Source organism: Lepidochelys olivacea (assembly GCF_965140295.1).
Source record: "Lepidochelys olivacea isolate rLepOli2 genome assembly, chromosome: 6".
NCBI lineage: Eukaryota > Metazoa > Chordata > Testudines > Cheloniidae > Lepidochelys > Lepidochelys olivacea.
Genome location: NC_140416.1, coordinates 49,308,253 through 49,380,341, shown reverse-complemented (window position 1 = coordinate 49,380,341; position 72,089 = coordinate 49,308,253). Strand labels below are relative to the sequence as shown.

Here is a 72,089-nt window from a genome sequence, read left to right as displayed (position 1 = left end):
TATTGGAGGCTGCAGGGACAGATCAATTTACAGTGTAGAAAGCATCAACAGGGAAGAACCCAGCATGGAACCTTCTCCATCAGACTCCACAGCACCTTTCCTCACAGCAGGGGCACTGGACTTTGAGAAGGATACATTTCAAAAATTCACTGGACTGTAAAAGAGAGGGGCAAAGAAGCCCAGGTTATCTTTCACCTAAGAAGACAGAGGAACTGAGCAGTTTGGACTTTGTGGGAGATCCTGACCAAAGATGTGGTCAGTCATCTTGCTGGAAGGATGTGTAGTAAGAATCTTATCTTGAACCTAGATTTCAGGTTAACCACGAGAAAGCATTTTTCAGTTTTACTTGCTTGTAACCACTTCTGACTTTATCCCTCACAACTGAACTCACTTAAAATCCACATTCTTTTTGTAAATAAACTTGTTTTACTTTTGATCTAAACCAACCCAGTTCTGGGTTTGAATTGAAGTGATTGTTAACTCCAGTTAAACCACAAACTGCTGTGCTTTTGTCTCTTTAAAGGCACAACAGACCTTATTACTTCCCTAAATGTTCCAGTAGAGGCAGACAGTTTTGGGGAAATTCAGGACTAGGGGTGTGTTGGGGCTGTTTGTCTGGTAGTAACCAAGTCTGGTGGAGACCAGAGTGTTGCTGTGTTGTAACAAACAGGCTTCTGGAGTCAGAGTTGCTGAACCAGGGCTGCTTATCACACAGACAATCAGTGCACGCTTGTATGCTGGCCGGGAAGCTACAACAGCAGGGCATTTTAAGGCACACAGGGTTACAGGACAAGCAGTGGCCCAACCTCTCAATGGTCTGGATTGCACCCCAAAATGTAACAACTGGTCACTTTTTAAAATCTTGGCCAATTGGATTTTGAGTGGAGACCAGATAGAGAAGCTGCTGCTTGATGAAGGTATTGAACTGGTAGCTGGAGTCCTGAAGGAGGAATTATCTTCATAATGCTTTGCTGTGGCTCTGCTGCCTTTATTCAAGAGCAGGGATTGGTAACCTTTGGCACACAGCTCGCCAGGGTAAGACCCCTGGAGGGCTCAGCCAGTTTGTAAGCCCTCTGGAGGGCTCGGCCAGCATCTGCAGGTTTGAACGATCGCAGCTCCCACTGGCCACGGTTCGCCACTCCAGGCCAATGGGGACTACAGGAAGCAGCGCAGGCCGAGGATGTGCTGGCTGCTGCTTCCAACAGCCCCTATTGGCCTAGAGCAGTGAACCGCAGCCAGTGGGAGCTGCAATCGGCTAAACCTGTGGACGTGGCAAGTAAACAAACTGGCCCAGCCTGCCAGGGGGCTTACCCTGGAGGGCCATGTGCCAAAGGTTGCCGATCCCTGCTTTAGAATGAAAAGCAATCTGTCCCTCTCTGGACACCTCCCTCTCCCCACAAAATCAACCCAACTGCTGATTCCATTCTCTCTCTCTCTCTCTCTTCCTAACAAGTCCTCTTCTTACAATCTCTTTTTACCTCCTAAACTACCAAATCCTTTTTATCCAAAAGATCAAATGGAAAATATGCCTAGAAATCTCCATGCACCAAATAAGAATACAATATGCTCCAAACGAATTTAACTTGTACTAGGTATTGGGAAGCAACAAATCTAAACAGGACCACAGAAGGCTACATAACATGTCTGACAAGGACTAAAGAAACCAAAGGTAAAAAGTTATATGATTTTCAATAGAAAAATCATCATTGTAAAACTATAAGCTTTTCTGCTTTGATTAAATCTTAATGCAACTAAAATAATTATATTCCTCTGTTGAAAAAATAAAAGACGGTTGAGAAATTAACAGAGTGCATTTGAATGTGAACATATATTAGACTTAATCTGATCCAAGAGCTTATTTGTTCTCTGTCTTTCTTGCATTTAATTATGAAATGTAATTATCTGCTGGTCATCCTTGTATTTGATTAATCATCTACGTTTTGAAGAAAAGTGCTTTCTGACAAACAAAAGTAAAATCTGGTATTCAGTGAACCTTTGTATTCTTGAAAGAGAGTCTATGATATATAATGAGATCACTGAAGTCTGTAACTTAAAGCATGACGAAGGGCAGAAAAGGGACCATAGAAATGGGCATTTTGGTGTTCCTTCATTATTCCTGAGCAATCAAATCTCCATCCTATCCTCATAATTAATAACACCACATGTAATATAATATTTCTTTCTAATTACCACACCACCATGTACGTTATTCCATAGGTGGCTATCTACATTATGAGATTCTAATATTTGTCTTCCTCTGAAATATCAGATATTGACCACTGCTAAAGGGAGGAAGCTAGAATACCTAAACGAGCAGTGTTGTCCTGTATTGCAAAACTAAAGCAGTGCTCCTAAATCATTAAGGAAACCTAAATAACTCATACCTATTCCTGAAATATCACCAAAAAATGGAGCAGAATGAAAAGTCCCATCACTTCCCTTCCTGGTGGTGAAATACCAGAAAATCTATGGTTAAATGGACATAATGCTAACTATCTTTTATGCCTTTTTGCAAGGATGCTAAGAGCAACACATACTAAAAATGTGCTTATTGTACCAGCTTATTATAATGGGAGAGGCTGGATGCTCTTATAAGGGTATTTTAGAGAACTGTGCTTATTCTGAACAAGCAAAGTTGTTCCTTACAAGGTGCTTGAGACCAGAGGAAATAGAGGGTGATAAAACATACAGTATCTCCATACTTGCAGGCATTCAGAATGGATTCCTAAGAATATGTATTTTAGAAAACGCTTATGAGACAAAAGTGCAATTTAAAACAATTCTTATTTTTATGCATTTATGAGTTGAAAAAGGAGAGTACATCCTGTATTGTAGCCTCAAATAGTTGCTACATAACGCCAACTAGTTAGGATAACACAGCTGGAAATATCAGTGGCATTTTGCTCTTATCAAAAGTATATTATCTTGTAATAAATATCCTTAGAGAAGTGATTGTTCACTTCCTTAGGAGAGTCTTGTTGTTAATAAGAGAAAGTCCCTGACCACACCACACGATCCATCGTCTACAGCCAAGCTCTGCGATACAACCGCATTTGCTCCAACCCCTCAGACAGAGACAAACACCTACAAGATCTCTGTCAAGCTTTCTTACAACTACAATACCCACCTGCAGAAGTAAAGAAACAGATTGATAGAGCCAGAAGAGTTCCCAGAAGTTACCTACTACAGGACAGGCCTAACAAAGAAAATAACAGAACGCCACTAGCCGTCACCTTCAGCCCCCAACTAAAACCCCTCCAACGCATTATTAAGGATCTACAACCTATCCTAAAGGATGACCCAACACTCTCACAAATCTTGGGAGACAGGCCAGTCCTTGCCTACAGACAGCCCCGCAACCTGAAGCAAATACTCACCAACAACCACATACCACACAACAGAACCACTAACCCAGGAACTTATCCTTGCAACAAAGCCCGTTGCCAATTGTGCCCACATATCTATTCAGGGGACACCATCACAGGGCCTAATAACATCAGCCACACTATCAGAGGCTCGTTCACCTGCACATCCACCAATGTGATATATGCCATCATGTGCCAGCAATGCCCCTCTGCCATGTACATTGGTCAAACTGGACAGTCTCTACGTAAAAGAATAAATGGACACAAATCAGATGTCAAGAATTATAACATTCATAAACCAGTCGGAGAACACTTCAATCTCTCTGGTCACGCAATCACAGACATGAAGGTCGCTATCTTAAAACAAAAAAACTTCAAATCCAGACTCCAGCGAGAAACTGCTGAATTGGAATTCATTTGCAAATTGGATACTATTAATTTAGGCTTAAATAGAGACTGGGAGTGGCTAAGTCATTATGCAAGGTAGCCTGTTTCCTCTTGTTTTTTCCTACCCGCCCCCCCAGATGTTCTGGTTTAACTTGGATTTAAACTTGAAGAGTGGTCAGTTTGGATGAGCTATTACCAGCAGGAGAGTGAGTTTGTGTGTGTATGGGGGTGGGGGGGATGTGAGAAAACCTGGATTTGTGCAGGAAATAGCCCAACTTGATTGTCATGCACATTGTGTAAAGAGATGTCACTTTGGATGGGCTATCACCAGCAGGAGAGTGAATTTGTGGGGGGGGGGTGGAGGGTGAGCAAACCTGGATTTGTGCTGGAAATGGCCCACCTGATGATCACTTTAGATAAGCTATTACCAGCAGGACAGTGGGGTGGGAGGAGGTATTGTTTCATATTCTCTGTGTATATATAAAGTCTGCTGCAGTTTCCACGATATGCATCTGATGAAGTGAGCTGTAGCTCACGAAAGCTCATGCTCAAATAAATTGGTTAGTCTCTAAGGTGCCACAAGTACTCCTTTTCTTTTTGCGAATACAGACTAACACGGCTGTTACTCTGATCCCTTTTAAACTGTGTCTGGAAAGAACATTTGGGTAATTCCCTTTGGTGCTAAGAGAATTTACAGTTAATTTGTAGGAGGTAAAACAAAATGAAAATAAAATGGGTAAACACACAACTAATTACATAAAATGAGCTAACTTTGCTGTTGTTGATATAGCTCCCCCTAGTCAAACTCCCTGACTACCTCTCACATGCTGTGGAACAAATGATAACATAAGGTCAAGAAAGCAACATCTCTTTGCAGACAGATAAACTCACTTTTTTCTCATGCCATTAAACTAACTGAAAGGATGTGGCATGACACTTCACAATTGTTAAAAGCCAGGTCATTTGTGCAGTGGATCATCTGCTGAAAAGAAGTTTTCAAGGCACTAATTTATGATTTCCACCCCAGCTTCTTTCTGACTAAAAGCTAGTCCGATTATTTAGGGGTCCTCATTGTAAATCTTAGCAGCTAATAACAGTCCGTGTTGCCTTCCTGAGGCCCTCTGCACTGATCTGCCTGTGGGAATCCCCCATTTCTGTCATTTTGCCGCCTCACTTTCCAAAAGCAAGGCATTAAGAAAAGCAAAAATAGTCTATCGGTTATTTGTGAAATAAATTGTAACATTCAAAGGGATACATTTCCCAAGTTCATACATATATATACTGTGAACAAAGACACTTAGCAGTTCATGACATAGGAAAAACTGGGTGCCTTCCCCAACAGTTGTCAAATGCAGCTGCCACAGTAACCCTGCTAGTGCTTCAACAAAAACCGCTCAAGGAGAGGCCAAATAGCTAGAGCTGGGCCTTACAGGACATGTTTACAAGGGTTTTTTTTTAATTGACCCCTGCAGGGGACCCTGCAGGTAAGATGCCTCCTACCCGCACTGATATATACAGGCAAGTCATCACAAAGCCAGATAATGCAGTGATGTCTCTAACTTAATCCCAGCAGACTTTATCAGAATCAAAGCAAGGTGGCATGCCAAACTAGGAGGCAATTAGGTGCAGCTGAGCCTTGTTAGCCTCAGAACCTTTAAAAGCCTGAGCTGGCATTAAGGAAGAGAAAGTTAGTTGTCTATAAGCTATAGTTGAATAGTACCATATCCAACTGAAACTGCAGGGAGAATTTAGGTAGACAGAATACAATTACCCAAATTAGAATTTTGCAAGAACACTAAAGTGAAATCTCCATCTTACCTAAAGGCCACAGCCTCCAGCAGTACAGTGATCCTAAACATTATTCCTGGGGCATTTGGTTCAGAAAAAAGTGCCAGCTACTGAACCACCAGCACCATTTTCTGCAGCACGAAGGCTTAACAACAGTTGCTGCCCCAACAAGCTTATAGTCTAAATAGTCTTTATCATATTTGGACTTATTTGAAGACAGCAGCCTAGCATAGAAGAGAAAAATGAAAGGTCATCAGTCACTATGGTCTTACATAGTACTTAAGCAGTCCCTTCTGCATAAGTCTCATTTGTCATTTAGAAAATATAACTATTAGAAAATACATTCAGTTTTGTGGCTAATATGCAGTGTATCTTGTATGAGATTTGATTGCAGCGCAAGTGTGGCACAAGTCAGACTTAATACAAAGTGTTCTATTCAGCTAAAGTAATTTCTAAACAGAGAAAAAAGAATCACATTCAAAGTTTGATGGCATATAAAAATGTAATCAATAGATATTTAAATGAGTGTGCCATTACACGTGAACAGTCAGATGGCTTTGGGGTTTTTTTTTTAAACAAAAACCTGTTTAAGGACGTAACTTTAATATGTCTATTCTTTATATTAGACATGGACAAGTCTGGAATATCTGGCCCCATCAGTTATGTCACACTACTCTAGACTGTCATGTCACTCACCTCTACAGTACATCTGAGACTGAGTGACTTCAAGGTGGTAGCACCCACTGATTCTTAAGAGGTTGCGGTGCTCAACATCTCTAACTTGCGAACAATGCTCTTGATACCCCCATGTTTGAAGGTTCCTTTCTAGTTTATCTATCCCAGTTGAACAATTATTTCCTTTATTATAAGATTACACTTTCAGAGGTATCTTCTGAAGGTTTTCCTCAGTTACCTGCTGAACTCATAACATAGATGTGAATGCAGCAACATTGTGTATAGAGACTTGGATGCATCCCAACTTATTTTGATTATTTATTGTACTTTGTGGGGAGGAGAAAAGTCAAATCATGTCTTTCTTTCATGTAAGATAGAGGGGAAAGGAACCACAAAAGGTGGACCCCACTAGCTTCCTCTACTGTATATAGAATGTGAAATAAGATAGTCCTCAGATACTATCATGCTGGGCCCCTTAGAAATAGACAGATGGATGAATAGAGAGACAGATATTTACTGTTTGTAACTGTTGAATTTTCCATGGGGGTCGCTTTATTTATAATATTATGGAAAAGTGGAAAGCTCGTTTCATCCATGTGACAGCCCACATTTGTACTCCTTATTAATGCATACATTCATTAAATAAATAAGAGTTTTTACAATATGCCAACTCCTTGTTCTTACTGCCATTGAATTCCGTGAGTAAAAACTGTGTCATTGTGTTGATTTTTAATACAATAATGATGAGTAAATAATTGGGCAACTGAATTAATTATGCCTTAATAGGATAGTCACAGTGATGAAGCATCCAAACACATAAACTGTGTCTCTGAAGAAGGATCATCATTTGGATTACTCCATGTACTCTATTAAACATATTACCTCTTTCCTGATAGTTCAAAAGTCATCTTTAGCAACCATACAGCTAACAGGTTTCAGAGTAGCAGCCGTGTTAGTCTGTACCCATAAAAAGAAAAGGAGTACTTGTGGCACCTTAGAGACGAACAAATTTATTAGAGCATAAGCTTTCATGAGCTACAGCTCACTTCATCTGTACTTCTATATTCTTGGCAATTGCATTCCTGGTGATTTGATGTGGAGTCCTGTTTAGTATTACTCTCTAGGCCTGATCCAAAGCCCACTGAAATAAATTATATCAGACCCTTAATACATTTCTTCTTCACAAAGAGGATACCAATTCCTTTGAATTATATGGGGTTCTTATTCCCTGCTGCCTTTGTTGCTTACAGTGTGCTACCAGGATAATGAAAAGGAGTACTTGTGGCACCTTAGAGACTAACCAATTCATTTGAGCATAAGCTTACGTGAGCTACAGCTCACTTCATCGGATGCATTGAGCTGGAGCTCACGAAAGCTTATGCTCAAATAAATTGGTTAGTCTCTAAGGTGCCATAAGTACTCCTTTTCTTTTTGCGAATACAGACTAACACGGCTGCTACTCTGAAACCTACTAGGATAATGTTAAAGATATTTAGATTAGACTTTGGGCTGTCTTTAAAACATTTTCCCTGGCCCTTTTGGGAGTGTTTTCCTTGGTTCACTTGGTCACAAAGTATTCTCTTAGGCAATCTCTCACTAACCTTGCAGATTTTGTGGCTCATCTCACTGTCAATAGAACCCTTCTGGGTAGTAAAAGAATCTCATACTTTCCTCTCATGGTGAGTACACTTGGGATTTTATTCACAGATTCCATTATAAAAAGGACATGCCTCATGATCTGTGAGGCTGCAATCCAAAGGGAAATTTACAAATCCAGTATTAGACTAAACACCCTACCATTCCCAAGACATCCAGACTCAAGACAGAGCAACTAAGATGACAGAACCACAAGGCTACTGTAGGTGTTCTTAGGTGGAGAGTAGTTGTGAGGGGTACAATTTAAAAAAAAATGTTTAACGGATTTATTGTTGTTTAAATGTTTGTATTGCTTCTGCTTCTCCTACATCCAGCCCAGGAAGAAAGTGAAATTGTCCAAAGACAGTAACTCATAACACAGATCAAAAGTATCAGGCAATGCAAGAGAGAGATTGCTCTCATGAGATTCCCAGTATTGGAATTGGGTTCTAATATGGTTCATTTTAAACATATTGAATATTTAAGAGAAACAAACTCTCACACTTTTGAGAATAGCACAATCTAGGTAGCTAGCAGCAGATATAACAGCTTGTGGTCTCGCTACTTATCCAGATCCAAAATTGTTTGGCTAAAATCCCCAAAGAAGAACAAACTTAGTTATTTAACAGAACATTTTTGATATAGTGTGTGTGTAGTAAGATCCTTAACAGAGGCTATGTCTACATGGCCCCACAGTTCAGTCTATGCGGGTGTGAATTGCAACCTGCACTAGCATGCTACACTGTAACTCCCCCAAGTGGATGCTGCATGCCCAAACTAGGTACCCCTAGTTCATGTTAATATAGTCCTCTTTAAACTGGACTGTGCTAATGCAAACTAGGTACTTTTTAGTTTGCACCCATAGGGTCCATGTGGGGGAGTTGCAGCTCAGCACACTAGTGCAGACACTGCAATTTACACATCTGTAGTCCAAACTGCAAAGCTGTGTAGAAAAGCCCAGGGACTACAAAGGGAATATAAATAAGAGTCCAGGCAGGCCTTTCAGTAATTGTATGTAGATTTATTAGCCTGGAGCCACTCCTGGTACCACCTACCACTTTCTCCACAGAGGAATCATAGAATCATAGAATATCAGGGTTGGAAGGGACCCCAGAAGGTCATCTAGTCCACCCCCCTGCTCGAAGCAGGACCAATTCCCAGTTAAATCATCCCAGCCAGGGCTTTGTCAAGCCTGACCTTAAATACCTCTAAGGAAGGAGATTCTACCACCTCCCTAGGTAACGCATTCCAGTGTTTCACCACCCTCTTAGTGAAAAAGTTTTTCCTAATATCCAATCTAAACCTCCCCCACTGCAACTTGAGACCATTACTCCTCGTTCTGTCATCTGCTACCATTGAGAACAGTCTAGAGCCATCCTCTTTGGAACCCCCTTTCAGGTAGTTGAAAGCAGCTATCAAATCCCCCCTCATTCTTTTCTTCTGCAGGCTAAACAATCCCAGCTCCCTCAGCCTCTCCTCATAACTCATGTGTTCCAGTCCCCTAATCATTTTTGTTGCCCTTCGCTGGACTCTCTCCAATTTATCCACATCCTTCTTGTAGTGTGAGGCCCAAAACTGGACACAGTACTCCAGATGAGGCCTCACCAATGTCGAATAGAGGGGAACGATCACGTCCCTCGATCTGCTCGCTATGCCCCTACTTATACATCCCAAAATGCCATTGGCCTTCTTGGCAACAAGGGCACACTGCTGACTCATATCCAGCTTCTCGTCCACTGTCACCCCTAGGTCCTTTTCCGCAGAACTGCTGCCTAGCCATTCGGTCCCTAGTCTGTAGCTGTGCATTGGGTTCTTCCGTCCTAAGTGCAGGACCCTGCACTTATCCTTATTGAACCTCATCAGATTTCTTTTGGCCCAATCCTCCAATTTGTCTAGGTCCTTCTGTATCCTATCCCTCCCCTCCAGCGTATCTACCACTCCTCCCAGTTTAGTATCATCCGCAAATTTGAGGAGAGTGCAATCCACACCATCCTCCAGATCATTTATGAAGATATTGAACAAAACCGGCCCCAGGACCGACCCTTGGGGCACTCCACTTGATACCGGCTGCCAACTAGACATGGAGCCATTGATCACTACCCGTTGAGCCCGACAATCTAGCCAGCTTTCTACCCACCTTATAGTGCATTCATCCAGCCCATACTTCCTTAACTTGCTGACAAGAATACTGTGGGAGACCGTGTCAAAAGCTTTGCTAAAGTCAAGAAACAATACATCCACTGCTTTCCCTTCATCCACAGAACCAGTAATCTCATCATAGAAGGTGATTAGATTAGTCAGGCATGACCTTCCCTTGGTGAATCCATGCTGGCTGTTCCTGATCACTTTCCTCTCATGCAAGTGCTTCAGGATTGATTCTTTGAGGACCTGCTTCATGATTTTTCCAGGGACTGAGGTGAGGCTGACTGGCCTGTAGTTCCCAGGATCCTCCTTCTTCCCTTTTTTAAAGATTGGCACTACATTTGCCTTTTTCCAGTCATCCGGGACTTCCCCGGTTCGCCACGAGTTTTCAAAGATAATGGCCAATGGCTCTGCAATCACAGCCGCCAATTCCTTCAGCACTCTCGGATGCAACTCGTCCGGCCCCATGGACTTGTGCACGTCCAGCTTTTCTAAATAGTCCCTAACCACCTCTATCTCCACAGAGGGCTGGCCGTTTCTTCCCCATTTTGTGATGCCCAGCGCAGCAGTCTGGGAGCTGACCTTGTTAGTGAAAACAGAGGCAAAAAAAGCATTGAGTACATTAGCTTTTTCCACATCCTCTGTCACTAGGTTGCCTCCCTCATTCAGTAAGGGGCCCACACATTCCTTGGCTTTCTTCTTGTTGCCAACATACCTGAAGAAACCCTTCTTGTTACTCTTGACATCTCTGGCTAGCTGCAGCTCCAGGTGCGATTTGGCCCTCCTGATAACATTCCTACATGCCCGAGCAATATTTTTATACTCTTCCCTGGTCATAAGTCCAACCTTCCACTTCTTGTAAGCTTCTTTTTTATGTTTAAGATCCGCTAGGATTTCACCATTAAGCCAAGCTGGTCGCCTGAAAATGACTAATGAGCAAACACAGTGATTCAAGGCTGAGGAACCAGACTTCTCCTTAACATTCATTCATATGAATTCAGGTTCACCATAATTCACACCTGGTCATTAAAATGTGCACTCCATGGGCTTAGACTATCTGGTGTGCCTAAGCTCTGCTCAGCATATCTGATGCAGGGGGCAGGGAGAGCATAGGCTTTCTGCCACAATTTGCTCCCATGACCAAAGGAGACAGAACAGAGGCAGTCCTCAGCATAAGTTAGAGTCTTAGCCTAGGCCTAGGATTACCAGACTGCAGCACTACCCCTCCCATCCAGGTATGCCCCATAAAACACACTATGTCAAGGGTGGGCAACCTGTGGCTCCGGAGCCACATGCAGCTTTTCAGAAGTTAAGATGCGGCTCCTTGTCTAGGCACCGACTCCGGGGCTGGAGCTGCAGGTGCCAACTTTCCAATGTGCCAGGGGTGCTCACTGCTCAACCCTCGGCTCTGCCACAGGCTCTGCCCCCACTCCACCCCTTCCTGCCCCCTCCCCTGAGCCTGCATTGCCCTCGCTCCTCCCCCTCCCTCCCAGAGCCTCCTGCACACCACGAAACAGCTGATTGGGAGGTGTGGGGAGGGAGGGGGAGGCGCTGATTGGCAGGGCTGCCGGTGGTGGGAGGCACTGGGAGCAGGGTAGGGGAGCTGATGTATTGCTGTGGCTCTTTGGCAATGTACCTTAGTAAATTCTTGCTCCTTCTCAGACTCAGGTTGGCCACTCCTGCACTAGGAGGATAGGATGGAGATTTGTTAGTCTCTCAGGTGCCACAAGTACTACTTGTTCATTTTAATTAAGGAAATTGGTAATTGTGCCCAGATAAGCATAGGGACGAAGGGGGGCATTCCTTAAACCCAATGACCCTGAAAGAGAGAGAAAGAGTGAGCCAGACTGCATTGCTAGGAGAATAGAAACAGATTCTGTTCTGTTTGAAAGAGAGAGACTATCCAATTTAGCTTGTAATGAAGGAGAAGATTAGCTAAGACTAAAGCCAGGCCTACAGTACAAACTTTTGTCAGCATAGCTCTGTATACAAAAAGTCATCAATGCACCAATGTTTATCACGCATCAGTTTCCTATGTGAGAAGTACATAAACAGGGGGAATAGATTTAAAAGAAGAACAAGCTTGCAAGGAACTGTTCATCTCTAACAGAGTTCATTGTTATCAGTGCTTTTATAATAGGAAATATTTATTTTGAGTAGCAGTGAGTTATTTTATTGCCTCACCAAAGCAATATAAAAGCATTAAAGATGGGCCCAAAACAGCAAAGTTTGATTCCAGATATAAATTATACCCAAATTTGAGGATACTCATATCTCTAAAATGGCTTGGATAGTGTGGACCATGATATATGAAGCAATATTTACAATGCAATGCAATATTGATCAAAATGTAACCCACTTTGGAGGAGACAATTCATGCCTCTTTAGCTGATAAAACAAAACATTCTTAATGCCAACATCTAATACAGCCTGGTTAGAAGGCATTTTCTGGGCTTCAGTCATTAAGCACAGCTAATAATGTTATTTAGTGTACTAATAATACTTACCACCTTTCATCAAAAGATCTCAAAGCACTTTAAAAAGATGGGTAAGTACCATTATCCCCATTTTGCAAATGGAGTCCAGGGAGGTAAAGTGCCTTACTGAAAACCACAAAACAGGTCACTAGCAGAGTCAGGCCTTGATTCTGGTCTCATGAATCCCAGTCCAATACACTGACTCCTATTCCCACTGTCTCCTCAACAAACAGTTGTCTTTTATTTCCTGATATTCACATTATCTTTAGAAAAACAAATAAAAATAAATAAAGCTCTGAAAAGACCATGCAAACATTCCTGGGATGCAATGGCTACTGAGATTGCAGGAGGTCAAAGTAGATGATCAATGGTCCATTCTGGCCTTGGAATGTATATGGAAGCTGCTTTACAAGAACCCAAAACTGAAAAAGAAAGAAATCCATTCAGACATTTGTAGAACCAGTCATTTTGTGGAGTTCTGTAAATGCAGCCTCATCATAACTGGTTAGGTAATACAGCACCTGGTGGTGATGATTTGCTAATTATATTTCAGTTGTGAAAAATTATATATAATTAGCAGGAAAGTATTCACCATAATTGCAGTGTCAACTTCATAGTCTTGATGCCTGTCCCAGAAAAGCTAAATGTAGTGATGAATTTTCACAGAACAGCTTTCCAGATTTCTGCAACAAGCCATCTAACATGCTTACAGGTGTAATGAGCAACCAAATAATTGCAATGATTTGAAATTTGTTATCATGGCATCTGCTCAGATCACTCTCTGTTTCTAATTGCAATTAGCAAGCCTTTTTTTTGACTTAGGCAGTTTCCAGTTCCAATGGGTTACTTGCTCTAATCTTTCATTGTTATTGCTCTTCCTTTTTCAGATTCATTTCTTTTGAATTTGATCCTTGGGATAATTGATTGAGGCTGTCCGCTCACTTGAAAGATGGTTAATTTTAAAGGCTGCTAGGCAGTCTGTCTAGAAGAAAAGCCTGGAGTCCAGATTCAAAGCCTCTGTTCCTAGCATCAATGCTGATTTGTTTCTTAGTTCACCCATCAGTTCAACCGTCTCTAAAAGGTGTTAATACTTCCTTGTCCCACAGGGGCTCTGTGAATCTTAATAGTGGTCAAATTTCTTTATGGCACTTGCATGACATAGAAAGTATTATTGTGCTTGTTGACTGACAGGGGTACGTTTCATACCTCATATCATGTTCTTCATTGGATGGTTAGACATTGAAGACTAGCACAGTAAAGTCATATCTACACTAGAAACTTTACCAGTAGCAACTATAGTGGCATACAGCTGCCAGCACTGCAATGTCACTAGAGCATATACACACTTGGCTGCCTTTACTGTGTCTCCTAGATGCAAGAGATTCTGTTAGTGAAAAGGACATGGCACATAGGTAGGCTGAGGGTTGGCATCCAACTATACCTCATTGCTTTTGGGGATATTTTGGAAGTCCATTGCAGGATCCAGAACTCCTCTCAGGGAACTGTGGGAGTTTGACTCCCATGGTTCCTCACACTTGTTTTCAACCTTTTTAAACCATCTCATTGGTAGAAGCCTGGATGCCAAAGAGATCACAGAATTTTTGTGTCTGTTCTAAAGACAATGCACCTGACCTTCTGTATTTGCAGAACTTCAGCAACTCTAACAGCATCTGGGCATGCAGCAATGAAAATGAGAAAACTGAGGAAGAGTGGGATGGTGGCAAGGAATGAAAATCGCCAGGTGCTAATGACATTCACTGACCAGCTCTATATAGTGGAATGGCATTTCTGGGCCAGTGAAACAAGCAACAAGTGGTGTGACCAGATTGTGATACAAATTTGGGATGACTAACAGTAGCTGCAGAACATTTGCATATGGGAGACCACATTCCTGAAGTTGTGTCCTGAGCTCATCCCAGCCCCCAGTGCAGAGACACCAAACTGAGACAGTGAAGAAACAGCTGGCGGATATGCTGTGACAACTTGCAAAACCAGATTGCTATCAGTCAGTGGCAATCTGTTTGGTGTTGGGAAGTCTCCAGTGGAAGCTGTCATCATCCAGGTGTGCAAGGTCATTAAGTATGTCCTGCTGCAGAGAAATGTGATTCTGAGCAATCTGTAGCAAATAATTAATGTGTTAGATGCAATGGGCTTCTTGAACTATGGTGTGGCAATAGACAGGCCACACATCCTGATTCTGGTCTCCTCCCCACCTAACATACACACACACCTTGCTTTGGAGTATATAAACAAAAATGGATACCGTTGTGTGGTTATGCAAGTGTTTGTGTATCACCAGAGAGGTGGCATTTATTTTCTCTCACAAAATTGTGGGGACTGATAATGAGAGGATGGATTGAAGATCAATCTCAACATCGGGTTGCTGTCTTTTAAATGAAAGAGAACTATGCTGCCTCATGTATTATCATTCTGTACATGCCCCTTTTGGAGTGTATGTGAAGCAAAGCTTTTAGAGCAAATTCGCCAATAAGCATTAAGCATGTGTATTTGGATTTAATATAAGAACATAAAGAAAGCTTGATTGCTAATGGAAACAAGCTGATTATAAACTCAGAATTCATTTCTCAGCAGTTGATGACAGTGTGATATCACTAATCTAGGGCACTGTGTACCTGCAAAGTTCTTCAGGGTAATTATTCACTTATTAATGAAAGGCACAGCTTACTTTTTAAGAAGTAATTTGATTCAAATCTAACAACTCACAATCATTTGAATAGTGGCAAAAGCAACATTATAAGGTATTTCCACGTGAAATCCATTTGGATCTCAATAAAGTAATAAAGAGACTATTTTACAGAAAAGCTAGAGCTGCTGCTGATGCTAAAACAAATCCCCTTGTTAGCACAGACTAGTCAAAGGGTACCCTTCAAAGTTTATTTAAAGCTATTTCCACTTATGTTATGAAAGCACACACAATATCTGCATTAAATAACCCAAAGCCATGTTTACGTGGTATTTAGAAATAAATGGCGTGTTTTTCTTCTTTCTTACGTTACATGTCCAGATCCTGTCCTATCTGGAAGGCTCTATGATGGCTCGAGTACTAGTAAAATGATACTATTACAAGTATCAAAAGAGTGAAAACTGAGCAGTTGAAAGGGGAAACAAGTTATTAGTCATATAGTTTAAATCTCTATATTTTAATTTGTTTTTTTGTTAACGGCTATTAATTTAAATAACTAATCAACTCTTTGGTGAATTGATGTGCTTGTCAGCAACCTCATACTTCAATTTGGGTGTGAAAGTTTATAATATATATTCTCTGATATCCCCAAACAAGTCTTTCTAGCAAAACCAGGAAATATCAGCTCTGGCATTCCTGGTATTTCAACGATAAAACCAAGAAAGAAAGAAAAACCTTTGCAGAAACTCCTTTCTGGTGCTTTTTATATAAGGCTATGTTGAAAGTAGGGAATGGCTGCCATCAAGGGGTTTGGATTTTAGATTCACAATCAATCATAGTTCTCATTAAAGTCAGTGGTTGTGCTAAGCATTCTTTCCAGACTGTCAGAAGGTGCAATTAAGCCCCCCGTATGTAATAAAAATGGCTGCAAAAAATGGAAATTACTGCCCAAGACACTAGGTCTCATGGCAGGTCAGGACAAGACTGTGTGGACTGAGCAGGTTCCCTGGTCGCAAATGCAGGGGGATAGAAAAATGGGTTGCAGTTTGTGTGTCTGGAGGAAGAAAGCCTACAGAGGAGTTGTGAATGTGATCCAGAGAGGAAGCAAGGAAACAAAGCTTTATTGGGCAAGGAGCTTTTCCAGCTTGTTGGAAAGATCTTTACTGTGAGATGGGTTAGTCATTACCCATTGGTCAAACAGTGTCTGTTGTCTACATGTTCTCTCTGAGAAGTCTCCATTGTATGCAGTTCCTAGGATAGAAGATTATTTCGTTGATAGGTGTTGATGCTCCATTGATGTACCTGTTCCCAATCTCACAACATATTACAGTAAAACACACACATAGCAAGACTTAATAACTTCACATACAATGATAGCACATACAATCCAACAGGATATTAATGTTTAACAGATCAAGACTTTTAAAATGATACCTAATAAGGCATACTTTGTAGAAAACATGTCATAATTATATTATGTTCTTTGCCAGAAGCTGGGAATGGGTGACAGGGGATGGATCACTTGATGATTACCTGTTCTGTTCATTCCCTCTGGAGCACCTGGCATTGGCCACTGTTGGAAGACAGGATACTGGGCTAGATGTACCTTTGGTCTTAATAATGGCGATTCTTATGTCCTTACGACAGTGGTGAATATGGGTGTTCCAGGGTGCTCCTTGGAGGTATGGAGTGTCACAGTCCCCACTAGGCTCCTTTGACAATCTCAGTCTATTTGGAAACAACATTGAAAACATATGTTTCTCCCTTTGTGTATGAGGGGGTTTGGTTCTGCTTTATTTTAGTTTTATTGCTAAAGATATTTGCATGAAGACGGGATTTATATTTCTTGGTTCATTTCCTCTTGCTGCTTATTCCACACTTGAAGTCACAATCTTCTGAATGTGCTATCCCAGTCATGTCTGCAACTAACTGTGATGTTGCAAGCAGAGGATTATGGCTTCAAGGGAGGAATAAGCAGACAGAACAGATAAAAGCTTACAAAACAAAGATCCTGGTTTCATGAAAACATATCTTGTGTGTGTTTTAATAAAGCAAGGGAAGAGAAACACAAAAGGGGCAAGAGGCCCATCTCATTAGAGATGGGGTGTTATCATGGTCTTAATAGTCATTGGGTTAGAGAAGAAGAGAGTGAGAATGATTCTGTAGTCCAGTGGTTAGGGCATCATTGGAGATGCAAGGTCCAGTCCCCCTGTTCCAATCACTCTTTCATCATTTATACACAGTGGAACAGCTTCAACAGGAAAGACTGAGAGAGCCCCACATCAGAATATCCCATTGCTTAGTGGTTAGAGCACTCTCATGAGAGACCCCTTTGTTCAAATCCTTTGTCTCCCTCTGGCAGCAAGAGGGGAATTGAACCTGAGTCTCACACATTCCGGCTAAGTGCTTTAACTACTTGGGTAAAAGTTAGAATGTGGGCACATCCTCTTCCTCTGGCTGGCTTTTGAATGGGATTCAATGTGGTAGGTGCCCTCTGAGCATGCTTACCAGATTGGGCCCCACATGCGATTTAGGCAACCACACACCTGCCTTTCCTGGTTTGTGGATTGCTGTGGGAGGGAGATGGGCATCCAGGAGCCAAGAGGAAGGCAGTAGTGTGCATGCCCAAATGCAGAAACATAGATGCCTAGGGAACTTTTACCTTGAAAAACCTAGGCACCTACAGAATTTGGTGGGAGTTTTGTGGAATACAGTAGAGCCAAAACTGGGATTTAGGTGCCTAAATTTGAGGTTTACGTGGCTACATATTTTTGTGGATCTCACCCAGAGTCCCTGTCTAAGCTTCTCAGGGCAACAGGATGGTGGGAGTTTGGAGAGGGGAAGGGGCTGTTCTGCCCCAGGTTGCCCCAATACAGACTATTTAGGCCATAATTCCCAAATTAATTTAATTTAATCCACCACCCTAATTACAATTAATACAGGCCACCCACCAAAATATTAATTTAGGACAGCCCTTCCTCTCTCCAGAACTGAACAACTGCTGTCCCCAGGATGGTCCCATCTATTGCTGCTCCAAGAGTAGCTCTGGGACCAACCCTGTTCCTCTGTGCTCAGAGAGGAAGTTCAGATGCCCAGGAGCTGACTTGTTTTCCATGAGAGGAGAGTGGAGTCAGAAGGAGTAGGCTAAGCAGCCATATTTTTCACAAGAGAGAAGGGGATGGAATATTTCAGTCTGAGTGGGATTCAACTGCTCAGGGCTTCCTTCACTGCTACTATTCCTTCCCCTCTGTGAAAATAAAGTGGACCCATCTGCTCCTTCTCTCCTCACCCCTTTCCTGTCTCAAAATCCTGTCAGTCCCTGGACTCCCTCCCTGTGATGGTTCTCTCTCCTCCTTGGAAAGGCAGTGCAGAAGAGAGCAGGGAACCCAGAGCTGATAGAGAAGGGTCTCCTCCTTTCCTCAACCTCCCAGCCAGCTGCTGCCCCATGTAGTGAAAAACACCCTACCTTAATATGTGGGGCAACAGCACAGGGAGGCGGAGTCAGCTCTAACACAAACTGCATGAGGCAGAACATAGAGAAGTCTGATTTACAGACTGGTGAATTAGTGTATGCTAGTGTACTGTATAGGCACAGGGCTGGAATCACTCTTTGCTCAAAGCTGAGCACAGGATTAGAGGCAAAAGCTAGCTCTGACTGTCAACAGCCCCACTACACCATTTTAGCAGTCAGGAATAGCTGGAACATAGAAATGACCCAACAATACCACAATGACCAAAAACAGTCCTGCCATGTTCCCTGTACCTGGGGTTCCTGTGCGGGTGGCAAAAAGCCAACTACGCTGGCCACACAATGCCTACCAGGGCCTTCCCTTATGTCAGGAGAATGTATTGGGGGACTGTTATAGCTTTTTTATGCTGGCTCAAGAAAGTAATCCTGGGACATTGATAAATCAGTCCCAAAGCACCTGATTCTCTTTTCACTCATACCGGGTTTTAATGTGTACCATTCCTTTGACCTCTGCGGAGTTACTCCTGCTTTTAAGTGAGATCAGTGGGGACGGGGCAGAAGCCTGGATTGTAGCAAGAAAAACAGCAGGAGGGTGTATGATAAAGCAGCTCCACCATCACAACATTGCACACCTTACATTCTCCTTTTGGATGGTTCTCCTGTTATTCTTTAGCCTTTTGACCCCTCAGCGTTAATGTTACAGCAGCTACTATTCATTCCCACTAACTTACTGATATGTAACTTACATCACCTCTGAACTTGGCCTAGAAACTGGAAGGCATCAGCAGCTCTTTAATATTATTTAGACTGTCAGCTCTTCAGGTGAAGGACTGTCTTTTGTTGTGTGTTTGTACAGCCCCTAACACAACTGTGCCCCGATCCTTGACTGGGGTTCTTAGGTGCTACTGCAAAACAAATAATATAATATCAACAATGCAAAAAAAAATCCTCATTTTTCTGTTTTAAAAATTTAGCCTAAGGGAAGGTTGTAGCATGCCACTTACAAACCCCAGCTTTGCCTCATTCAGGATACTCTCTTAGCTGAAATTTCAGCGTGACTTGTTCCTTGCAATGTTTATTTTTGCTCATCATCTCTCTACAACAATTTTGGCATATGCAAGCAACTCCTACGAAAAACCAGGTGCATGGACTGGCAGCTTTCCTGCTAAAAGGGATTCAGTCAGATGTTTCTCCCACCTGTGAACTGGCTGCCCAATCTCAGCCAGTTCCCATGAATGTACTTATCATGCTCTATTTCAAAAAGCCAAAACAAAATAGTTCAAGTTGATTGTGTCTAAAAATTCTGATGCCATCATTTTTCTTCCCCTGCAAGGCACCATTATGAATGTCCTGATTTCTCTGGTTCTCCATTTTACATTGATTCAAGGGGCTAGATTCAGATCTCAGTTACTTTGGTGTAAATTTGGAGTAACTCCTTCAATCTTATTCTGCAGAAACTGAGTTCAACGTCTGTCCCATAAAGTCTGAAATGCAAATAGGTAACTATTAATTTATGATTTTTTATCTATGACATACTGTATTTCCTACACATTGAAGTTCTCTTCCTGCTCCCTCAGGTGTGTTTCAGAGGTAGCCACTTATGGAGACTACATGGATGTATAGCTTCTGCCATGTGCCATGGGAGAAGGTTTCCAGGATGAATTGACTCCATAGATCAGTCTGAGAGGCCCTCCTCAGTTTTGAGGAGCGAACGCATTTCCTGAAAGGACTGTAAACACCAGTCCTTACCCCTAGGTTGTAACCTTGTGCCCAGATGTTCCATTGCAGAGGACTTTGCCTTTCACTCATTCTGTTAGCCACTTCTTCAGCTACAATGGTCAATCTGAGCCAGTTCCTTCTCTTCACTGCCTTATAGGTTCTTCTGTGCTTCAGCCCTCTGGCTAAGTCATGCACAGTTGAGCCCCTTTCAGGGTTTAGTCCTAAAAAGGTCCTTTGCCTCTCCTGGGCTCAGCTTCACACCAACAAGGTCTTTCACCCCTCCTGTGCTCAACTCCAAACAGTAAGTCCTTTGCTTCTCCTGGGCTTGACTCCGATCCTTTCCCCTTTGTCAGGGAGCCAGCCACCCAGGCTTTTCCCTGCAGGGAGTCTTAAGTATGCTTTAACCTTACTTTCCACCCCTCATAGCCTTCTATCTCATTTCCTAGTTTTCATAGACCTTATTAGCACAGGGCTCCCCACCACTTTAGAATCTGCACCACAGGAGATAAACCCTACTCCTGTCACTCTATCCTGGCTCAGCCAGACCCAACTTGTCAGATCTTCCTCCAGATCCTTTATCAGGGAGAGAAAACTCTCCTTAGCTACTCTCTCCTGGCTCTCCTCCTGAACTACTATTAATAATTCTTCCTCTTCTTGGGTTTTGTAGAGTAATAGACTCACTTCCAGAGTCTACGACCCCCATGCACAGAACTTCTAATCTTGTTCATGGTTTAGAATCTCACATCTTTTCTGGTATACTTAAATAATTGCAGAAGATTTTTTTTTTTTACTGGGCCCCATTCCTTTGTATTCTTGATAGAAGTTGCAAGGAAACTTTTATTATTTTAAGACCTCCGAGTTTCCTCCTGAACTGGGTTCTGTCTCAGCTCCTTATACTATCTAGCTCTTTCTCTGCTGGCTAGAAGGCATTCAGTTAATCATATCCCAGCTATAAAGCATCCCTAATTAATTTTTCTCTCTTGCATTACAGGTGATGAGGATTAGGCCCTTTCATGGGGACAAAACAAAGAAGACTCATGGAGCTTGTGGAAGGATTGGTCCTGTTCCACTGGTTCCTCCAGAGAAAAGGACTATAGTCTGATGAGAAAAGACCTATTAAAAATGTGAAAAGATTCAAAAATGAAATAAAATGCCATACTGAATGAAATCAGAAAGCTAATAATGAGATTCATCACATTTCATCTTTATTTCCTTTCCTTCTAAACTTAATTGGACACATTCTAAACGTAATTGGATTGGAGGCCATAATTTCACACATTTAACAGCTAGACAAATATCACTCAATCCCACTGCATTGAATGAGAACACTTGAGTACAAGATGGAAAGGGTCAGGTGTGGCATTTGCAGAAGCCTGCACACAAAAGCATTCAAATTGGGAGCAGAGAAAAACAGCAACCCCACGTGAGCTCATACAGACGCTACAGACTGCAGTTCTGGAATGATTAGGTGGGATCAGGTTCTTCTAAATTCATAGTTTGAGATTCCAAAGCTGGAAGGGACCATTGTGATCATCTAGTCTGACCGTCCGTGTAACACAAGCCACAGAACTTCCCCAAATAATTCCTAGACCATATTTTTTAGAAAAACATCCAATCTTGATTTTTAAAATTGCCAGTGATAGAGAATCTACCTTGGTAAATTGTTCTCATGGTTAATTAAGCTCATACATTTAAAAATGCATATATTTTTTTCCAGACTGAATTTGCCTAGCTTCAACTTCCAGCCATTGGATTGTATTATACCTTTTTCTGTTAGATTGAAAAGCCAATTATCAAATATTTGTTTCCCATGTAGGTGCTTATAGACTGTAATGAAGTCATCCCTGACCCTTGGTTTTGTTAAGCTAAATAATGAGCTCCCTGAATCTATCACTGTAAGGCAGTGGTTTTCAAACTGTGCGTCGCAACCCAGTACTGGGTCACAGAATGTAAGGCACTGGGTCGCGGTGGCTCTGGTCAACACCGCTAACTGGGCCATTAAAATTCCTATCGGTGGTGCTGCCTGGCTAAGGCAGACTAGTCACTACCTGTTCCAACACCGCTCTGCGCCCTGGAAGTGGCCAGCAGCAGGTCCGGCTCCAAGGCGGGGGGCCCAGAGGGCTCTGCGCACTGTCCCTACCCTGAGCACTGGCTGCCGGGGCGGTGCCTGTGGGCGAGAGCTGGGCTGAGCCACTTGTACACCTCTGCCTAGAAGCCAGACCTGCTGCTGGCTGCTTCCAGGGCGCAGCATGGACTGTGGAGCCAGGAAAGGCAGGAAGCCTGCCTTAGCACCCCTGCTGCACTGCTGACTGGGAGCCGCCTGAGGTAAGCCTGCACCCCAATCCCCTACCCCAGTCCTGAACCCCCGCCCCAAACCTGGAGCACCTTCCTGCACCCTGAACCTTTTATCCCCAACCCCCAGCCCAGAGCCCTTATCCCCTCCCGCACTCCAATCCCCTGCTGCAGTCCAAACCCCCCCTCTCACACCCTCAACCCCTCATTCCCAGCCCTACCCTGCAGCCCTCACCCCTGCTCCCCATCCCTCTGCCCTGAGCCCCTCCCACACCCCTCATCCCCAGCTCTGTTGGGTCATGGGCATCAACAATTTTCTTCAACTGTGTCACCAGAAAAAAAGTTTGAAAACCACTGCTGTGTAAGGCATGTTTTCTAATCCTTTAAGTATTCTTGTGGTTCTTCTCTGAACCCTCTCCAGTTTTTCAGCATCTTTCTTAAATTGTGGACATCAAAACTAGACACAATATTCCAGCAGTTGTCAGACCAGTGCTAAATTCAGAGACAAAATAACCTCTATATTACCTGAGAGTCCCCTCTGTATGCATTTGCTCTGTCACAATAGGAGCTCATGTTCAGAGGATTATCCACCATGACCGCAAAATCTTTTTCAGAATCACTACTTCCTGAATAGGCTCCCCGCTCCTGTAAGAACGGATTACTTGACACAGATTAGATTACCCTACTTTAAACAGTAAAACAATAATGTGCCCAGGATTGATCTCACACTGACAGGCCTATGATTATCTGGGTCATCTCCTTTACCCTTTTCAAATATTAGCATAATGTTAGCCTTCTTTCAATCTACTGAAATTTCCTCAGTGTTCCAAGATTTATTGAACCTTAACAGTCCAGTGAGTTAGTCAGCCAGCTCTTTTAAAACTCTTGTAGTCAAGTGAACTATACCTGCTAATATTAATATGACTACTAGTGGAATGGAAAGAGTTTTATTCTCAAAACATGAGATAACTACATCATTTGTTTTTCCCCAAATACAGAACAGAAATATGTATTGAACACTTCTGCCATTTCTGAATTATTACTGGTAATTCTACAATTTTCATCTAATAATAAACAAATACAATTGTTGGTATTCATTTTGCTCCTAATATACTTTTTAAAATCCACCTTACAGTCCTTAACCCTGCTGGTTATAGATTTTTTTTCCTTGTGTCCTGTGCTCCTAGCTTCATTACGATAATTGTTTTATATCTGATAGTATATTATAGCTGCCTTCACTTCCCTCTCTAAATCAGGTCATTTTTTTAACCAATTGTGAGACTGGCTTTTAGGGCATCTAGTAAGTGTTCTTAAACCATTCCCAATTATCATTCACATTTTTCTTATTAAATTCTTCCTCCCAGCTGATTTGGCTTATTATTGTTTACAGCTTTATTAAACTGAGCTTTTTAAGGCATCAAGTTCGTGTGTGTATATATATGTGTGGTCTAGACTTTTTTCTGTTTTCTCACAACAAATGTGATCAAGTCATAATCACTTGTTCCTAAGCTACCATAAATGTTTAGTTCTGTGACGGTTCCTTTTTATCTGCCAAGATTAGGAGTAATACAGAAATCCTCTGTGTTAGTTGTAACATGTTTTGAATTAGTAAATTGTCATCTATATTAATATTTAGAAATTCCAAGGATGTTTTAATATAGGCAGTATAAGACCTCCAGCATACATCCTTCTGATTAAAGTCACCCATGATCATGAAACTTTTTTCCCCCTGCATTTTATAGATAGATGTATAAGTAAGCGGTCATCCTATTCTCGAGTGTGATTTGGTGGTCAGTAGCAGACACCAACTAATACACCATCTTATGTTTTATCTGTTAGGACATTGATCTGTAAGCATCAAGATCATTTTCTTCAAGTTACCAGTGACTCGGAAACAGGTAATGCAGCTTTAACATAGAATGCCATTCTCCCACCCCTTCTCCCCGCTGAATCCTTCCTAAATAGGTTATAACCATTGATTCTTAACATTTCAACCATGCCAATTATCCTACTAGGTGTCAGTTATATCAACTAGATAAAATGTTTGCTCAGTACTGAGCAATTCCATTTCCTATTGTGTGTTACCTAGTATTTTTATATAGGCTCCTAGTATTTGTATATAGGCAATTAAAGAATTTCTTTTTTTCACCTCCTTTGGTTTCCTGATTAATTTTGTTCTCAGTCTCTCAATTTTGTGTTAAATAAGTGCTCCTGTCTTCCTTGTTTTTACCCTTCATTTCTGTTATTAGTTTAAAACCCTCCTGACTACTTTAGCTAGCCTGTACCCAAAAAGATTGGTTCCCTTTCTACTGAGGCATAGGCCATCCAAACTATACAGCCCCATTTTCCCACAGAAGATGGACCAATGTTCCAAAAAGCCAAAACACTACATCCTATACCACTTACCTAGCAAGCAGTGTACTTACCAGATTTTCTGCTTTCTGTCTTCTTTCAGTTTTGGGACAGGAATGATGTTAGAGATGATCTCTTGGACAATCTTCTTCTTCTTCAGCACACTTATGCATTCTTTGAAGTTCCCTATTATCTGTGAGATATCCTGTGCCTCAGTGTCATTAATGCTAATATTGAACCATCACCAAAGCATGCTTGCTCATCGACTTCAGAAGTCTATCCAGTCTTAGAGTGATGTCTCGTGTCTTAGCTCTGGGAAGACAGCTCACCATCTTGTTGTCCACCTGTCCCTTACAGAATGTTCTTTTGATTCTTTGGAGTGTTGAATGACCAGCAAGGATCATCTATCTTCCTAGATCAGTTGGACAACTCTTTGTGGGCAAACCTGATTTTCTTACAGGTTGTGCCAAGCTTGCATCCATAGGTACATCTCTCCAGTCTCTTGGAACAGCTCTATTTTGAAAGGTATCTTCCATAGTTTCCACAATAAGGACATGGTACTGATTGGAAACTTCTAACTGTGTGGAATTTCTACTGGTCCTCTTCTATCTGGTGGTCACAGCCTGCCCATCCTCATCTGTCTCTAGCCATGTAGAATGCTGTCATGACCTCTTGTCTCTGGTGGTTATGAACTGTCAGCCCTCTTTTCTTCTTTTTCAGTGCTTACCCAGATAGTCGGCCGTAGTGATCATTCACCATTTAGTCAGTTCCTGCATAATCACAAAGGCTTGACGGCCTGAGAGTCCAACATCGGAACAGACTCAATGAACACATGTAATAGGGGGTCTAACCTTCCTAGTCCTACATGATATTTCCTATTTATAAAGTTCATATTAGCCCTTTGGGTGACAGTGTGGCACTGGGTGCTCATGTTCAGCTGATTGTTCACCATAACCCCAAAGTCTTTTTACAGAGTTCCTGCTTCGTAGGATAGAGTCCCCCATCCTGCAGGTGTTGCCTACATTCTTTGTTCCTGGATGTATGATCTTACATATAGTTGTATTACAAAACATAACCTTTGCTTGTGTCCTGTTTCCCAAGCAATCCAGATTGCTCTGTATTAGTGATCTGTCCTCTTCTTTATTTACTGCTTCCCCCAGATTTTGCGTCATATGCAAGCTTTATCAGTAATGATTTTATGTTTTATTCTAGATAATTGATAAAAATATTAATTAGCATATAACCAAGAACAAATCCCGATATGGGATTCCACTAGAAGCACACCCACTTGAATGACAATTCACTGTTTACCATTTTATTTTGAGGCAATATTTGAGACCATTTATTATTGGTCTAGTTTCTTAATCAAAATGTCATGATACCAAGTCAAATGCCTTCCAGACTTTTAAGTATATTATATCACCACTATTACCTTTATTAATGGACCTTGTAATCTCACCAAAAAAATCAAGTTAGTTTGACAAGATCTATTTTCTATAAATCCATGTTGATTTTACCTTGATTACAGGTTATGCAGACATCACTAAGAGAGCAACACAGAAGCAGTCCACGTGGAGAAAAGCAGAGTAGATCATTATCGTGTGTGCAGCATACCTTTTATGGGGTAACGGTGGCAAAATGATGTGGTCCTAGGTGAGCAAAGGAGGAAAAGGGACTTTACTGCAAAGTGACATCACTTGAGAAATATTAGTTGTAGCCTGTGCCCACAATCCAGCGTAGAATGGTGAGAAGACTACAATAATCTTATTTTTGAATCTGTTCCATTCCGTACACTCTGCTCTTTGCCATGAACCAGCAGGTCAATGCAACTGCTGTGATTACAGCTCAGAACAGAGAGATAAAGTCCAAAGAAACTAATGAAGTACTAAGGCTATGTCTGCTGCCTCATCTCCAGTGCAACAAAAGAAGGTTCAGGGTAGCAACAGATGTTATTGCACTGGAAATAAGGATTGTGATTGTGATTACGGCATCGGACTGGGATTTAGCGATCAAATACTTTCCCAATTCTGATACATATTGTGTGACCTTAGACAAGCATGTAACCTCCCAGTGTTTCAGTTTCCTCATGCATAAAATTAGGTTAACGATATTTAACTATATCACAGGGACATCGTGGTACAACACTAATAATTTGTTTTAAATCACATTGGTATCCTTTGATGGTAACTGCTACACATGGGCAAAACTATTATGTTCATCTGGTCAACTGGGAGTATTCCTGGTTAAACCACCTTTTTCCTCCCCCACAAAGATAAATTAAAAAATTAAAAAAGTTAGAGACTTATTAACAGTGTCTCATCCTCTGTGGAGAAAAACAGCAGAAGCAGCTAAAGTGAAAAGACTAGTAACAGAGCTGGTTGAATAACTCATTGTGAATTTTTTCTTGTCATGAAACATTTGCTAATTGCTGCTGTTTCTGCTAATATATTTGTTATTCATAAGTATTCATCCAATAATTGGCATGGACAAATGTCTGACTGGTGAACTGTTCACTTTGACCATTCACTGTGTGACTGGTTACCTAATCACTTGGTGTCAGTCTCTGACTGAATGATTGAAATCTTTTAAACAGATAAATAACTAATCATTAATCATAAATAGTGAATAATGCACATGTTGGTATGTATTATTTCAATCATGATGCTAAACTTTTTGAAACTTTAGGAAATAACTAACATGTCTATGAATACTTTGTGTCCGTCCCAATCCTTGCAGACAACAAATAATATGACATCATAAACGACTGTGAGCCCAACATACTGCTTTTATTCAACAAAATATTCACAAATATCTTGCTGATATTATTCAAGCAGCTCCAGTTAGTAGCCTACTACTGTTGAATTATCAGTGCTCCTGTCTGAAGTTTTCCTATACACTAGTGTTTACAGCTGATGGAGATTCTCTTGCAATCTAAGTGGTAGGGCAGCTGCTTTTGAGTCCCTTGTTCAGGCCACAGCAGCTAGTATCAGCTGAAGTAGGCTCTTACCAAATTGTCAAGCAATAAAAACAGGGGTAATATTCTGGCTCCATTGACATTAATAGCAAAATTCCCATTGGTTTCAATGGGACCAGGATTTCACCCCAACGGTATTCAGCCAGCAGGGGTTTGGCTGGTCATATTAATACAAAGGGCATAAAGCAAACAAAGTCATTTGTGCCATTCTCTTATCTGGATTGGTGGAATTTATCCTGTCTAAGAATCAAAAAGGACTACTATAACAGCACATTTGAAAATAAAAATAACCACAGCTTTAACATTAAAAATAGAATAATAGAAATGTAGGGCTGGAAGGGACCTTGAGACGGCATCAAGTCCAGCCCACTGTACAGACCTAGACCATTCCTGGCAGGTGTCTGTCCAACCCATTCTTAAAAACCTCCAGTGATGGGGATTCCACAATCTTCTTTGGAAGCCTATCCCAGAGTTTACCTACCATTATAGTTAGAATTTTGTTCCTAATATCTAATCTAAATCTCCCTTGCTGCAGATTAAGCCCATTACTTCTTGTCCTACTTTCAGTGGACATGGAGAACAATTGATCAGCATCCCCTCTATAACAGCTCTTAACATATTTGAAGACCATTACCAGGTCCCCCTCAGTCTTCTCTTCACGAAACTAAACATGCCCAGGTTTTTTCACCTTTCCTCATAAGTCAGATAATTGTATGTGATTTGCACTGGATATTTGCAAGTGCTTTCCAGTCTGAAGAGATGGGGTTAATAAGAGCACTCAAGCTTAAAATCATTATAATTTACAGTAAATCATGTTTCTTTATTATAGCCTACAGAATCTTACAAGTTATTGTCATAAATTCTGACTGTACTAAATTGATATTGTCTGCTCTTGACTTTTTTATATATAATTAAAGAGAAAGAAAACACATTTGGAGACATTTGATGGCTCTTATTAGATTTTAAACCAGTTCGGCAGCTGATGTAAATCAGTCTAACTTCACTGGAATCAATGTAACTGAATTTATTTACACCAGTTGAGCATCTAACTATGATATTCCAGGGTGAAATCCAGACCTGTGAGGGATTGTTTCACCCCTGCCCAGCACCTTGGGTGCCTCATAAGCTTTGCCGCTATAGCTCCCACCTGGGATGCTCACAAACAGACTCCCAGCATGCAGGTCACTCCTTGCCTATCTGTGTATAGCCAAAGCCTGGTCCAGCAACTCTGACCCCAACATCCTGTCAGTAACACACCAGCCACACCTTGACTTCCAGCACCATTGGTTACTACTTGCAGGGTGACCCCAACATACTCCCAGTCATAACTTTCCCCCAAAATTATGTGTTCTTCACTGTCCAACCCTCTCCTGGACAGTTTAGGTATTTTAGGTCTGTTGACCTATGACGAAACAATATCCAACAGTTTGCCTCTTTAAATGGAGTTTCCATGCAGCTCATTTCAACCGCAGCACTGGATTAGTTTTAATTAAAGAATAAAGTAAGTTTCTTGAACTACGAAGAGAGAGATTTTAAGTGAATACAAGTATAAGACAAAGTCAGAAATGGTTACAAGAGAAATAAAAATTAAACTCTTCTTAGTATGAAAACTTAACAAACTAGACTTGGTTCAAGGTGAAATCCCTTACCACATGTTCCCAGTAACACAGCTGACCAAATTCTCAGGCCAGGATCTGCTCCTGAAGTCCAAAGGCTGGGGTTTTTGTTGTGGGGTTTTGTTGTCGTTGTTTTTTGTTTTTTTGGTTAGGTGAAAGAGAGAGGGATGGGCAGGGCTTCCCTTCATATTTTAAATCCAGTCTCCCTTTGAAATGGGGTCTCCTAAGGCTTACCTATCACAGCAAAGTTTATTCAATCAGTAAAGAAGGTGTGATTTAGTCTGGGGGTGAAGGTGCCCCCATTGTCTTTCTTCTCCTCTGTGTATACTTTCATTAATTGATCATGCAAAAACCATAGCATAGGATGATGAGGAATCACAAAGGTAAGTACATAGCTGGACATTTTCATGACACACTGACATAGATTTAGCTATAGACTCTGAAGTGTCTTGTCTCCCTCTTGCTGTCTCAAGGACCTTGTTTACTATTTATATACAAATGGAGATAAATGTTGTTTAAGATAGACCTGCTTGACCACTCCTGCCTACTCAGAGCTATGTGGGTTTCAAAATGTGCTACCAACATCATTCATGGGATGTTGTTGGGATGCTTTACATATGTCGCTATATACATTTCACCATGATATAGTTGACCAGTGAGTCATTAGTTTTCAAATGATACCTCATGGCATATTTTGTACAAAGATGATTACAGTAGTGTGTAGGATGAGAATACAGAGGTGTATATTGTCACACTAACCCAATAATGTGTTTTCACCATCAGAACACTGGGACCTCTTTGTTCCCTAACGTCTGCTTTGAAGATGGGCTAATGTCAAGTTTAATCCACTGGCTGCCAAGAAAATCCTGCACAGCAGCCCACAATACATGAAATACTTTGCACCAAGCTGGATTGCACTGCAGTCTATCAGTGTGTTATTCCCTGTGTTTGCCCCTACTATCCTCTTTGTGCAAAAACAAACAGAATTTATGAACTGTAGTTTCTTATTTTTAATTGGTTGGTATTAACAACCTGTTCCACTGAATGCATGTGAAATGTAAGTAGACATTTATGAGTTTTGTTTTAAAATTCATTTAAAACTGTAGACTAATTTAAACAGCACTTAACCATAGAGCACCCACACATTTTCTCTCTAGATTATGAGTATTGTTAAACAGAAAAGTTCAAGATACAAATAATATGTCTATATCTAACAATGATATTTGCACTCCTCTAAGGTCATCCATCTGAAGATCTTGATGTCTTTTACAATCCATAATTAATTTTGTTTCACAATACCGCTAAGACAGGCTAGATATAATTCAGCTCCATTTTACAAAGAGGGAAATGAAGATAGAGTGGGCAAGATTATGTCTCTGGTTATGCAGCCATGCCAGAGTGGAAGACACAGTTTCTTTGTGCTGAGTTCTACAGCTTCTTTTCTGGTGCAATGAAGCTGTCTTGATTGCACAAGTTCAGCTTCTTGTGTTACATATAACTAAGAAGGGGTTTTGACTTCTCAATCTGTCTTCCCAGCCTTGAGGTACTCAGACATCGACGTCTCCGACTCAAGGAATATTTCCAAAATACCTCTGAACAGCATACTAATCCACAGAGGTCTCCCTACCAACACTACAGAAAGAGGGATTCTAGGTGGACTCCTCCTGAAGGTCGAAACAGCAGACTGGACTTCTACATAGAGTGCTTCCGCCGACGTGCACGGGCTGAAATTGTGGAAAAGCAGCATCACTTGCCCCATAACCTCAGCCATGCGGAACGCAATGCCATCCACAGCCTCAGAAACAACTCTGACATCATAATCCAAAAGGTTGACAAAGGAGGTGCTGTTGTCGTCATGAATAGGTCGGAATATGAACAAGAGGCTGCTCGGCAGCTCTCCAACACGAGTTTCTACAAGCCATTACCCTCTGATCCCACTGAGAGTTACCAAAAGCAACTACAGCATTTGCTCAAGAAACTTCCTGAAAAAGCACAAGATCAAATCCGCACAGACACACCCCTGGAACCCCGACCTGGGATATTCTATCTACTACCCAAGATCCATAAACCTGGAAATCCTGGGCGCCCCATCATCTCAGGCATTGGCACCCTGACAGCAGGATTGTCTGGCTATGTAGACTCCCTCCTCAGGCCCTACGCTACCAGCACTCCCAGCTACCTTCGAGACACCACTGACTTCCTGAGGAAACTACAATCCATCGGTGATCTTCCTGATAACACCATCCTGGCCACTATGGATGTAGAAGCCCTCTACACCAACATTCCACACAAAGATGGACTACAAGCCGTCAAGAACACTATCCCCGATAATGTCACGGCTAACCTGGTGGCTGAACTTTGTGACTTTGTCCTTACCCATAACTACTTCACATTTGGGGACAATGTATACCTTCAGATCAGCGGCACTGCTATGGGTACCCGCATGGCCCCACAGTATGCCAACATTTTTATGGCTGATTTAGAACAACGCTTCCTCAGCTCTCGTCCCCTAAAGCCCCTACTCTACTTGCGCTATATTGATGACATCTTCATCATCTGGACCCATGGAAAAGAAGCCCTTGAGGAATTCCACCATGATTTCAACAATTTCCATCCCACCACCAACCTCAGCCTGGTCCAGTCCACACAAGAGATCCACTTCCTGGACACTACAGTGCTAATAAACAATGGTCACATAAACACCACCCTATACCGGAAACCTACTGACCGCTATTCCTACCTGCATGCCTCCAGCTTTCACCCTGACCACACCACACGATCCATCGTCTACAGCCAAGCTCTGCGATACAACCGCATTTGCTCCAACCCCTCAGACAGAGACAAACACCTACAAGATCTCTGTCAAGCTTTCTTACAACTACAATACCCACCTGCAGAAGTAAAGAAACAGATTGATAGAGCCAGAAGAGTTCCCAGAAGTTACCTACTACAGGACAGGCCTAACAAAGAAAATAACAGAACGCCACTAGCCGTCACCTTCAGCCCCCAACTAAAACCCCTCCAACGCATTATTAAGGATCTACAACCTATCCTAAAGGATGACCCAACACTCTCACAAATCTTGGGAGACAGGCCAGTTCTTGCCTACAGACAGCCCCGCAACCTGAAGCAAATACTCACCAACAACCACATACCACACAACAGAACCACTAACCCAGGAACTTATCCTTGCAACAAAGCCCGTTGCCAACTGTGCCCACATATCTATTCAGGGGACACCATCACAGGGCCTAATAACATCAGCCACACTATCAGAGGCTCGTTCACCTGCACATCCACCAATGTGATATATGCCATCATGTGCCAGCAATGCCCCTCTGCCATGTACATTGGTCAAACTGGACAGTCTCTACGTAAAAGAATAAATGGACACAAATCAGATGTCAAGAATTGTAACATTCATAAACCAGTCGGAGAACACTTCAATCTCTCTGGTCACGCGATCACAGACATGAAGGTCGCTATCTTAAAACAAAAAAACTTCAAATCCAGACTCCAGCGAGAAACTGCTGAATTGGAATTCATTTGCAAATTGGATACTATTAATTTAGGCTTAAATAGAGACTTGGAGTGGCTAAGTCATTATGCAAGGTAGCCTGTTTCCTCTTGTTTTTTCCTACCCCCCCCCCCAGATGTTCTGGTTTAACTTGGATTTTAACTTGAAGAGTGGTCAGTTTGGATGAGCTATTACCAGCAGGAGAGTGAGTTTGTGTGTGTATGGGGGTGGGGGGGATGTGAGAACCTGGATTTATGCAGGAAATAGCCCAGCTTGATTGTCATGCACATTGTGTAAAGAGTTGTCACTTTGGATGGGCTATCACCAGCAGGAGAGTGAATTTGTGTGGGGGGGTGGAGGGTGAGAAAACCTGGATTTGTGCTGGAAATCACTTTAGATAAGCTATTACCAGCAGGACAGTGGGGTGGGAATAGGTATTGTTTCATATTCTCTGTGTATATATAAAGCCTGCTGCAGTTTCCACGATATGCATCTGAGGAAGTGAGCTGTAGCTCACGAAAGCTTATGCTCTAATAAATTGGTTAGTCTCTAAGGTGCCACAAGTCCTCCTTTTCTTTTTGCGAATACAGACTAACACAGCTGCTACTCTGAAATCAGACATTATAGGGTTTAAAATACCCTGATAGAATCAAAGCTCCCAATCCTGGAATCCACATGCAATCAAAACTCAGTAAAGAAAACAATAGTTTTGCCTGTGGAAGGTATAGAGCTGGGCAAATCATTTTTGACAAATAATTTATTCAACAAGTTTATACTCTTTTTCTGTTTGTGAATTGTTGACAAACGCTGTGACTTGTTTATTTTTTGAGAGCTTCAAAATTATTTGCCAACCATTTTCTGGATAATTCTTAGTTTGCAGCTTGTTTGTAAGCAGTTTACTGAATTATTTGATATTTGAAATTCAAGCAGTGTTTATTAGACCAATGCCAGTTTGTCACATGGTATGTATCTCTTCCCTGATTGGATGAGCATAATTATTAGACTCAGGTTTCCGGAGCAAATGCTCATCATTACATATTCTAAATTTGCTTTCTGTTCATATTCTACAATGTTTGCTTAAAAATCAGTATTTCAACAAACATTACATCCAGCAATCTCATTCACTATTATACATAGACAATTAACACAGAAAAGTTGGAGACCTAAAGAAAGTGAATTCACAGACAAATATTGTTTGCCATATCCACCCAGCTCTAGAAATGAGTATGGAATTAGAGTCCAAATCAGTACAGTGAATTGATCAGAAATCAGTCAGTCATGTGGGTTTCCAATATGCAAATATTCAGCCATCTTCTACCCACGCAAAAATCATCTTTGCTTCTTCTACATTCTTTCATGGATTCTACTGATAGAATCATTTTTACCCAATATGTACATCCCTCTTCTTTGAACGATGTAGTTATCTGGAATATCAGTTCAAGTCTTTGGTCTTTCACTCTTGATGTTTACCACCCACTTTCTGTCAGTAATTGAGACCTGTCTGTTTCCAAAATGAACTAACTTTTATAAACAAAATAAAGATGTACTGATATTTGTTTATGGTCCACTTGATGGCATGGAGCCATAGAAACCAAGGAAAGCAAGACTGAATCCAGCCTCTGATTGTATTTATTTGACCCACAGCTCAAAAGGGCCGTCCTGAAAAAATAAGCAGTAAGGCAGTGCAAGGACTGAGCTTTGGTTGATGACTATGGTGATAATAAGTTTCCCAGCTGTTTCAGACCAGAATGTAAATGTAAAAAGAAAAAACTATCAATCCCCATCCAGGTGTGCCTGTCATAAACTAAAGCACAAGCAGCACATCTACAGCTGGCATATTGGGTGGTATCTTTTCAGGTGCCAGGCTCCTACTAGAGCTGGCCATTTATGTGGTGTTGCTCAGATGGGAAGAAGCCCTGGATGATGCTGCAATTTTGGGCAGCTGTGCTCCAAACCATGTTGAGCTAACCAGCCACCCCCACTCCATCTTAGCTGATATATTATGCATGCTGATAAACTAACATTACGGTCATATGTTACCATCACTACCACCTGGAATAAATTTTAGTCATCTTAATAAGTGCAAGTTAACGAGGCAAAAACCACTGCCCAGCAATGTGTGTGCTTGTTTTTCCCCAGCAATACAGCATTTTAGAGCTGTCCAGAGTATTCCACACTGAAAGAAATAACTGTTGAATTTCACCCTCTTGATGATTTTAAGCCAGGCCAACACATTGTGGAGGAAGAGGGTCCTGGATCATTACTGGCAGTGTGTAAATCATAGCCCTTGTTTTGCTTACTTCAGACCTGACTTGAAAATTGTGATCTGTTAATTTTGTTACTTCAGTGTGTGGCTACGGCTCAGCTAATAGTCTATTGATTCTATTACATGTGCAGCATTTGGAATGGGTTATTACATGGCATTTGACCTTTGATATGCTAGTTCATCATTGGGATTTACTTCTGATTGACGGGATCTCTGAATTCAGTGTTCATGCTTGGGCTTTCAAGTCTTGTTTTTATCAGCTTGGAGTGGTGACAGTGACATATAAAATGGAAATGAATTATTGTCACTTGTGTGCTGTTTTATTCCTACTCATTAAACTCTCCATGTTTTAATGTGTTCATTAAGGCTGCAGCCATCAGTAATAAAATTCACATTGCACACTTACTTAAAGATGGCCTTGTCCACCAACATTGGGCCAAATTCCACCTCCACTTACTCTTGATTTACATTGGTATAATTCCCTTGGCCCACTCTCTTTTTAAAACTGCACCACAGGCTTAAATGGAGTTACTCCAGCTATCCTCTGATGTACCTGTGAGTCGAATTTGGCTCCAGAGATTAAATTATGCTGTGGTGTAAATAGTGATGTAATTTCCATGTTTAGTGTAAATTAGAAAATAGGATATAGTTCCAACATAGTTGTACCAATTTGGAATGGTGCAGTAGTGCCTACTTTAGTTAGGTGCTCAAAAGCTGGTAGGGAGACATAGCTGGAAATCATGGTGTGGTCTATCAAAAAGAGGTCATACCAGTGGCTTATCAGTGGAATCCTGCAGTGATGCAACCTGTCAAAAAGTGACTAAAAGTAGGGAGTAAGATAAAGCAATCCTGACACACATACTTTGGGGGTAATTCTGCCATTTGTTTCAGAGGTGTAATTCATATTTGGTCTGAATCTTTAGGTTTTACACAGCTGTAACTCCACCGCCTTACCGGGAGGAATCAAGCCTATTGATATCAGTAGATAATGCAACTTAGGGAGGAACTGGGCCCTTGTAGTTAAATCTGCATTGTGGCAGCATTCCAACTCTTCCAACAGTGCACATAAAGTATTACATAGGCCTCCAGTGATCCTGTGTAACCCAGTTTTGTTCTCTACGGGGTTCCTTTAAATGGTAACGCTCAAATAGTTGTAATAGCTGATTTTTTCTCTCTCTCTCTTTTTACCTTGTTTCCTCTGGATTCAGCTGCTTTACCAGGAGTACCATGAACAGTGTCATTTTTGCTGCTGTTGTAGGTTGTTGTTGTTTTCCAGATAAGCAATTATTGAACCATCTCATACCCACAAATAGAAAATTTCCCTTTGTTTCCTCTCTATTCTTTCATGTATTCCACTCATTGACATTAGGCAATATCACACCTATGAATGTGTACATGCCTTTTCTTTAGAGTATGTAATTATTTGGAATATCATTTGATTGCCTTGGCTTTTCACCTCCAATGTTTGCAGTCCACTTTCTCTTAGTAATTGAACCTTGTCTGTTTCCAGTGTATATTAGTTTTTAAAAATGAAAGCGTAGAGAGACATTGATATTTTCGCATGGACTATTTGATGGCATGTGAGGAGATGAACCATAGCATTTGAGGAAAGCAAAACTGATGGCCTATCCCAGGGCATAAAGAGAGTTCTTAGCTAGGCAACACAAGTGATATCCCTTAAAGATATCCCAGAATGCATCATTCTGTGCCATCACTGTTAGCCTAGTTTACTGAGTTTACATTTTACAAAATATATTATGAATAGAAATATTTTCATGGGTTCTTTTAATTGCAATAAAAATTATAATGATGATGATGTAAAGCTTACACTGCAGGGTTGGAAACCTGAACACAACAGCCTTATGTTAGCCAAGAAATTGTAAGGTGAAATGGGAAAATTATAATATTACAGCAAGAGAAATGTTAAATTTTTGTGTTAAATGTTTGAAGTTAACTGTTGGTTAGGAACCTTTTGTACTTGAAGGGGGTTAATTATTACAATACTGTTAATTATTAGGATACTAGTCTGGGGTGAGGGGTTATTTACTTATTTGTATCCCACCTCCTACCCCCCTCAGGCCAGTGTACTAATTGTATATAGCTGTAGCATATTGTGCACAATTTCTTTAGATAAAGTTTCCAATTTAACCTACTTCTGAGTTCTTGGTTAGGTAAAGAGTCTGTTAATTGAATTGCTGTAGTTTAATGATGTCCCCTGATGGGATGAGAGAAACCACAGTAAGGTCTGCAGCAGCTGTAGGGTTTTCTTTACACGCATCTACTCCATGCTGTAGGAACATGTACTTTAGAATTATAATCTCATTCTTTCCCACGGGAAAGAAGAAGACTTGAACACTGGGGACATCAAATATCAGGAAAAGGCTTCTTAAAGGAAAGGGCCAACATTTTCAAGAGTCACTAGTAAATTTGATTGAAAACCACTGTTTCTCCCCCTGCTGAGTGTAATTTTAAGATAGAAATATACACTGAGGTGTGTTCCTAGTAGAAGAGTGTAACAGGGTGGCTCACCCTGTGGGCTGGAGAGGGTGGGGCTAAACCAAGCCTGATTACAGGATGAGCCCCACCTGAGAGGAATCAGGTGATGTCAGTGTGAAAAGGAGCAGGAAGTTGCAGTGAAAGGGGGAAAGATCAGGAAGTTGTGGCAGAGTTTGCAGACAGTAAGGAAAGCTCTCTAGATAGAGAAGCCTTGGAGAGAGCCTGACCAAGTAGCAGAGGGACTGCAAAGGTTCCAGACAGGAGGAGGAGAAACCTTGAGTTTTGTGGACTTATGAATGGACTTTGCATTGGTGTTTTAGTTAGTTTATTTTATATTAATAAACTTAGTCTCTAAGGAGGGGTATCTTTTGACCAAGAAAAAGTCTGAAGTGAAGTTTATTTGAATGGTCCAAGAGGGGAAACTGAGGGGCGCTACCTGTAGCATGACTTATGCAATGGCAACGGTGCATGGGAGATAGCTGGACCAGTTACAAAGAACATAAGTAGAAAGTGCTTTGCCTGATTGTTCTCATGCTGTATTGTTTCATGGTACATTTAGAAATCCTTTTTCAATCATTGGGTGTGAGTCACTTTTCCTACGTATTTACTAGCCTGTACTGCTTTGATTTGCCATGTGAGTCAGCATATGTTTATGTAAGCAAAGAGCTTTTTTCATTATACCCCTTCCAGAGTGTAATGTGCTTCTTAAAGAACAAAGATTATAGAATCATCGCGAAGGGACCTTGAAAGGTCATCTAGTCCAGCTACCCAGGCTGAGGCAGTACCACATACACTTAGATCATCTCCAACAGGTGTTTGTCTAACCTGTTCTTAAAAGCCTCTGAGAGGATTCCACAACCTCCCTTGCAAGCCTATTCCAGTACTTAACTATTCTTTTGGTTAGAAAGTTTATCTTAAGATCTAATTTAAATCCCTTTGCTGCAGATTAAGTCAATTACTTCTTGTCCTACTTTCAGGGATGTGGAGAACAATTGATCACTGTCCTCTTATAATAGTCGTAAACATACCTGAAGACTCTAATCAGGTCCTCCCTCCATCTTCTTTTCTAAAGATTAAACATGCCCAATTTTTTTAACTCAGAGGTTAGGTTTTTTTAAACCTTTTAACATTATGGTTGCTCTCCTCTGAACTTTGTCCAATTTATCCATGTCTTTCTGACACAGTACTCCATCTGAGCCCTCACCTATGCTAAGCAGAGTGGGACTATTACATCCTGTGCTTTACATGCAACACTCCTATTAATACACTCCAGAATATTGGTTGTTTTCACACCTACACCACATAGATAGCTCATATCTAACTTGTGATATTTACAGCCATATTACTTTTTTTTCTTTTTCAGCCATATTACTGCTGAGCCAGTTACTCCGCATTTTGTATTTTTGCATTTGATTTTTCTTTCCTAAGTTTAGTACTTTGCACAGGTTTATATTGATGACTTATTGTTTATTGTCTGCAACACTAATATGGAACAAAACTAGGATGTTCATTTTATTGATAACTTAAAAATACCTCAAAATATCCACTAATAATATCTGGACCTCTTCTTACCACTTTGTATTTTATTTCAGTTCTAAATACATTTGTCCTTACATATTTCCCCATGGGGAATGTCATACTAGCTTGAGAGTAGAGTTAGCTGAAAAATTCTATACTAAGCTTTATCCATTGGAACTGAAATGTTTCATAGAAATGTGGCAGGTTCAATGGAATTTTCCTCTGGAAGGTTTCTCAGGACCAGGATGGAATATATGAGAGAGAGAGAGAACCTAGAGTAGCCAACAGTCCAATGATTAGGGAGCTGACTTGAGATCTGGGAGACCCAGTTCAAGTCCCTTCTCCAAATCAGGGGAACTTCTAGACTAGCGCCCCAACCACCAGACCAATAGCTATTCTCCTGTGGTAATGGGGAGTTTCTTTCTCTCTCCATCCCTGTTTTTTACAAAAAAAATTCAAAAGATCCTGGCTTCCTTCTGCACTAGAATGAATCCAAATTCTGCAACTTGAATTTTTTCACCAAACTCAATTATTGTTTTCCAGTGAGCCCTGCAGTCCTACTTGATAGGCCAGTGCAATATATTAGATTGTTGCAGAAGTGCTATATAAATTAGAGATGCATACATATGTAAAAAGTTAGATAATAGATAAGGTGCCAGTAGACGGTACTCAAGAATATGTGGCATGTCTTCTGGGTTTTTTTGGGACTAATAGAACTTCATTTTGTGCCCTGCAAAAAGCTTATTTTGTGTAGCTATTTAGATGGAGCTCTTAACACAGATAAGTTAGCTTAAGTCAAGTGATACTGCTGTTCTAACTTTTCTAACCTTGTGTATGCAATAAAGTGACTATTCTTCGTGCTCTGTTTGGTAATTTCATCCAGAGTAGCTGCTATTCATAGTCAAATGATTTCAACAATTTCCATCCCACCACCAACCTCAGCCTGGTCCAGTCCACACAAGAGATCCACTTCCTGGACACTACAGTGCTAATAAACAATGGTCACATAAACACCACCCTATACCGGAAACCTACTGACCGCTATTCCTACCTGCATGCCTCCAGCTTTCACCCTGACCACACCACACGATCCATCGTCTACAGCCAAGCTCTGCGATACAACCGCATTTGCTCCAACCCCTCAGACAGAGACAAACACCTACAAGATCTCTGTCAAGCTTTCTTACAACTACAATACCCACCTGCAGAAGTAAAGAAACAGATTGATAGAGCCAGAAGAGTTCCCAGAAGTTACCTACTACAGGACAGGCCTAACAAAGAAAATAACAGAACGCCACTAGCCGTCACCTTCAGCCCCCAACTAAAACCCCTCCAACGCATTATTAAGGATCTACAACCTATCCTAAAGGATGACCCAACACTCTCACAAATCTTGGGAGACAGGCCAGTCCTTGCCTACAGGCAGCCCCGCAACCTGAAGCAAATACTCACCAACAACCACATACCACACAACAGAACCACTAACCCAGGAACTTATCCTTGCAACAAAGCCCGTTGCCAATTGTGCCCACATATCTATTCAGGGGACACCATCACAGGGCCTAATAACATCAGCCACACTATCAGAGGCTCGTTCACCTGCACATCCACCAATGTGATATATGCCATCATGTGCCAGCAATGCCCCTCTACCATGTACATTGGTCAAACTGGACAGTCTCTACGTAAAAGAATAAATGGACACAAATCAGATGTCAAGAATTATAACATTCATAAACCAGTCGGAGAACACTTCAATCTCTCTGGTCACGCAATCACAGACATGAAGGTCGCTATCTTAAAACAAAAAAACTTCAAATCCAGACTCCAGCGAGAAACTGCTGAATTGGAATTCATTTGCAAATTGGATACTATTAATTTAGGCTTAAATAGAGACTTGGAGTGGCTAAGTCATTATGCAAGGTAGCCTGTTTCCTCTTGTTTTTTCCTACCCCCCCCCCCCAGATGTTCTGGTTTAACTTGGATTTAAACTTGAAGAGTGGTCAGTTTGGATGAGCTATTACCAGCAGGAGAGTGAGTTTGTGTGTGTATGGGGGTGGGGGGGATGTGAGAAAACCTGGATTTGTGCAGGAAATAGCCCAACTTGATTGTCATGCACATTGTGTAAAGAGTTGTCACTTTGGATGGGCTATCACCAGCAGGAGAGTGAATTTGGGGGGGGGGGGCGGGGTGGAGGGTGAGAAAACCTGGATTTGTGCTGGAAATGGCCCACCTGATGATCACTTTAGATAAGCTATTACCAGCAGGACAGTGGGGTGGGAGGAGGTATTGTTTCATATTCTCTGTGTATATATAAAGTCTGCTGCAGTTTCCACGATATACATCTGATGAAGTGAGCTGTAGCTCACGAAAGCTTATGCTCTAATAAATTGGTTAGTCTCTAAGGTGCCACAAGTACTCCTTTTCTTTTTGCGAATACAGACTAACACGGCTGTTACTCTGAAATCCATACTCAAGGTGGATCTTGCGGTGCCTTCTACTGGACCATCCAGTTAGCTTTTCTAACTTCTTGATAATAACTTCAATTGTTCCTATTTATTAATTCCATTTTAAGAAGGGAAAATATTGTACCTCAAAACTTTGAGGGCTCCCATATTTTTATCATATATTGGATTGCCAGACGTGGTTAACACAAACAAGTGAAGCCATGCAAATCAGCACCTGATCAGCCACCTTCTACAGACTCTCCAAAGACCGATTCTATACCCTGTTTTATATCAACATGCAGGAAAGCAAGGAAGTTTTTAATGCTTCTGTCAAGGTTCCTTCCCCACTCTGAACACTAGGGACCTGCATGAAAAACCTCCTAAGCTTATCTTTACCAGCTTAGGTCAAAACTTCCCCAAGGTACAAAATATTCCACCCTTTGTCCTTGGATTGGCCGCTACCACCACCAAACAAATACTGGTTACTGGGGAAGAGCTGTTTGGAAACGTCTTTCCCCCCAAAATACTTCCCAAAACCTTACACTCCACTTCCTGGACAAGGTTTGGTAAAAGGCCTCACCAATTTGCCTAGGTGACTACAGACCCAGACCCTTAAGATCTTAAGAACACATACCTAGCTAGATTACTTACTAAAAGTTCTAAGTTTCAGAGTAACAGCCGTGTTAGTCTGTATTTGCAAAAAGAAAAGGAGTACTTGTCGCACCTTAGAGCCTAACCAATTTATTTGAGCATGAGCTTTTGTGAGCTACAGCTCACTTCATCGGATGCTCACGAAAGCTCATGCTCAAATAAATTGGTTAGTCTCTGAGGTGCCACAAGTACTCCTTTTCTTTTTGTAAAAGTTCTAAGACTCCATTCCTGGTCTATCTCCGGCAGAAACAGCATATAGACAGACTCACAGACCCTTTGTTTCTTTCCCTCCTCCCAGCTTTTGAAAGTATCTTGTCTCCTCATTGGTCATTTTGGTCAGGTGCCAGCGAGGTTACCTTTAGCTTCTTAACCCTTTACAGGTGAGAGGAGTTTTTCCTCTGGCCAGGAAGGATTTCAAAGGGGTTTACCCTTCCCTTTATATTTATGACAGCTTCAATTGGCAGCAGACTAACTATTTAGAGCAGCAAACAGTCCTGTGGCACCTTATAGACTAACAGACGTATTGGAGCATAAGTTTTCATTGGTGAATACCCGCTTCGTCGGATGCATGTATTCACCCACAAAAGCTTATGCTCCAATACATCTGTTAATCTATAAGGTGCCACAGGAGTCTTTGCCACTTTTACAGATCCAGACTAACACGGCTACCCCTCTGATACTTAACTGCTTAGAGTAACCAATAACTAGTTATTTGTGTATGATACCCTAGGAAGAGGATGAAAGTGGAAGTCTTCAGTGTCAGACTTTGTGTTCAAATATTCAACAAGGATTCAACACATGATAAATCTGTCTACTTATAGTATACCAGGAATAGCGGCCTTTTCTTATTCAGGCTGATAAAATTCAGCACAATGCAAAGCTTCTTAAGTACCAGTCTTATTTCTTCCACTACAAAGAAATAAATTTCAGCCAAAACAGGCATCAAAAAGTAATTCTTTTGGTATTTCTTGAATAAAAGATGATTTCTAATCAGAGGAAAGTGCAATCATCCATGTGCAGAGTGAGACGACTAAGGAATTAAATTAAAGGTGGCCTACCATGCAAATGTTTTTCCCTTTAGGCAGTGTTGTCACATCCCAGGGGGAGAAGGTGTGAGGCACAGATCCACATGAAAGCGAAGGACATTTCTGATACTCAGCTATAAATCTTCAATAGTTATAAAACGTGTGTAAGATCTGTACACACAAGCACATCAGAAGAATAGGAAAAAGCCCCCATTAGATCCATACAAATTTGAGGATTTTTAGACTATGCATTTACTAAATCAATATGCGGTATCTGGTTAATAGCCAGTATTACGGACTGTTGGCGATTAATATGGGGACTGTCTGCCTTCTGCCAATTCTGAGCAGTTCATTATTAATGTGTGTTTTTAAAACAATTGTAAATGTGCCCAGAGGCTTATGTACATGTTTTGTACATGCAGGTATAATAAAGAATTATGATAATCTTTCATAATAATACATTTTAGTGCACTATTGTAAAAAGACTTTATTTTGGTCATTGGCTAAACATCTACTGAACAACAAACATCCGTTTCTGCAGCACCGACATTTCCCTTGAAGGCCTCCCACTCCAGAACTGACCCGTCTATTTCCCACTTAGCAATCTATTAGAAATCTGATAACTAACACAACCTACTTGGTAACAGGATGGTTCTAAGGCAATATTTCAGACAACTGGGTACATTAAATACTATGCTGTGGCTATTTATCCAGTAAGTACAGAGAAAATCCTTAGGAAAATTGTATTTCATTTTATTGTTTTATTAGTATTTATTAGCTTAGCCACATCGCGGATAAGATCTTTGTGGCAAAGACCATGTCTACCTAGGTGTTTATATAGCACCTAGCACAATGAGGTCCTTATCCTCACTGGGGCTTTTCAGCACAACCACAATACAAATAATGAATATTAACACTGACTCAATCACTTGCTGAATGTGAATCTTGAAATACAAACTTTTTTGGTGTTAATATATATGCCTGAACTCCCCATCCACTGAATATTTTTAGAATAAGTAACAAATATTGGATTAGGCAAATGAGTCAGGACTGCTCATAAGAGTTAGCGTTTGTGGATCAGGATGCTAAATATTTTCACACTAAGAAATAAAGTCAGTTTTATAAAGCATATGCCAACTCTATTTTATTTGCTTATCCATATGTTTTGTTTTGTTTTTCTTCTGTACTAGCTGCCATGATATTATTTATGTTAAATACACCCATGGGTTTGCTTTGTATTTCTCCGCCTACTACTGCAACAGAAAGTCATTTTTCTAGCTCGTCAGACACCTGGTTAGTTATACTGCTGGGGTTTCCTAGTTAATTTTATTGTAACTTAAACTTTTATTTAAACAATTACAAGCTTAACTACGTCTTGCCCTCTGCAAGCATTCAGAGGGACGAGACAGGGCATGAGAAATCTTCCTCCCTTACACCCCGCACTATGGTGGGGCATAATTGGAGTCCTTGAAGTCAGAGAGCACAGCGTCTGTCCTTGTCTGGTGCTGCATCTTTTGTTAGACTTCCCTGGGGGTTGGGGGAGACCATATACTTGTTATGCTTATAAGAAGCACACAGGATCTTTTTCAGGGCAAAAGGCAATACACCACATTAATTGGAAATACAACAATTAGCATATACATTCAATCTCACACACACACACACACACACACAGTTGATGTTATAGTTACCAGCCCAGAGTCTGGATCAATCTAGTGGCCAGCTAGGTTGATCACGGGTAGGTAGGAGCTAGGTTCTGTCGGTTGCGACTTGATGCTCTGGGAAAGTCTTGGAAGGACAAACCCAAAGTTTAATGGCAAAACACCCTGTTTATATAGTGATCTTCCTTCACCGGGACTGATGAGTTTTGCACCGTCATGCTGTAATCAATTGCCATTTGAAGAGTGTTTGTTTTTCTCATCCTTTATCTTGTTCTTTCATCAGTCTCTCAGGGAATTACCCCATGCTAGTTTTGACTACAACTATCTTGTCCCCATTGATGGGTGCCTGCCACAGATTTTAGAGTCGTCAATCTGCCCTCCTCTGACATCTCAATAGGGGCGTGTTGCAATCTCCTGGCGCCTTTACATCCATCCTCGATTCCCCCTTAGAACTTCTGGTCCAGTGATGGTCTTCACACTTATCTCCTAACACACACATTCCTCATTCACACACAGAACAGGATTGATTTACACAGAGCTTTTGAACAGGAACATCAAATTGCAATGCAGGAAAAAACAATAATTGCATTCTCTTACTTATTTCAAAAATGCTAAACCTACAACGAAGTGGTGACTCTAAAGTTCTGTTACTGCCTTGAAATCAGCATCAGACAAAAGATTCTGGCTGACGCATCTTTACCAGTGGCACGCTAGGCCATTCCTTTCTGCTTTCAGAAAGGGTGGCTGGCAGGAAATGATTAAATCATACATCAACACATTTAATGCATGCTACATTGTTATTCTGTCTCCTTCATTCTAAATTATACAAAATACAAACATAAAATCCTACTACTACATACTGACCCATATCAAAGACAGACTCTATATCCCTGCTCCCCCTGTGCCTCTAGAGGTGTTGGACCAGACTCTCCTCTCATTTGTACTGGAGAAACCCCACTGAAGTCAGTGACATTCCACTGCTAAAAAAAGAGACTGAGATCAGAATCCATGTGGTACAATGGGCCAGATATTTCCCTCTACTGGTGCTGAGACTGGCAAAGGGACTGAGAAGGGAGACAGTACATCTCCCCTATTCCAAGGCAGTTTGGCTGCCAGCACAGATTAAAGGAGCCTGGAAAGCTGCCCTAAATATCACCCCAACTGCAAAACTCTCCACAGGGAGTTGCACCACTGCAGAAGAGTAGAGTAAAATCCTTTCAATGCCCACTCCATCCCAGCATGCCCCCTGTGCAGGGAATATTTCTTGGAGACCAACAGCTGCTTCATGGCCCCTTTTCACCAGTGCATACAGGGCAGAGATGAATTCCCCCAATGTCTCTGAGAGATTCCTGGGGTGGTGTGACACAGTGGCCCTGCCTTCCCACGCAGGATTATTCCTTAAAGACAAAATAGCTCCATGGCTTTCCTACCTTCTCATGTTCTCTCTCTCTCTCTTTCTTTCTCTCTCTCATATATGTAATATAAAATCAATTCCAAAAGCCTAACCATAAATTTCTACCTATTGCTCTGATGACAAACACTTCACACATAGAAAAGGAGTACTTGTGGCACCTTAGAGACTAACTAATTTATTTGAGCATAAGCTTTCGTGAGCTACAGCTTACTTCATCAGATGCATAAAAGTGGAAAATGCAGTGAGGATATTTTTATACACATAGACCATGAAAAAATGGGTGTTTATCACTTCAAAAGGTTTTCTCTCCCCCCACCCCACTCTCCTGCTGGTAATAGCATCCGATGAAGTGAGCTGTAGCGCACGAAAGCTTATGCTCAAATAAATTGGTTAGTCTCTAAGGTGCCACAAGTACTCCTTTTTTTGTGTGTGAATACAGACTAACACGGCTGCTACTCTGAAACTTCACAAATAAACACCCTGTCTTGCATTGTTGCTCGGTGTTAGTTATTTCGGGACAAGTATTAAATGTTAACAACAGCTAGAAAATATGTATCCTTGGCTTTGTGGGGAATAACAGAGGTTAAAGGACTGTAGTAATTATAGACAGGGAGAAAGAAATCCAAATTACAAGTTTCTGTAAATCACCTCTGTGAAATATTGTTTTACTGCATGCAGTCTCCTAATAATATATCCATTGACATTGCCAAGCTGTGTAAAGCTTTGTGCCCTAATTTTTCTTGACTACAAGATTATCTGCAGTAAATTGCAAGAATCATTGTATGACCATTTAGCTGATAGATCTTTTTCAAGGTTTATAGATTAATCACAATCCTTTTCGGCGTTGGGATCAAAATGGGGTTTGTAACGTGGGAAGAAATGTAATGATGATGATTTATTATGAACTATTATTTGAAATGCATCACAGTTTGTTAAAAGCAGATGTATCCCCAGGTCAGTTCACACCACTGCATGAAAACTTGTGGGAGGAGTACATATAGGAGGAACCCTCAGAGGTTGTCACGGTGGATGATGCAGATCTGCGTCTGCTCTAGATCAGACTCAATCCCCCTTACCCTTTGTTCATCCCTCCTTACACATAGACTTCATGGGTCTATGGATTGGGGCACATCCACATGAAGGAAGAATCCCTGTGCATGCAGACCTATGGGGCAAGATATGGTCCTTTATTAAGGCCTGATCCAACATCCACTAAAGTCCATACAAGGTTTTCCATTGATTTCAATGGGCTTTGGATCAGTCCCTTAGGTTATGTCTACACAGCAAAGAAAAACCTGCAGCTGGCCCATGCCAGCTGACTTGGGCTCACAGGTGCGCAGGCTGCAGGGACATTCCATTGCTGTGTAGAATTCCAAGCTGGAGCCTGGGCTCTAGGGCCCTGCAGGGTGGGAGGGTCTTTGCTATGTAGACATACCCTTAGTTACCAGTCACGCTGTTCACTAGGATTGGGTAACAATGGAATTATCTCCTCCCATTAAGTCTGTGGAAGCTTAGCATTTGTGTTCCATGGTAGTAGGACTTGACACTGGATGACCAGGCAATCTAAATGCTAATACTACAGACCCTATTCTGTTGGGACAGGAATCCAAACATTCTGATGCTTATCTGAACTATCCAAATGATTTGGGGCTGCAAAATTGAACTGGGAGTCTCATGAGAACAGTCTTTTTGCAGTATTTTTGCTCTTCTGCTTATGATCCCAGCCTAGATCCAAGAGTGGGAAATTTGGGGAAAAACAAATTTTAAAAAAGTTCAATTTTTTTCAAACTGAAAAAAATGGTCAATTCAGTTTGTGCTTAGGGCAAAAATTTAAGATGGTTCTCATTTTATTCGAACTTGGATCTAATCCTGTACCCCTTACTTAGCTCAAAGATTCACCTAAGTCTCGGGTGCAGGATCAAGTTGATCCATCCCCTGCTGCTGATGTATACAAAATGGTCTGGATTCGAAATTTGCAGAAAGAATGGGTTGCCACTCTGTTGTTTCCCACTGCTTTTTATTTGTGTCACAAAAAACAACATATAAAATTAGTTGGTGATACATAGATTAAGTCCTTTGTTTTGAAAGCTACAGTGGATTTTATATGTACAGAGAGAGAGAAAGGGAGAAAGCATAGATGAGGCAAATAATCAATTGAAAGCAGACACCAGGAGAATTCAAATTTAAAAGTCTTAGTATCCAATATTAAACTAGTTTTATGCTAGTGAAATGCCACTTATTTCAATAATGCTAGTGTAAAACTGGAGTAATAGGGAAGCGAAGCAGTCTTTGCACCTGATTTTGCACGGCCCTCATTTTGTGTTGTCACTTATACTTGTGCAAAGTAAGTGTAAAATCCCTGTTAAGTGTTAACATTGTGTAAAACAGAAGCTACCTTATCAGAATGGTAGCTTTTTTCCCTGTGTACTGGTGTAAATAATGACAAAAAGTGTAAGGTAATGAAGAATCAGGCCCATAGACACTAGAAAATTTTGTATTTATTTAATTTCTTTTAACCTAAAGCTTCTTTCCCTTGAACCGAAGGGTAATATATTTCACATCTTGTGAATTACAGCAACATTGCTATAGTGAAAATTGCACAACATTAATCCATTCCTTGGCAACAATCACAGCAAGAATGAGAAACAGTGCTGTAAACATATGTAACTCATTCCTGTTACAAACTGAAGAATGTCTCCTCAGGGTCCTCCTCAGGTGGCACAATCCAAAGACACTTCAGTGGTTCTGTTTTATGAAAGACTGCAGGAGAAAAAAACTCAACCAAAGTATTTCCATATTTAACTTTTAATTATACCAGTTATTGCATTGCTACAGTTACTCCAAATGATTTGACTAGTAGGAGAACAACAAAGCTTAGTTTAGGCATGCAGTCTGGAACTAGCTGTACAATTGCACAGAATGTGGCATATCAGAAGATTGTTTTCAAAATGAAGTACTAGCCTTGATTATTTTGTTTTTACTTCAGTACCTATAATGAGACATTGGCTAGGGCAGAGGACTGGGAATCAAGACTCTGTCACTCTATTTCCAACTCTGCACTATCTACCTGTGTTATGCTTTCTCTCTGTGTGACTGTGGCAAGACACAAAAGGTGAAATCCTTGTGTCAGTGACAAAACTCCCATTGATTTCAATGAGGCCAGATTTTCGCCCAACCTTTGTTTACATACAGGTGATCACAATATTTATGGTTGATACCTTTTCAGCAAATACTTCTGAGTAGCAAATACTGAATCACAGACATCAGGATTGTTCCAAGAATGATTTTCTAACAAATGCATATACTTAACTTTAAACATGTAAGTTGTCCCACTGACTTCACTGGACTATTCAGGTGCTTACAGTTAAACATATGTTTAAGTGCTGTGTTGGCTTAGGGCCTAAATGTCTCTACTATTTTAAATACCTTTTATGTTACAAACCCAATATATTAAACTTATTTAGCTCAGTTTATTTTTTTAACGTTAAGCCATGTTACCTACAGTTAACATTAAAAGCATCTAAATATATGTCTATGTTATACTGATATTCTCTTTTTAAGTTAATAGATTTAAACACTTTAGAAAAATTCTAATAAATAATAATATTTAATCATATTAAAAATAATTCACATTTGGGCTGATGTGAATAACAAGCTCAAGCTCAAGCCTAATTTAATTTAATTAATGGAAAAGCCAGCTAAACCTTAATTATAATGTTCTTAGAGTATTCTAAAACATAAATTAAGTGATACTAATGATAAAAATATACTACAAGTTTATTTATTACATTTTCTTTATTTCAATCTTCTTTTAAGTGGAATTTAATTTAATTTTAGCAAAATAGATAACTTTTTTTTTCAAATAAATATCCCCTTTAAGAACAATAACTTTTAAATTGCTAATTAACTGGCAGTATTCTTTTTTGACAGACCCCAGAATTAAGACTGGAAGATAATGGAGAATTCTACCTGCATTAGCAGGGTGTCCAATTATACTGTCTAGAGTTTTGAGATTCTAAATGATGAGACAGAAGTTGTTCACTGCAAGTGACTTTGACTAATGTCAGCCTTGGGACATACTTCTTTACCACTGTTCTGTATGAATAGCGTCTCAGAGGTTTTGTTGCTATTCCAAGTTCTGCAACTAGCCTCACTAAAAGGGTCAAGGCAGGTAAATGTGACTCTCATAACAACATGGCAATTTCTATACTAGTGCCAGCGGTTATCTTCTTTCCATGTTGGTGTTTTTTCTTGAGTCAGGGAGGGAGAATCTGTTTTCCTTTTAATGAAGAAAAGACTTACATATAAATCCCTATTCACACAAGTGGAAGGAATGCATATAAATGTTCTGAAGGGTGATGAAAACCATTTAGAGATTTATGACAGCATTATTATTTGTATTATGTTACAGTTAGGAGTCCCAGACAAGATCAAGGACCCATTATGCTAGATACTGTAAAAACAAATACTGCCACAAAGAATTTACAGTCTAAATAAACAAAACAGACAAAGGGTGAGAGGGGAAACCAAGGCACAGAGAGGTGAAGTGATTTGCCCAAGGTCACACAACCGATCAGTGACTGAGCCAGTAATAGAATGCAGGTCACCTGACCTCTAAGCCAGCACCCAATCCACTGTTAGACCTTGTTGCCCTTGGAATCCTGTACTTATTAAAATCAGTGGCACTTACTATAGATTTATCCTTGTGCAACTGGAAGAATTTAGCATCCCCATTAAAATATGATTCTAATGTTATTTAGCTCTTGATAATACCTGTAGGCAGCAGTAAAGTAAGCTGCATGTATATGATATTTCTTGAGTATCATATATAATATTGTACATGCAACATTTTCCTGATGAATTAAAGAAAGAGTCTTTCGTTTACTAAATTTCATTTAAAATCAGGATGATCAGAGATTTTGAGGACTCTAACCTAATACATATTATTCCACAGGTAATAAGATCCCATAACTCACTGATAACAGAGGATGGTGAGGTAATTCCTGTATGAAATCAAACAGACTACTACAGTCGTATTTTCTAAAAGTGCCTGGTGATTTGAGCGTGAATCTCACTGGAATTTATGGGTAAATCCATCCAGACTAGTGTAAATTGGGAGTAACTCCATTTACTTCAAGCCAGTGAAGTTACAGCAATATGAAGCTTCTGTAAAATCAGAATCTGGCATCTAACTTTAGACATTAACCCAGTCCATGAAGCCTGTAGCATTAGTGTCACTTATTAATGAATATAATTCTGTTTTCAATGGACACTGTAGTGGGATTTTTGTACGCTACTACTCCCACCCACATGCCAAATAAACACACTCTTCATTTCTCACCTCACATTTTTGTTTCAGAAGAAGGAAGGTGAAAGAAAGGAAGTCTTTCTAAAAGACATGGCAAGTTCAACCACAAGTTTTTAGGCACGATGAAGAAGTCACTGGGTAAAATCCTATGGCCTGTGATAAACAGAAGGTCAGACTAGAGATCACAGTTGGTCCCTTGTGTCCTTAAACTCTACAAATCTATGAACCTGTTCTGTGTGGGTCTCAGTTTGCGGCTTACAGCCTGATTCTCTTCTCACATGATGTCCATGAGATCAGAACAGTGCCCTTAGAGTTTGGGTAGCAATGGGTTAGCAGTCTATTAGCCTCCTGCCTTTGTTCAGAGTCATGAAGAGCAGCGTTTCGATAAGTGGGTGGGTAAAGAAGAATGCCTGATACGGGAAAATCTTTTGAAGTTATTTCAGGATGAAATGTCACTTAAATAGGTCACCTTCTGCCAGCTGAGGCTGCTGTCATTCAGTTTTTGGATTCTGCCTGCAAGGTTATTTCTTGAGGCAGATGGAAACAGCTGGCAGGAGCTGGAATATTGCGTCTTTTTATTTTTCTGTGACTGCTAGGAAAACATGAGAGCGAGACCTCTAGGTATGGAAACTGTTCCCAGAGCAATACAATGGGGTATCATCATAAGGATACAGCATACATAGAAGAAAGGGGGTTTTAGCATCTGTTTCAGAGGCTCATAATGTACAAGCCAAGAGTCTTGGATGCTGGTAATCAAGTATTAAAATGGATATCAGTTGCTAGCATCAGTTTTGATTGGAGGACACCATCTGAATAGTAATCAAGTTTTGTTTCCTTCTAGCAATAAGGTGGTGTAAAAAATCAATGAATTGGCAGTTATTACATTTGAGCTTGGTGCATGAAATAATGAGGGCTCTTTTACTTTGTTTAACTTGAAATTTTCACATAACAGTGTGGTGTAGAGGTTAACTCTGCAATGTGATACAGGAGACCTGTGTTCTATTCATCTCATTTCATCTTTCTGTACCTCCCTATGAATGTTTGTGAGGCACAAAGATACTATGGAAATCAGTATCATATAAACACATACATAAATAAACCTAAATCTCATCTCAAACTGGTGTAAACCAGAAGTGACTCAGTTGAAGTCAGTGGAGTTATACTTGTGTCAAAGCAGTGTGACAACAGATTCAGATCCTTTCGTTTGTAATGTTATTTAAGATCCTCAGATGGAAGCTCTACAAAATCACACTAAGACACATACATAGTTTAGTACAAGGAGAGGGATTATATGGGTATTAATATATTGCTATAAGTTAGTCAATTTTCCTCTGTTTTAGACCTTATTTGTAATTGCATTGAAATCCATGGGATGGCACCAGTGCACAGTGAATTACCTCTGAGGAGCATTTGACCCATTGTACTTGCACACCAAACTCATGGAGTGGAAAGGAGTGGACAGTACCAGTTCCAGACTACATGGGAGTTTGCATGCAGTATTGTAGCTGTATTGGTCCCAGAATATTACTGATACAAGCTGAATGAAGTAATATCTTATATTGGATCAACTTCTGTTGGTGAGGGATCTCGAAAGCTTGTCTCTCTCACCAACAGAAGTTGGTCCAATAAAAGATATTACCTCACCCACCTCGTCTTTCTCCATGGGAGTTTGGCAGTTAAGTGCCCTTAGCAGTCTGTGATTCACAGCAGATTTCAGGCACATACAAATAGTTCAAAAACATTTGCTAGAAGGGCAGATTGTGTGGATTTTGGAGACTGAACAAGCAATGGTCCTTTTAACTAGAGCTGCTTGATTAACAGGCATTAAAGTCTATTGGCACTTGAATAATTTGTTATTGTGTTTTGAATGAGATAAAGGTCAGAGGACTAGGAACAAGGAAGGAGTTGAGTCGAGGTGTCTTCCAACATCCATTGCACTGCAGACAAAATTACCCTGGCTTCTAGCAAGATGCACTCTGTACTCAAACTCCTATGAAGTGGGAATTATCCATCCTGATGCTGGAATGGTAAAGACATGTTGAGTTCATCAGTGCATATGCAGACTGGTGTGTTAGCAGAAAAACACTTCAGTTAGGAGAGATGCTTGCTTGCATATTTCAAGCTACAGCTAGAAATTCTCCACAGCCTGCACTTTTAATTATTATGTGCTTTATTAATTGTTACTGTTATTGATCAAGTTGTTGCCTGTAAATCCGGCTGCTTTATAAAGTACCAACCTTCTGCAGTTGAGATGTGTTGGCATCAATTAATGGATGTCTGGAGTAAAGATGTAATTTTACAAGAGATGTCACTTACGGGGACTGATTGCATATGATTATCTCCTGCTGCTCTTCGGTTCAAAAATAGCGAAGAAAAGCTGATTTCCTTATAACATTCAGAGATGTGTTGTTATCAGCTAATGATTCAGAATTCAATAGAACCCGTTGTGTTCCTCCAAGAGACATTAGGGATGCAAAGATGAAGTCTATTCTTGCATCAATTTTCTGATAAAAGGCAGATTCAGAAACCAAATAAAAATCACAAATGAATATAAAGAAAGAATGAAAGAAAATTGAGTGATTAACACATAGCTGCAGACCTAGTAACTTCAAAATAGGATTAAAGATTTTTATGAGATCTACGATTTTCAAGAAAATTATTAGCAATTAGACAATGCAGCAAGTTGCCAAATTAATCCAGTTACTTCACTGATTTAGACATTACATTAAAAATAAATAAACAGAATTTAGAATTTAGTTGGACAACAATAAATTTATAACATTCAAAGTAACAGAATCTTTGAGATACCCACAGCTCCCAGTAAGAATCAATCTATCAACTTTTAGCAGTTTGTCACTGCCTGAGCTTCTTAATTCTCTTGTGTCAATTTTTTATTTTGTTTCAATACCACAGGAGTTGGGACTATTAAGTTATATCTTTGACTGTGCTATTGTCTTGCTTAGAGGCCTTGGCCCACTTCATTTCTCTCTGCCTCAATTTCCCTGTCTATAACATATATATAACCCTTACCTATCTACAATGAATGGGCTTTTGTAAGGTGCTTTGAGATCCTCAGATGAAAGGCACTGTAGAAGTGCAAAATATTATTAGGGAAGGATAGAATTTCTACAGTGTCCCCAAGCATCATCATCAGAGCATCCCAAATGAATTAAATTCTCCCAACATGAACCTCACCCAACTCAGAGCTACAGTGGGCACATTTAAAATATTTATTTCCGTTGTTGAGATCTTATTGTTCCAGTGGAATTCAACATTGAAGTATATTCACTATTGTTAAAATAGGGAACATCTCTAATACAGGAATTAATTTCTTAAGAGTGCCCATTGTAAATACAGTATCCAGCTCCCACAATATTACCCAAGCTTCCATACTTTATCTAAAAAAGCCCAAGCCTGCTTCTTGTCAACAGGAGAGAGAGAGAGAGAGAGAGAGAGAGATCATTGCTGTCATTTCTATTTGTGGGAGATGCTCAGATACAACAGTGATTGATCCATAAGAACCTAGATAAAGACTAAGCCAAAGAAAACATCAAATAAAATATTACACTTCAAAGTGAAACACAACGTACAGCTGAAAGACCAGATGATGAAAACAACAATACAGTCTCAAAAGTACTATAGCTGTCATGTTGGATAAAGACCATCATAATTCAGAATAACTGGGCTACATCAACAATGGGCCATATAAATGCTCAGAGAAAACATAGGATTTCTAAACCCTTAACAAACCACAACAATGGTAACTGCACTACCATAGAGTCCATCTGAAACTAGATTCTGTTACCCTTCAAAACTTACATCCCACTCACAAAGTTGGTAACATATTTTGACTGGTAGAAAAATAACTCCAATTATATGTCCTTTCATGGTAAGGACCTGATTGTAAACCCCTTATTCTCATTGGTGAGATGTTTCTTACATGAGTCATCACACTGATTTCAAGTGAAAGGAGGTTAAGAGGGTTTAGTTACCTGACAAGTGTGATGTTAGGATGCATTCACTAATGCAAGGAAAGCCTTAACAAATTGTGCTATATAATCCATATTCTTATTTGTGTCTTTCTGATCTACCGTATTGCCCACTACATACTTTTGTGAAGGATGAAATCATGGTTGTGCTTAGTTGTAACTAGAGCAACAGAAAACTGCTTGGCTCCAAATCCCCAAATCCAACTCCTAACCCTGAGTCCTTTGGTTCTAGATGGATCCAAATCTAGAAGAACCTAATTTCTAGTTCTTGTTTGATGCAGACAAGATATTATGAGAACAGAACTTGTGATAAGAATTTCATCATTAAAAATGACAGAAATAACCCAAACAGCAGTGTGCACTGAAATCTCATGAGCAAAGTTCATGAGATTTCAGTACAACTGAATTTGATCCCATATTCAGTCTGATTTGATTTCACATCTGAAGTTCAAACCCAATCTGAAAATCATTTCAGCCTATTTCCACTTTTAAGTATTTTCCTTATCAGAATAATCAGAGAAGAAGGAAGGAGAGATTGAAAACATGCACTAATACACCATAGAATGTGATCCTAGAGCAATAAACCTCTGTTATTGCTTGGCTCTCAGGGACTTTTTCCAGAATCCTTTTGTTGCCTGTTTGATGCTCTCCTATCATGTATAGAAACCCCACTGTGTATCCTAACAGCAACATATGCAACAGTGATAGCCGCCAACAAACTCATCACAACATCATGCTTAAGTTTATCTTCTTTAAACAAGAAGGCTGAGTCCTAAAGACTGGCTGCTTTTGTTTTCTTAAATGATGTCAGTGTCGCTGCACCAGTTTACACCAGGAGGAAATGTAGCCCTTTTTTAATTAGTTAACATTTGACACTGAAGACATTAGCCAGGTCACATTTTTTTTTTCATTTACAATTGTGCGCCCAAAATTAATTGTACTCATATGTTTTTGTGGTTAATCAATTGGCAGAGATTTTATTGGATGCTAAAGAACTTGTCTCGTGCATGTTGCTCTAGTAATTGCAACAATGCAGTCAGCTAGCATAATGAAGTCATTATAGTGCATATACTGTACTATAGTTATCATTAATTGTACTTTACATCAGATGGTCCACGGAAATTCTGACTCACAAAGGTGGATGCTTTCTTTCTATCTTTGAAAATGTTGTCTTGTGTCATAACCCAAACAATTTCTCACTTCTTACTGGAAATTTCAGAATTCCTTTTCTTACTTTTCTATAAATTGAAAAATGCAGTTGCTGACATAGGGAATATGCAAAGCATTTATTCACAGAGCTCAGAATTAGTTTTATGTGTGTTATGCAAAGTGCCTTCTTTTGCAATTTAGCATTTTGACTGTGTGGCCTACATAACCAAATGTGTCATTTGTTATATTGTGTTTTATATATTAACTACTGACGATCCAGATTAGAGGAAAAACAAGAGTATCATGTAGGTCTTGTTCAAGTCCTCAATCACATTGGCAGTTTACATCCAGTTAGTGGCCAAATTCTGTTGGATTTTCTTCCATAACATTTTGAAGATCCAAACCTTCTATTCTATCCTGATAGATAACAGTCTTGCCCATCTCTGATTATCTCCAATCTTGATCACTACAACCACTTTTCTGTCTGACCTCCCTGATGCACATAATGCTTGATTGCTTCTAAGTCCCTCTAATCCATACAAACTGTGGGCCACTAAAACAATCTTCTTAGTCTGCTGATCTGACTACATCAACTCCTCTTTGTAAATCTCCACTAGGACGAATTGTGAGTAGCTACAACTCCAATTTACTTCACTGGCAGTCACAAGAGGCTCAGCAACTCCGCAGATCAGGCCCAAGGTGCCTCATATTGCACACTAAAAAACTGAGAAACCCAAGATTAGAGGATGCTCATGAAAATATATGTCTTATCCCTACTATGTCTCAATTTCATGTTCTGTAAAATTGGCAGTATAATATTTTCATATTTCACAGTCATATTCTGAAACAGAATTAGTATCTGTTAAGTGTTTTGGCATCTTTGGATGCAAAGTATTATTTGCAAAGTATTTAAATCAAGAATTAACTATACGCAAACTGTATGCAAAAGAGAGGTGTAACGTTAGACTCTTTCTCCAGACAAACCCCTGGTCTACACTATGTGGGAGAATCCATCTAAATTACGCAACTTCGGGTACGTGAATAACGTAGGTGAAGTTGACGTACTTAGATTGACTTACCTTGGTGTCTTCACCGCAGAGAGTTGACTCTGCCCCTCCCCCATCAACTCCGCTTGCGTGTCTCACAGCGCTGGAGTACAGGAATCGATGGGAGAGCACTCAGGGGTCAATTTATCACTTCTAATTTATCACTTCAATAAATCGATCCCCGCTGGATCGATCGCTGCCCGCCAATCCGGCAGGCAGTGAAGACATACCCTGAGATACTCTAGTCTTACATAATGAGCAGTGGCACATAGTTCCACAAGCATAATTTGCTGTACTATTCAAAAACAAATATTGAATACAGCTTCACATAACATATACACTTATTCATCTCTTATGAAAGCCCCAGAGGAAATCCTTCATGTTTAACATTAATATTATTCACAAGAATGTAATAAGTTAGCAAAGAACATAATGAGAAGTGTAAGCCAGAAGTGAAACAGGAAACAGCCTGGGGTTAGGGTGGGCTAGATAAACTACAGTAGAACTGGGTCTCTTATTTTTATTTTTCTCTCTCTGGGATGCTTTTAGAACAGACAATTCATTAAGCTTTCCCTCTTATAACTCCCATCACAGTTAATACACCAGCAATCTCAGAGGAGAGAAATGTATTATATAGCATAAGTGTACAAGTGCCCTTAAGGTCAAAGTTTTTTAAAATCACCACTCTATGTTCTTTGGAGCCTGCTTTGTTCTCAGAATTCAAAGGTATTCCTACTCCAGATTAGGGTTGGCCAGAAAACAAGAATTCTGATTCATGAAAAATGTTGAGGTGTCAACATTTGGTTTCATTCTGCATCAGAATAAAAATTTGACCTTTTGAAATTTTTGATGAGAAAGAGAGTCCCTATCCAGAATAGTCTGATTGGGAGTAGATATTCAAGCCTGGGTCTCTCACATCCCAAGTGAGAGCCTGGGTCTCTCACATCCCTAACCACCAGGCTATTAGATATTCTTGGGTATCTTGCTCTTTCTCCTTCAATCCTCTACCCAAGAAAACCTCCTAATGAAAATTTCATCAAAACTCATTTGTTTTCAAAAAAAGTTTCAGTTTTGACAAACTGGCATTTTCTGATTGAAAACAAGTTTTATCAAAAAAATTCCCAACCAGCTCCACTCCAGATGCTTCTCATTTATCCATTTCAGACTCCTGCCTTCCTCTTTACTGAGTAATGCTGCTGTTTTGATATTGATCCTATGTCTACGAAAAGATCTTCTGCCTAAACTACTTATGTCTGACCTATAGTTGTGGTCAAACCTAAAAAGGAGGGTGAAATTATGACCTGTTAAAATCCATGGCACCAGGATAGGATTTCACCCGAGGTACATATTTGGCCAAATGGTCAGCTGATGTCTATTTCTGCAGCTCCACCTGCTGAGGATCTGGCCCAGTGTTGTTTGCTGAACAGAAAATCAAGCAACCAGGCTGTCTTTGGTCAACAGTGTTTATGGGAAAATAGGAGCTTCTTGCCATAGCCAGTATCTAGGGTGACCAGACAGCATGTGTGAAAAATAGGAACCGGGGAGAAGTAATAGGCAACTATATAAGACAAAAGCCTGAATATCCAGACTGTCCCTATAAAATCAGGACATCTGGTCACCCTACCAGTATCATAACAGTCAGTCAAGACAACTAGCATGAGTCACATTCCTTGTCATTATATTCCTTGATCTTTACCTCTAGAAATATAGACACATTTTTCCATTGTTCCCTTTTTATGCATGTCAAGGTTCCTCCCCCACTCTGAACTCTAGGGTACAGATGTGGGGACCTGCATGAAAAACCTCCTAAGCTTATCTTTACCAGCTTAGGTCAAAACTTCCCCAAGGTACAAAATTTTCCACCCGTTGTCCTTGGACTGGCCGCTACCACCACCAAACTAATACTGGTTACTGGGGAAGAGCTGTTTGGACGCGTCCTTCCCCCCAAAATACTTCCCAAAACCCTGCACCCCACTTCCTGGACAAGGTTTGGTAAAAAGCCTCACCAATTTGCCTAGGTGACTACAGACCCAGACCCTTGGATCTTAAGAACAATGAACAATCCTCCCAACACTTGCACCCCCCCTTTCCTGGGAAATGTTGGATAAAAAGCCTCACCAATTTGCATAGGTGACCACAGACCCAAACCCTTGGATCTGAGAACAATGAAAAAGCATTCAGTTTTTTACAAGAAGACTTTTAATAAAAAATAGAAGTAAATAGAAATAAAGAAATCCCCCCTGTAAAATCAGGATGGTAGATATCTTACAGGGTAATTAGATTCAAAAACATAGAGAACCCCTCTAGGCAAAACCTTAAGTTACAAAAAAGATACACAGACAGAAATAGTTATTCTATTTAGCACAATTCTTTTCTCAGCCATTTAAAGAAATCATAATCTAACACATACCTAGCTAGATTACTTACTAAAAGTTCTAAGACTCCATTCCTGGTCTATCCCCGGTAAAGACCAGCATATAGACAGACACAGACCCTTTGTTTCTCTCCCTCCTCCCAGCTTTTGAAAGTATCTTGTCTCCTCATTGGTCATTTTGGTCAGGTGCCAGCGAGGTTACCTTTAGCTTCTTAACCCTTTACAGGTGAGAGGAGCTTTCCCCTGGCCAGGAGAGATTTCAAAGGGGTTTACCCTTCCCTTTATATTTATGACAATGCATGTATGTGATTTTCCACATATGGTACTAGGAGCTAAAATTTCTCAAAAATAACCTTTAATCTCTAACATAAACCTATCCTAATAATATGGAGGGATGGTTTAGACAGAAGACCAGGAAGTCAGGAGATCTGGAGTCTATATCTGGCTCTTCCACACACACTACCTGTGTGATCTTGCTCAGATTATTTCATCTCTTTGTGAACATGAGGCTAATAGTCTCCCACCCAACAGGGCTGTTGTGAGGCTTAATACATCAGTCTTTTCAGGGTGTTCCTATCCAACAGAGATGAGTATCATAGGAAATGAACTGGGTTGAATGCACTGAAAATAAATAATCATCCATGTGCGAAAAAACAAACTAATGCTTCTAGCAGTGATAATTAGAAGCCATGAAGTATTTATCAAGATCCAATTGTTCCCAGAGTTGAGGGAGTTTGAATCTAGGGGTGTTCATTCAGGTCTGATTTTCAATTTTAACACTCCAGCAGCACTGGGGCTCCCTTCCCGTGAACGTCTTATGTACCTAAAAGCTCACACTACAGGGTTTCAGCCTGCCACATGAAGGGGTTGTGAAGGGATTCCCCTCTCCCCCTCAATGGATTCTTGGGTTTCTTCATTTGCTTGCTTTTGATTTCCTTTGTGTCAAGCATAAGGGATGGCCACAGCTGGAGATGGGACATTGGGTTGGGAAGGCCATGGCTCTGAAGTGGCACTGAATATTCTCTCTTTCAGGTGGTTGGCTGCTGGTTCTTGCTCACATGCTCAGGTCCTAACTGATCACCATATGTGGTGTAGAGAGAATTCCCCTCTCTCTCCGCAAGTCAGATTGGCAGGGACCTTGGGCTTTTTTTTTAATCTTCCTCTACAATGTATGCATCTAGGTGACTTGCCAAGATTATCTGTGTATATCTCTCTCAATCATTTCCCTGCTGTTCTGAGGCCTTGGCACCAATGCACCATAGTCTCGCCAGTTCTCTGCCTGTGGAACATAATAGTCTAGTCTCCCGAGGGCTGTAACACTTAGGCCTAATTTTGGTTGTGGGGCTAAGTGATCAGGTGCTGGGTGGTGTTTTTGGCATGTGTCATGCAGGAAATCAGACTAGACAATGTCATTTCCAGTTGTTTTCCAAGCTCTTCAAAGCATATCTGGCTCAATTTTTTCTATTTCTTTTCCAAGTCCATTTTGATCACTTTAAAAATAGTGGCCTAGATGCCGAGTTGTGCCTGACTATTGCTCAGCAGAATTTGAATCAGGATGTAAGGGGGGATCCAATCAATCTTTATACTCTCCTAATTCTTGGTCAATCTGTCTTGGGAAGCAGCAAGCTTCTGACTTTGATGTGGGTTTTGTGGTGGATAATCAGCTGAACATGAGTTCCCAAGATGACGCTGTGACCAAAAGTGCTAATGAGGTTAACACGGGAATATCAAGTATTTATTATTTGTGTTATTGTAGTGCCTCAGTGCCCCAGTCCTGTTATTGGTGGTTGTTCTTTAGGAAGTTCCAGTCATCCAATCAGGGAGCAAATGTAATCCACACACCTTCTGGGAGTGGTGTTCTGTCCCATCTAGTGGCACTGAGACCACTTAAAGAGAGAGATAAAATGAGTTTGCTCTACAGTCTTAGCTAATAGCTGGTTGGCTTTTACCTCATGCAGTAGAGGCTCATGAACTAAGCTCCAGAGGTCCCCGGTTCCATCCTGCCTGCCAACGACCGGGGTCTGTTGGCATTACACAAACACAATGCCATGTTACTTTAGGTGGCCAATTACATGCCAGGAATTACAAAGTGCAAATAAGTGAAATAAATATACACACCCTTTCTGTTGAAATTGTTTACATAAATTACCCGTGAATATTTAGGAATATTTCTGCAAATGTAAGGGCTGCTTCAGAAACAAATAACTGACCAACTCCAGAATTAGTATTTGCAGATAGCAGCACAACAATAAGGAATGAGCTATAAGGTCCAGAGTAACAGCCGTGTTAGTCTGTATTCGCAAAAAGAAAAGGAGTACTTGTGGCACCTTAGAGACTAACCAATTTATTTGAGCATAAGCTTTCGTGAGCTACAGCTCACTTCATTGGATGCAGTGAGCTGTAGCTCACGAAAGCTTATGCTCAAATAAATTGGTTAGTCTCTAAGGTGCCACAAGTACTCCTTTTCTATAAGGTCCAGTTTTCCAATGTGGAGGCCTTAAGCGAATTTATATTTACATATCATAATCACCCCTAATATAGTCCCTATTCTAGCTTCCTCTTCTGAAAGCCTCCTACTGAAAATAACTTGATTCTCTTTATGTAAAAGTAAACTGCTCCAGAGGAAGAGGCCAACAGTCAGGATAGGTATGTGGATTTACATATTCTGCTTACTCTGATCCAGCAACTGCAAAGAAATTCAGCAGACAGGCATGGTGTCTCTTTTTCTCACATGCCTATCTGTCTCTGCTTGACCTGAGTTTGACTTTGGAGCTGCAGCAGGCCAAAGTAAAGAGGTATTAACAGCTGGAACAGGTAGTGCAGAAAGAATTAGAAAGAAAATGACTGATTAAACTATTGATCAGCCTCTCTGTTTAAACTAACATTCTGCTACATGTAGAATTAAACCACAGAAACTGAATTCCAATGAGGTGAAAGGTCCAATTCAAACACACAGTAACCAAGGAGATTTAGAGTTCAGGAAGATCAGGGTCAGGGAAGAGAAACTTGAGGCCAAGCTTGGAAGTACGGGATTGTGAAGAGAAGAGAAGAATCTGTTTGTAGTGGGAGGAGATAGGGCATGTAAAATGTTCAGACACATTTCTGATATACCTTTTCTATATTCTGGTGTTCTCCCTTCACTAGAAATCATAAGCAGATTCAGTAGAATTAGGAGTGCTGGGACACCCAGCATTTCCACTGTGGCTTGTACTTATAAAGCAGATATGTTGATGGTCCTAAGCCTTTATATAGTTAATCCCCATTCTGGTTCTCCAGCTCATCTTTCCTGTCTATATTCAAATACTTCTTAAAGGCTCACTTCTTTTGCGATGCCCACAAGAAATAAGTTAATGTTCTTTTTTAAAATGCCAAGTTACTACTACTACTGGGTTTCCCACTGTCTCTTGTCTTTTCTGCATCTGTCTTTTAGACAGTAAGCTCTTTAAGCCTGGGGCTCCCTTGAGTCTAGTACAGTGTAAAGCACATTGTTGTCACTTAAATAAATAATAAGACTTAATAATCCCTCCCTGCTGACAACCATTACCGTTCTGAGTTCTACTATTCCACAGGCTCTCAAACTTTCTCATAGTGTGCACCACCTCTTAAACAGAGAAATCCCATTCACAGTTGTGAAGATCCTCTTCTAATAGTGCTCAAATAACACAATTGCTTATATGGAAAAGTAACATTCGGAAAACATTAAATTTACTCTAGCTATCCTTTAAGGTACTTCAGGAGCTGAAATTGGAATAGAACTAGCTCCTTATGACTAGTGAGTTCACCACAGACTGCCAGGAAGGGGTCTATGGACTACAGCTGGCAACCAGTGTACTACTGTACGTGATTAATAATTTATCTGAGGAGAGTTCTGAGACAAGTCCTTTATTTTCCCTACACCTCCACCCATTATCTATCCATCTAGGCTACAGAGCTGAAGACTTCAGGATACTCTAGAAATCACAAAACCATATTGCTGCTGTAGCACATGGATGTTGTTCATCTTTATAATTTTGCTAAACAGTTAATATTGAAGTTGGTCCTCATTAGGTGGAAAAACTCAGGAAGAATCACTTTCTATAAATATGAATCTAACTTTACTGAGTACATTTCTTAATTAATGTTCCATTAACTGGTTGATGATATCTAGTAAACTAAATTAGCTGATCTGAATGTAATTAAAACTTCAGTAAGTGGTGGGCTCCCATTTACTGTCATGACCTGTTTCCTGTGGAAAAAAACAACAACAGTGCAAAACAAAATATATTTCAGTCTTACCTCTGTGTTCTCTCAAATGGTGCTCACTTTAATTAATGGAAGGTTAAAATAATGCAGCAATGATCAGTTTATTTGATTTTTAAGCATGTGACATAGAGTCTTTGTTCATTATGAGGATACTTATTAAAGCAGTTTGATAATAATTCTTTTTGTGCAGAGGACTCAGCAGAGCACTCTGTCATCTATATCATGAAAGACAGAACAGGAACCAGAAATCTTGGGAGAGGAGGGGAACCTTGTTTAAATTCCAGGGGCTTCCTGTTTTCTGTTGGGTCATAAATATGGTGATCAGAGACGCTCTCAAACCCCATTTATGTGAAACTCTCAGTACAAACAAACTAAAGCAAAAGTATTCAAACTTTTTTGGAATCAAGCATAATTTTGGTTTGGTTCTTAGTGTTTTATCTAATTTAACTAATTCGTCCTCTCTGTTTTAAATACCACTGGTGTTTTGTCCTTGTTGACTCTGCGGATCTAACTCTTTTACTATTTGACATTAAAAGTTCCATTTGTAATAAAAGTAAGATTCACACCAGAATCTGGAGGTGATTACTGAATTTTGAGTGACCACAGTGATGGAGAAACACTCTGCTTTTCTTGTCTTGTCTTGTAACATATGATCTGTTTAGTGCCATATGATCTAAATGCAGTGCAGACATAAGCGCTGCCCTCAAGAAGTTTTCAGTCTAAACAACAAACGAAACAACAGGGCAATCAGAGATATCAAGGGCCTGATGCAAAGTCTACCAAGTCAGTGGAAAGACTCCCATTACCTTTGGTGAGCAATGAGCAGATCTACACTAGAAGCGCTAGTACAGAGTACAGCTGCTCTGTGTCTGGTGAAGACACTCTATACCAACAGGAGAGTGCTCTCCCATCAGCATAATTACACCACCTCCACAAGAGGCAGAAGCTATGTTGATGGGAGATCACCGGTGTGGACAGCACTTAGGTTGCTTAACTTGTGTCACTTCGGGGGGGGAAGAGGGGTATCTGTGTGTCTTTCTCGCACCCTGACCAATGTAAGTTAGATCAACTTAAGCGGTAGTGTAGACCTCGCCCTTTGATTCAGAGTCTAAAAGTTGACCTGAGTGAATGCTGCAAACAATTTTCTGTGAATATTAACTTGATTTTAGTGAATTTGTTCCAAATATTTATTCCCCTTTAGTGGTTACTGTCTGCAAATATGGTAGCCAATATGGTTACAAAAGATTACAAAAGAATATTCACAGAAGGAAAATTTTGAAATCATCATAAGAATGAGGACTTGCACCAGCAACCTGATTCTCACAGATTCACCCATCCAATCAGGAAAAAGAAACATACCATGTATGCCATGTGTCCAATCAAACAGCTTGCATTTTGAATATCAAATGTTCATGCTCATCTGCTTGTAAATAAGCTACAGATCAACAATTATTTGGTGAATCATTTTAAATAATAAATCTGTGAACAATCATGATCTGGCTGTGTATAATTTGCAAATAGAAGAGGAGGGGTATTTGTTGAGAACATCATTTGTTGTGTAAATTATTTGTTGTTTATTTACCCTGCTTTACTTAGGACTTTGTTAAATAGGGTCTGCTCCTGTCAAGTGCTGTGCGTAAATTGCTGAGTACCTAGAGAGTACCTAGAGCTAGAGAGTACCTAGAGCTAGAGAGCTGTTGAGAATTGAATGGTTTTGATGTATGTCTATCTATCTATAGTATTTAAGGAGTGTTATTCTCCCTAGCATCCAGTTGTCATCTAAAACTATGGGTCCCTGATTTGCTTGTATTTGGTAGATATAACTGGGCTATATGGTTATAAGAGAGGTTGTTTTCTTTCTTTTTGTATTTTGGAGAAGGGCACAAGTGAACCTAGGTCCTGATCCAACATCCACTGAAGCCAGTGGAAAGACTTCCATTGTCTTCATTGAGTGTTGGATCAGGACCCTGGCCATAAAGTGGCTGGGTATGGAGAAATGTAGGTGCCTCCAGACATGTTAGTCTCCATGTTAGTGCCTCCAGAATTGCTAACCTTTTCAAAAGGGATGGAGTGATGTGGTCTGAGGGTGAGGTGCAGTGAGGCCAGTGGAGCTAGGGAAGCGTGGGAAAGGAGAGCAAGGGCTACCTTTCCCTAAAGTGACAGGGCTCTTGCTAAAGCATGGCCCATCTGCACATGCCACAGGGCCTGATCCTAAGCTCATTAAGGTAAATGGAAAGGCTCCTATTTCATTAAGTGTGTTTCGGATCAAACTTATAATGTAGTCCTGTGTCTGTCCTGTAACTGGACCCATATGTTCCCAAACACCCAGAGAAACTGAACCGTATTCTGTATAGAAGACAATAGGTCTGTACCAGCTTCTCGCATAAGAAGCGCTGGTCTTTAGCTTATTAACTAACCCATCAGTAAACAATGTTAAAGATTTTTTTTCCAAGATCACTGTGTGTATCTCTTAAATAAAATTGCTGGCTTTTTTATTCCAATGCACTAAATCAGGGATCGGCAACCTTTGGCACGCAGCCCAGCAGGGAAATCCACTGGTGGCCCGGGCTGGTTTGTTTACCCGCAGCGTCCGCAGGTTTGACCAATCACAGCTCCCACTGGCAGCGGTTCACCGTTCCAGGCCAATGGGAGCTACAGGAAGCAGCGCGGGCTGAGGGACGCATGCCAAACATTGCCGATCCCTGCACTAAACTATAAGATCAGTTTAAAGTGTGATGCTCATGCACTGTATCTTGCCAGACAGAAGTTTATTATTAAAATATTATCCCAAAAGATATTAGGAATCATGTATATTTTCATTTATAAATGGTGTTTCCTGCTAAAGATAATTTAAAATGTATCTGTGAGTGAGTGAGCGAACGACAGAAATTGCAAAAACAGTTTGTTCAAGAAACATGGGTAAAATACTGTAAATCACTTTCTTAATAACCATTATTTCCAGAGAACAATCATAACTTGGCTGACCATAGCACACGCCATGTGTTTGTCTCTTCAAGCACATGTAGGTTAGGCCAGAGATCTCAAAAATACTAGGTTATGGGACAGTAGTTCTCAAAATTATAGCTTTTTAAATTAACATTCCTTTAGCCTTAAAATTCCATTTGCTGCCCTGCAAGATGAACACTATTGAATTGCATTCAGTTCCTGCAGCAAAGACATTCTTTTTCTGAAAGACTGGTGGAATTTTAAGGCTCCCAGATTATAGCTAAGAAAATAAATCATGCATAAATGTTCCATTTTGTAACGTTTTGTCTAAAGCTGTCTGTATACTCAGTGATTGGTCAATATGAGTGGATCATAGCAGATCCAATTATTAACTGAAAATACAGAGTGTGTAACAGGATGGCCTGCCCCTATCATGGTCTGGGGCCACCCAGCCCTGTTCAATTATCAGACCCAACTGGAAAACGGGCAGGTGTTTTCTATAAAGGATGGAGAGAGCACTGTTAGGAGGAGATCTGCAGGAGACAGTTTGATTCTTGTGACTGCCCTGGAGTAAAAAGAACGGTAGAGAGTGAAAGGCCCCGTGTCCCTGCAGCCTGTGTTGATTGAGGAATAAGCATTCAGGTATTGCTATTCCACCTGAAATAGGACCCACAATTTGACATTCATTCCACATTATCAAAGCTCTTTAAACATAAAATATTAAGAATTCCATACAATGAAAACAACATGGACCCCATTTCCATGGAAGATGTAAGTATTCCAACTTTTGGAGGCTTGCCACCTCAAAATCCCATCTTTTATAGTCAGTTGTATCATTGATCACCTTCGCAATAATAGTTTAGTTTGAGTTATAGGTTATCTTCCACATGAGCAAATAAAAGGAACTTAGTGTAATAAACTGACTAGTGTGAAAGGCCACTGTCCTTTACTGGAAAAATTAAGAACTGCTTGGTTGTGTTTCACAGAACCTGTATTGCTAGTTGCTGACAGTTTCTCCTTTAGCTAACGTTATAAGGATCCATGCTTTCATTGCAGTAAGATCTGAGTTCCATCCCTTCTGCTGCCGTGAAGTTCTGCGTAGCTATAATGTGCAGCATAATGACAACTATGAAGTGGTAGAGGGCCATGGACTTGTTACAATATGCTGGTGCCAGAGTACAAACACTTTTATACAAAATAGTAAACTTAGGTCAGAAACTGAATGTTGCTGCCTTTGTGTGGCAGAGCCTTAACTCATTTGTCCTGCTGTAAGGGTCACAGCACTGTGCTCTCAATTTACAAGGGAGTACAAACCTACACAATTTCTCAAAATGACAGAAGGAATTGTTAAACCAGAAGGATTAAGTACTGAAGTTTTGTAACTGTCTACAGAAGGAAGAAAATGGAATCACTGCATTATTCCCTGTATGCACTTTATGATAACTCATTTGTAGGTACCTGATAACTAAAAGTATAAATATATTAGCCAGTTCTTCATATTAAATCCTTTTAAAGCCACTATACACTATGTGGCTTTTCAAATGAATTATCCTGAGCCATGGCCATAGTCATGTTCTAAGAGTCACAGATTTCTGAGTTTACACCAGGGAGAGCTACTTGCTGGCAAATTAGAAGCATCCTTATGTGTTTTCGCTTTCTTGTTTCTTTCTCTGTTTGGGCACGATGTCATCCCAGCATTATTGATGGGCTGTGTGACTGACATCTGCTGAGGACATCAACAGAGACTTGCTTCCTATAAATGACAGGTAAGCACATCAAAAGCTCTGATTGGGCCAAACTCAGCTGTCAGAGGGAAACAAACTCCCACAGTCAATTGTAAACTAAACATGATAGATTTCTGCAGAGATTTTTAATCCAAACTGCTTCTACTTTGACTCTATAACTAAACAGAATCAGATTTTATATGAAAACCATAACAACTAGAGGTGTGTGTGTGTGTGTCTTTCTTCTCCACTGGCATTGTCAAGCTATACAAAAATTATGAGCCATATTGTGGAATGCACAGAGCACAGATCTGTGGGATGGTATATGCAAAAACTGGCTTAAAACTCTTCTTTACACTCCATTGATTTCAGAGCAACCTCTATTCAAACCTGTCCTCCCTCACTCCCTCCCTGGGCAATTAAAGCAGATGAATTACAATAGCTACAAAAAGCCACAAGAAACTGAAAACACATCTGAAGTTTGGCATGATAAAAAGGCATTCTGGACACACTTTCTTTTCTCCAGCCACAATCCCCTTTCTCTGCTATAGCAATAGGGAGGTAGAGTGGCATAAAAGCCTGTACACTGGGCTGTATGTTACCAAAGGATCACACTTTACCCTGAGGTGGGTTGATCTTGTAACAAACATTCAAAAATCATGAGTCAGGCTCTCCAAATTAATGAAACTGCTTTCAAAAATAACAAGAGTTTTTAAAAATAACATGCTTTAGTTTGTTGTTATTATTTATTATTTAAGCCTCTAGTTTCCGGAACTTCAGGGTGTACTCAGGTTTTTCTCTGCACTCATGAGGGCTAGAAACTCGCTTTTAAAAAAATGTAAGCTGAGATTCTCATGCAATCAGTTGCCTCCACCAGCTGGGGCTTTAAGAAAAACATGAACTAGCATGAGACTTATGATAAAATCATGAGAGTTACCCACACTGTAGTTTCAGAACCACTTAAGCCAACTTTAAGACTACATGAATGTGGTCTGCTGTAAATCAGCCTCCCTGCACCAGAGGCTCTGAGCTTTGGGGTTTCTTCATTATGTTTACTTCCTCCATGCCATAAATTTGCAGACAATGACTAGGTCACTTCCCCATAGAGTGACTCCCCCTCACATTCAGTCTCAGAGACTGACAGATTCCTCAACAAAGACCTTGATACAATAGTCACACAACAGTGTGAGGGACAGAGGCAAGTTGCAAACAGATGCACTGACATTGTTATCCAACAGAAAATGAGCCAAATTCATCCCTATTGTTAACTCCACTGTGCGCATCATTTTGAAGAGGAGTAAATACGTTGTTTTCTTACCCCTATATTCCTGCTTTTTGAAGAGTGGAGGATGATTTCCAAGTTGCCATGTATTCTTGCAGCTGGTATATGCTGTGCTCTTACAAAGTTGTTCTAAGAGGTATGGAGTTTATTGTGTTAGAAAGCAAGCAAGTTGTGACAGCTGCCAAATGAAAATTTTCACTGGTGCTCACAGGGTTCACATGTCCACTCAGTTTCATGCACTGTTTAACACAACAGCCAAGCCCAGCAAGGCAGAGAATATCTGAAAATCACTTACCAACTCTCCCAGACATGGATTTAGATTTCCTGCTTAACATGACATCTTTGTTTGGGAAATAAAGTCTGAAAATAAAAAGAAAATTTTCAGTATAGGCTAAGGGTCTGATCCTGTAAACAATAACAGACATTCAGCCAGATCCTCAGTTGGTGTAAATCAGTATAGTTCCATTGGAGTAAATAGAGCTATGGCAGTTTACACTAGCTGAGGATTTGGCCCAGAATTCTTGCTACTGCAAATAGCCTATATTGAGGCCAATCGGAGCTATGGGTTCTCAGCATGTCTGAAAATCAGGCTGTTCCATTCATAGCTAAGGGCCCAACTATATACTTAGACACCCACATTTGAAGATTATGTCTTTGGTGATTAGACAGATTGATCATGAGTAATGAGAGCCTAACAGGGCTAATCCCACCTGTTAAATCTCCTCTCCTTTACTTCTTTAAACAAACAAAACTTCAGTCTGACAGTCCCCTCTTCTCTCAGGCTGCACAATGGAGAAAACGGCAGGGATGAGCAGAAGGAAGAAAGGGAGGAAGGGGCAGAGGCATCTAGTTTCTTCAGTGCTGCAAGTTAGACTGCAGCCAAAGGAGGGAGAGAGCAGGAGTGTCTGGCACCTTCAATACAGCAGCATCACAGAGTACAGGCAGGGAAAAGAAGCAAGTAAGCTTGGTAGCTTCCAGCCCATAAGAAACTTTCTCCTTTCATTGAAAGTATAGAGCAGCCCTGAGATCACTGCATACTCACAGGCTGCTTTCAGTCCTCTTTGAAGCTAAAGAAAGTTAATGCCAGAGTATGAGCACAGGAGGAGCCTCAATGCAGAACTCAGTCCCCTCCTCAAGTGGAGCCCAACTGGGGGATAGTAAAGGCAGAGGAGTGAGGAGCTGGCCAGGGAGGCAACAGTTACAGGCCTGTGACCTGGAGAAAGGATGGGAAAGGAAAAGCGGGAAGCAGAGCTCAGGGGCAGGGGCCTTCTGCTTTTCAGGAGAAGCAGGGGGAGCAATGTGGAAGCTACAGTAGAGGAGGATTGTGGCGATGGCCCTAGATCACCTAGCATGGTGGCTGATTTTGTTGGAAGATCTTTTTGTGTGGGAAGGAGCGTAAAAAGAAAAAGTGTAGTGGAGTATCTAATTATCTATTTGCTAATCCCAGGCCCAACACTTATTTGGGGCATCAGCCATTGCTGTGACCAGGATCCATTTAG

General features: G+C 40.6%; 1 long non-coding RNA gene across 3 annotated transcripts; it reads right to left on the bottom strand.

Annotated features, from left to right (window-relative positions):
- Positions 1–16,336: 16,336 nt before the first annotated feature.
- LOC311522886 lies at positions 16,337–70,760 on the bottom strand. 3 transcript variants are annotated; one of them, XR_014712202.1, is made up of 6 exons: positions 70,627–70,760; positions 26,463–26,594; positions 25,020–25,741; positions 23,119–23,238; positions 19,329–19,487; positions 16,337–16,841 (listed from the first exon to the last, which is right to left on the bottom strand). It is a non-coding gene; the product is annotated as an uncharacterized lncRNA (long non-coding RNA). The 3 variants fall into 3 exon arrangements; XR_014712203.1 differs by having other exon boundaries at positions 19,334–19,487; XR_014712204.1 differs by having other exon boundaries at positions 25,020–25,715.
- Between the last annotated feature and the right edge of the window lie 1,329 nt (positions 70,761–72,089).